Source organism: Pleurodeles waltl, chromosome 4_2, assembly GCF_031143425.1.
Source record: "Pleurodeles waltl isolate 20211129_DDA chromosome 4_2, aPleWal1.hap1.20221129, whole genome shotgun sequence".
NCBI lineage: Eukaryota > Metazoa > Chordata > Amphibia > Caudata > Salamandridae > Pleurodeles > Pleurodeles waltl.
Window position 1 is genome coordinate 1,016,684,578 of NC_090443.1, and position 72,089 is coordinate 1,016,756,666.

Below are 72,089 nucleotides of genomic sequence, written 5' to 3' on the forward strand. Positions count from 1 at the left end.
GGGGGCCTCCACCTCCGCCTCTGTGTAGCGCCACAGTATCTTCCCTACGGCGCTTCAGTGAGAGCCGCAGTGCTTTAGTGAGGGACACAGAGCAGTGATTTAGTGAGGGACACAGAGAGATGCAGTGCAGTGCTTTAGTGATGGCACAGTGCAGTGCTTTAGTGAGGAACACCCTGCAGTGCCTTCGTGAGGGACACTGAGGAGTGCTTTAGTGAGGGACACCGCAGTGTTATCTTATGTGATTCAACAATAACGATATTGAGCGGCACTCAATAATGATCCTATGACACAATATTATGATAATTTACAACTGTCAATAAATGAAATATTCTTCCATAAGTTAAACCATAGTGTTCTTTATTCTTCTCAGTAGTTCTTGTGTCCAAGAGTGTTCATATCACAGTCCTTTTACATCGTCCCAGTCAAAAGTTTATGTTATGTTATGTTGGGTTTCTATAGCGCATGGCTGCCCTGAGGCTTCCCAGCGCTTGCAATAGCGATCTTCATCAGTTTAGGCGTAAAGCGAAAGTGTTAAAACAGCCAGGTCTTTAACAGATGACGGAATGATAATTCATGTCTGGTCATGACGGACAAAGTGCAGTACTTTAGTGAGGGGCGCGGTGCAGAAGCCTTATCCATTAGGCCACGCCTTCACAGTGATGAATCACCCTCTGGGGATCCTGCCTGTCACTCCCAGGCTCAGAGCGGTCTCGGCTGCGGGTGGGACAGGTCGGGGGCAGGGAGGGCTCCCCCAAGCTTCTGTCCCAGCCTCTCATCACACCTCTTAATACCCCTCATTCTCATGCTCTGCTGCGGAAGGAATCACTTGTGTCCAGTGCTTAATTTGTAAATAAAAAGGAGCCGGTGCACAAAGTCCTCCTTTTAAACAAGCGGCTGCTGCACTTAAATGTCTGAACACTGAGGCAGCGTAATCCTGAAGTCATCCCGGGCCTCTTCAATCCATTTACAGCCACTCCCTGCCCCTTCAGCTCACTCTTGCAGCTTTCTACTTTCTCCTTTTGTGACACTTTTTTGTTTTTCCCTTCCTCCCTCTTTCCTACATGTCTATTACTTGCAGCAAATGCTTGAGGCAGAAGAATAAGCCCCAGCCCTAAAAAATAAGTGCCGGTGCTCAGCACCGGAAACAACAAGCACAAATTAAGCACTGCTTGTGTCTGTAAAGCGGCGCCCGAGCTGCACCTCACAGCTGTGGTATTAGGGGGCTGTCACATGACACAACAACAGCAATGTGCGTAGGAGTCACCTCATCTGGACACAGCAACCCTTGGGGTCTCCCCCACCCCCTCTGCGTCTTCACTGTTTGTTGTCTCACTCTGGGTCTCTTTACCTCCAGTTGTTTGGAGTAATTTTACCCCTATCAGTCCCTTGCTGTCTGATTGTCTCACTGCGGGTCTCTTTACATCCAGGTTATTGTAGTATTTTTACCCCTCTCAGTCTCTCGCTGTCTGTCTCACTCTGGGTCTCTTCACCTCCAGTTTATTGTAGTATTTTTACCACTCTCCCCTCAGTCCCTCGCTGTCTGTCTCACTGTGGGTCTCTTTACCTCCAGTTTGTTGAGGTATTTTTACTCCTCTACGTCCCTCAGTCTCTCGCTGTCTGACTGTCTCACTGTGGGTCTCTTTACCTCCCTCTCAGTCCCTCGTTGTCTGACTGTCTTGCTGTATGAAGTTCTGTTCTGCTCCGTGTTTCCTTCCTCACTAGTGTAGGTATCTGGTGCAGACAACAGGAAAGGAGGGCTGTTGTCCAGAGGGGTTGTCTTTGGAACAAGGTAGAGAAGAGGTCCAAAATGCCATGTAGGCTTAAACTTACCACTCCAAACGGATTACCGAGGAGAGTACCTACATGCTCGTGCCAGGCTGCTCTGGTATCGACTGGAGGGCTGGCCCGGTATTTATGGTGATGCGGAAGGACATAGCCAATGAATGAGAAGCAAAAGGCCGCAATCAATTAACATGTTAATTGGGCAAACGAGGTACAGATGTGGCTGCCCCGAAGGATAACGTGCGTCCTACGTAGAGGAAAACACCGGTGCTCTGACCGCGCCCTGAGCGGGGGGCGCGGCCGGGTGCCTGAAAGTAACGCGCCGGGAGCGGCACGGAGTGCGCCACGCCGTGCCGCTGGACTCGTGGGTAATGGAATCCCACGGTTAGGAAGGGCCGCGTCCAAGGGACGGACGAGTGGCCCATAGTACCAAACAAGCGCTCCGACAACGTCCTGGCTGAAGGACGCGGTCGGGCGCCTCATGATGACGCGCCGCAAGTAGTGCACTCCCTCTGGTTCTTTTAACCAAGAGGTTGAGTCCGCCCAAGTAGTACCATCTTACTTGGGTGGGGATAGGTGGTCAAATGATGAAGCAAGACACTATTATGTGTGTGAGACCACCTAGTCCGTAAGGGAACTTCCCCCCCCTTCTTCCCCCACCTCCCCCGTAGGACAACACAGCCTTCCATCCCTGGGACACTCTCCACCCATGCTTTCTCTATCCCGTATCTCAAGGCGACCCAAGTGATACCGCCTATTGAGGGAACACTGACTCAGTTCCACCCTCAACCCCTACTACCCCACACCCTTAGTGGTTACATAGATTTTCCCTTGGGAGGTGGTGTGGGATATTAACACTCCCAGTACTCTCTTTTCGTGTTCTATAAAACCCTAAACGTCCATAACATTTTGCTGATACAAAGTCGGTGATAAAATCCTCACTGAGATGAGTTTCATTTTAAAGGAACCTTCGCACGTGACCCCACTGCTGCCACGAGGCTGTGATTTGGGGGGGCCGCCCCGGTTTGTCGCAAAACCTATAACTTTCACTCTCTGTGCGAAAGGGCGATGCTCAACGTTTTCTTTTCTTTATATTTCCAAAGGTTGATAAAATAAGTGTTTTAAAACACCTTGCTTGATGTTTGTGGATAGGAGCGCGGTTTGTGCCTTTTACGGCTGGTTTACACATACAGACTCTCATCCTTGAGTGAGTAAATCGTCCATCACTATGTAGTGTGCGCATTTTATCCGGCTCTAGTTCCCAGGATTTCTCAATTACATTGCATTAGATTGAGTCAATGTCTGAACTGAGAAAATGTGTTTGTCAAAAAGAGAGAGACATCTTTGTGTAAAAATGTGTCTTTTGCAGCTTTAGATTCTGGGCCTAGTTATCATCGTGTCACGCAGAGCAGCCAGTCACCTTGCTGTGCTGCGCGATGGGAAAGGGCGCGAATGCGCCGTTCTTAATAGTGTAGGCACATTTCTGGCTTTTCACAGCGCACAATGTGCTGCCGAGCGCCAGGTGCCTGCGCTGTAAGCATGATTGTGTTTGTGCAGGAAGGGACACTGTACTGCACAAAACAGTCCTCTGAGGCATTTCCTCTTTCCGCGTGTGCTGCGGAAATACACGCCTCACCTGCGGCCTACGTGTCGCTTAATGAAAAAAGTGCTTTTTCAGCAGTTGATAAAACACCCAACCACAAAGAGACGCGAACCCTCAACTTTCTGATCCAAACTCAGACTCCTTGTCCAGTAGGCCACGTGGTCACTATTTGGCAGGTGCTGCAGTGCTGTTCACCCCGGCTCAGAGCATCCCTGGCCACTGCCGACAGCCCACGTAAGCGCTGTACTAGAAAGAAAGGGGCTTCAGGTGCTATATGTCCTCATTGCCTCTCCACACAATCCCTTACTTTCCCAGGCCTCCTAGAGGACTGAGAGGTTAAGGTTTGGAAAAATGTCCTTAGTACTGGAAGGGTTGTGTCCTTTCAAATTGGGCACTTCGTTGCATTTGAACAAAATCACAAGTGCAGTTTGGCGTCCTCCGCACATCTCTGTTTACCTGTTTGGTCTCTCTGTTTCATCCTGAGCCTGTATTATTCTCATCCTTTTCTCTGTCAATCTTTTTTCTTCATTTCAGTCTCAGTGGTTTATTTTCTCTTTGCCTCTGTTTGTATTTCTCTCTCCATAACTCTCTGTTGTGTCTTTTTTGGGCTGTTTCCTTCCCACTAATGCATGTTACTGGAGCGTCTGTGTGTTTTACCACTGCACAGACATGGCTAGCCCCCCATTTTTGCCTGGTATGTGATGTAGCAAAAAAGTTGTTAGTGCCCAGAGCCCCTGCTAACCAGGTTCCCTGAGTCAGATCTCTTTCCCTGAGCTGTTGTGATGCATTGGCACAACTGGCAACACCTTTAGCTGCCACTATAAATACCTAATAAATGCTACTTAGGTACCCAGGGCATGTAGTACTAAGGGTAGGTCCCTGAGGGCAGCAGCACTCATTGTGCCACCCTCTAGGGCCAGGCATCCAGATCTACCCACCTCTATCATTGTAGGCTGAGTGCTTTGACGCAAACCCAAAACAAAAACTGGCTGTGTGCCCTGTCCAACATACACTGCATACGCTATAGGTAAGACACCCCTTTGGCAGTCCTTCCAGCCCTAAGGCAGGGTGCACTATGATGTATGTGAGGGCATAGCTGCATGAGTTATATGCCCCCACTGTGTCCTTTCCAAACCTGGGACACAGTGAGTGAACAGAGCAGCCATTTTAAATGCATGTGCTGGACACTGGTCAATATGAGTTTCACAGCTACATGATGGTCACTCTGAACCCTGGGTTGTTTGGTATCAAACAACTCAGAATGATAAATCCAAACTGGTTACAGTATTGGATTGATTAACCACATGTACTCAGGGGTGACCTTAGAGGTGCCCCCTGTAAAAGCTAAGTACCCTGGCATTGTTGCTGGCCGGCCCTATCCAGCCTGCCACCTCCAGACTCAAATCTGCATCCCTTGGGGTGAGAGATCCTTCTCTCTGGGATTCAGAACAGAGCCCTTCCTGGGTGGAGATGCTAAAACCCTCTCCCTCAGGAACGTGCACTGCCCGGTTGGCGAGCTTCAAAGGGCTTACCACCTTTGAAACTTGACCTCCAGGCCTGCTGCAAGCAGCAGATGGCTCCCCCTATTGCAAACCCCCACTTTTGGCAGCAGCAATGGTGGGAAAATCAAACAAAGGACAGGAGGAGTGGCCCTACCTAGCATGCACCACCCCTAAGGTGTTGCATGCGAGGTGGACTTTCCATTTCATTTTTTCCATCTTGGATGGAAAGAAAATAGCCAATCAGGTGTATGGAAGTGACCCCTGCCCACAGGAAGTGGTCACTTAGTGGGGGTAGCTACCCTGAGGTAGGTGACCCATTGGTCACTACCAGGTTCTCCTTAAAACACCCACTAAGTACAGTATTTAGAGAGCATCCCTAGACCAAGAAATCAGATTCTAAGGACTCAAGAAGACCAGCAGCAAAGAAGACTCAGGGCATGACAACTGAAGACCTGCTGCTCAAAGAAAATGCACCAAACCCTGCCTGCTGTACCCAGGACTCGCCAATCGCTGCTGAGGGGTTGCTTGGACACAGAACAGACTCTAAAAACACCCAGAGGACCTCCACTCTTCAAAACTCACCAAAGATCTCCCTCCAGAGTGAAGGCATCACTCTGCAACCTCAGGAAACCACCAAGCCAGCGAGGTCCACTTCGCTGACTAGCTGCTGACCATGGAACCAGATGCCACAGCCAGACCAAACTTCACACCATGGACCGCGAAGACAACCCTGCCAGTGTTCTAAGTTTGGTGGTACTGCACACTCCAGCGGCCGAGCCATACCATTACCCTGGGTAGTGGTCATTTCACATCGGACACCTAGAAAGACAGTCCACTCTGGATTATAAAAGGACCAGGAGGAAGTACCAGTCAATGGACTTCGGAAACCACCAAGATCTCCCATCAGAGTGCCCCTGCTGACCTGTAAGCAGCCCTCAAACCAACCTGCCTCCTGCTTTTGACGGCATATTTGCTCACAGCTCCAGGCTCACCGATTCGTTCTGCACCTGGCCTCTCTGTGCCCTGCATCGAAGATCTAGCTGTGCTCTAAGGATCCCCCACCTCTTGCGACCTCAACACTGCAAGGGGACCCCCAGGAGTCAACCTTAAACTTACCTGTGCAGTGCTTTTCCAAGTGGTACCCAGCAGTGCCCTGCACCAGCTCCAGAGACCTTTTCCTGCTGCTCCTGCCGGAACCACGAGTTGCCTGAACTTCTCCAGCTGGCACAGTGTGCCCACCGATGCCCTTTACCAACCTGCAAAAGAAGAACTCTGTAAACCTACTGTCTGATTTTATATGCATTTTTAAAGGTTATCCTCCATTGATTCCTATGGTGTGGAATTAATCACAAAAGACTATTTTTTATTAAAACTTCAAAAATTAATTACTTAAAAAGTACTTACCCGATTGTGATGATCTTGGTCTTAAAAATTTTATATAAATCTGAAGTATGTTTTTAATTGGTCTGAGTTATTCTTTTGAGTGTGTGTCTTGTGTTATTGATACGGTGAGTACAACAAATGCTTTGCACTTCTCCAAGATTAGCCTAACTGCTCGACAAAGGTACCTTAAAAATTAGAGCATTAGGTGGTCTAGTTTTTAGCTCTGTGTGGTTTCCTGGACCCCATGCACAGTGTGCTTAGCTTTGCACACTACATAGAGGACGAGCCTCCTACAGGTGCAATTACTAAGGGGCGTGGCTTGCCGGCTAAGATGGTGGGAGCAAGTTAGAAGCGCTCTGCGGCGACACCCCATTTATCCGCAAATTATACGGATTTGGGGAGCCGATGGGAATCTGCAACAGCGCTCATCTGGCTACAGGATCCCCCTGGAGCTGGGGGAACCGTTCGGGAGTGTGGCGGATTCATCTGGACTGTTGGCGGGCGACTGGCCCGCGCAGGGAGACGTGAAGTGCGGCTTGTCCTGGAGACTCCGCGCGGGCCAGACCAGAGGAGACTGGTCCTGCAAGGTGGATTCCCTGGGCTTGTGGGGAAGCGGTGGAAATGGAGGAGTCGTGGGAGGCGCCTGGCGTGCTGCTGCCCACTGGACTGGGCTGAGTGCAGAGGAGCCGGAGCCGCTTGAAAAAGCTAGAGGTAAGAGGCGGTCCCACTCGGCAGTGCGAGTTCAGCCAGAAGTTGCTGGGCCCGGTGGCGGCTGGGTGCGTGGGGCCTACTAGAATCAGACGCTGCGGGAGCTGAGGCCAAATCCGAAGGGCCGCAGCGGAATGGAGGGCAGAGTGTGGAGAGGACTTGGGGCCCATTTGACAGTGTGGGCCTGCAGAGGTCCATTTTACCACCCCCCCCGGCAACAGAGGAGGGGAGCAGCCGGGACGATGCCTGCTGCGGGACCCAGAGATGTGGGCTGGAGTTCATGACACTGCTCCGTCTGGCCGGCTTCCATACCCTGCGTATTTTTAGCTAACCAACTGTAATTGCCGGTCATTCTTGCAGCTGATTTGTAGTGGTGGTGAACTGGTGAGTCCTGTGCAGCTGGACACAGCATGGAGGGAGACTGCTCGTGCTGCTGTGCCTGGACTGTAACATAGCGCATGCAAGCGGGCCTCCTGCATGGACCGTAGCACGGGCTCCCACGCCTGTGACCTGTATCATAACACAGAGCCACCTCCTAGGCGACAGGAACCGGAGCCAGACTGCAGACGTCGTGATCGGAGACTCTGTCCCTGGATGGCACTAAACTGGATGCGGTGCTGGAGGCTGTGGAGTGCATAGGCACCTCTATGGAGCAAGCCCGAACCTCGCTGGAGGGGAAAATTGACAAGGTGCCCAGTGATCTCCTACATGCGGACCACTGCAAACTAGCGGATAAAACCCACACACTAGAGGATCAGCTCCAGGACCTAACGCCTAAGATGGACCAACTGGATTGAATCTAATAGGGACGCTGGAGCACCGAGTAGAAGATGCAGAGGGTCATACTAGATGGAACAACCTCAGAATAATAGGCCTACCGGAAGGTGCGGAAAACCCGGACGCGGTTGCTTTCGCTGAGGGATATTATACTACGGGCGGTGAGAACACTACCTGCAATCTGTGTGCACAATGCCCCGGTTATGATATTCCCAGACTACACCATTGGCGTACAAAGAGAACGTGCATCCTTTCTAACAGTCAAGCGCAAACTCCACTCCCTCAATCTGTCAAATTCCCTTCTCTTTCTGGCCAGATTGCGTGTAGCGGCAGATGATAAAAAGCACTTCTTCAGCACGCCGGAGGCGACATGGGACTGGTTGGAAGCTTCGGAACTGATCAATCGGCGAGACACCGACATAACCGAGTTGGCAACTCGGGACCTACAACTCCGTAAACGGCAGAATCGCAAAAGGCGTGTGGCTGCCTTGGGAGAGGTGCGACACGCTCCCGACATGGAACAAATTATGCAGGAACGCCGATGTGCGTTGCAAACTGCGGCAGCCATTAGTGTCCTATCAGTAGCTTCCGATGGTGAAGCGGACCTCACTAATTCTAGCGGAGATGAGGGCTCCTCCCTCGAGACATCCTCTGAACTTGGGTCATCCCACCGCCCAGCAGTGACACCTCAGACAGCTGATGAATTACTCTGACTTTACCCAATAATTACGCATTTTGCTGTTTAGCAGTTCCTGGCAAAGTTAAATGTCAACTGTGCTAGTCAAATAACTGTCGCTGGTACGCCGCATATCTTGACTTTGCATGGGACTGTTTGTGTGCTCTACGCTGCTGATCCTGCTGATTATGACTGGCAGACCGCGGGCCACTGGGCGTCATGCCTCCATATGTCCCCTACCCTACACGCTGCACTCTACCGCTGTTGCCTCCCCTCTTTCATGCTGGACTAGGGGTTCCGCCCCGGCTATTACTACATATCCAACACCTTGCCTACCCCACATTCCCACTAGAGGGGTCTTTTTTCTAAAACTGTTTGCGCTGCATAGGCGTACTACTTAGTTTGGGCAGACACCTGTTGTCCCTCTGCTCTAATGGTATTCACACACGTTACTATTGGGCCTGTTGTTGGTCCTCAGCTGTTTTTGTTACGTTCTGTGTGGATCCTATGTTTTCCCTGCCGACTCCCTCCTTGGGGCCCCGCCACTGGTCAGTTGAAGTTCCCTGTCCCTGGTGTTGGGCCGCCGGAACACTGTTCACTTACTGATCCACCATGAATCCCTTCAATCTCCTTACATGGAATGTGCGAGGCATATACACGCCAGCACGCAGAAATTCCATATATTTATATCTTAAAAGGCATTCAATACACATAGCATTCCTGCAGGAGACTCACCTGGCGCAACCTGAGGTAGCAAGACTACAGCGGCGCTGGCGTGGACAGCTTTATGCGACAGGTTTCTCCTTTTATGCCAGGGGGGCACTTATTTGGATTAGGCCAGGCACCCCATTTGTAGCTGTCGAACCTATTGTGGATGAGCATGGGCGTTACGTACTGATGCGCGGGCACCTTGCTGGCCGGGCCATGATGCTGGGGTCCATATATGCTCCAAATACAGATCAAGCCTCTTTCTTACACACGCTTTCCAACCTTCTGTCTCGCTGGAGCAACCTCCCCTGGTTATTAGGGGGCGACTTTAATTGTGTCCTGGACCCCTCACTGGATCGTTCCTTCCCGCCACTGCCCACTACTCCTACAGTTACAGCTGCACAGGCGCTGCACAACTGCTTCAACACTGGCAAATGGAGGATGTGTGGCGACAACACCATCACACCACTAGGGTCTATTCGTTCTACTCTGCACCGCACCAATTGCATGTTTGCCTTGACAGGATGGTGTGCACTACTAACTTATATCCTGTAATACAGTGGTCCGACTACCTGGGCTGTACTCACTCGGATCACAATCCACAGCTACTACAACTGAGATGCGACACACTCCACCCCACCATCCCCATTTGGCGACTCCGTCCGGAGCTCCAGGAGGATGCAGCTTTTAAGGCCTCGTTGGACAAAGCAATCCATGAATACTTTGACCACAATATGGGCACGGCATCCTCTGAACTAGTTGAATGGGAGGCATTTAAGGTCTTTATCCGAGGTCATTGTATGCGCACACAATGGAACTTGCGGAGGTCTGTTAAGAGCGACTTGACCAGAGAGGAGAGGTCCCTGATGGGGTATGAATGTAGACAATCCCACACTGCACTGGACTCGCTACAACTAGCAAAGGCCAGAGCAGAACGCATCTCCTTATTCGAAAGATTGCGCTGTTTAAATTACGCAGCTCACTCGGCTCGCACACATGCTATGGCCGACCGCTTGGGCAAATTGCTGGACTGGCTTATTCGCCAAGACCAAGATCGAAGCCCTATTATGGCAATCTGTTCGACTGCCGGGAACATACTCCTCACTCCTTAGGAGATTAACTCTGAATTTACTGAGGACTATCAGTCGCTTTACCGCTCCGTGGTGACAACGGACCTAGAGGTGGGGGCTGACTTTTTTTCAGCACTTACCTTACCCCAATTGTCGCATGACCAACGAGCAGAGCTGGAGGCGCCCCTGACATTGGCTGAGGTGTGTGAAGGTATACGAGCCCTATCAGCAGGCAAAACACCTGGCCCTGATGGTCTCCTGTCGGAGTTTTACAAGTCTTTCTCTGTAAAGCTTGCGCCCCACCTTCTCTCTATGAGCAGGCGCTGTAGGAGGCGGTCTTACAGGCTTCGCAGCGCGAGGCAATGCTGGTGTTGCTCCCTAAGCCGGGTAAAGGCCCATCTGAGCTGGGCTCCTACAGGCCGCTAGTGATGCTCAATACTGACTACAAAATTCTAGCCAAGATCCTTGCAGTTCATTTGGCACCTTTGGTCCCGCAATTGGTGCACTTAGACCAAAATGGCTTTGTGCCAGCACGAGACACCTCACACAATATCTGGCACTTATTCAGAGTCATGCAATATTCAACGCGGGATTGCCCTCGTGCAGGATGTCTAGGGTTCGACCTGGAGAAGGCCTTCGATTCCTTGGAATGGTCTTACCTGTTCGAGTCGCTGTGCCGATTGGGGATCGGACCACATTTCCTATGCATGACCCAGCTGTTGTATACTCGGCCTCAATCTAGGGTTAGGGTTGGCACACTCATATCTGACCTGATTGAGGTGGGTAGAGGTGCTAGACAAGGCTGCCCCCTCTCTCCACTGCTGTTTTCTCTGGCGATGGTGCCTCTGGCTGTGGAATTCCGTAGGGCCGGGCAGACTTGGGGTATCCCATTGGGCGACTGCCTACATATCATCTCTCTATATGCAGACAATCTCCTTTTGTATCTCCGAGATGTTGGCAACGTCCCTTCCGATATTACAGTCATCCTGCATCGTTTTGCCACACTCTCCGGCCTGTGCGTTAATTGGGCTAAATCATGCCTTTTCCCTTTTGATCCGGAACTGCCAGACCCGAGGCTGCGAATTTCTGGAACTGATGTTGCCTGGCAACCCCAGACATTCCGTTATCGGGGCATACAGATATTTCATACGGAGAGGGACCTCCACAATGGCAATCTCCACAGAGCAGTGTTCTCCATCCAGTCACAGATGACCTTCTGGCAAACTTTACCACTCTCGGTAGCCGGTAGGTTCGCCCTCTTGAAAATGGTGGTCCTTCCTCGCCTCCTATACTACTTCTCTAATTTGCCCCATTATGTTCCAGCTGGCTTCTTCCGCAATTTAGAGCCTAGAATATGGGAATTAATTTGGAATAAAGGCTGCTGTAGAGTGGCGTTGAAAATGCTCTATTTACCCCTGACCCAGGGTGGCGTCTCGGTTCCCAACATGGAACATTATTACCTGGCTTCCCAACTTCGGTGGGTGGCGCGTTGGCTGGCGGGCCTCCAGCTAACCGATACTGCAACCAATTCCCCGTCCTGGACACTAACCCGGATATTGCATCTCTTTCACCCCCTTACTAGATCACGGCCTCCTGCGGAGCTACTGCTAAATGTAGCTCACCGCTGTTCCCGTAGGTCCCTGCGTCTCACAAGCGACACTATTCCCTACTCTCCAGCACTGGCCTTACTGGGTGTGCAGCGCGGCACGCATCTCACAACCGCCACTGAACTGGGTCCTTGGCATGGAGCTGACCTACACACTGTGGGTGATCTCTATAGCGAGGGAAGTCTGATTCAGTTTCATGAGCTCTTGACGGAGACGGGGCTGCCATTAGGGCAGTTTCTTTTGTACAATTCGCTGTTGAGGGCACTATCGCGCGGATGGGGAGATATGACCTCCGAGCCCCCCACACACCTACTGGTGCAATACTTACAAGTTATGGAACAAGGTAGACCCCTGATTCGATGGTTCACTGATGTGCTTAGAGCACTTGCAACGAATGCCCACACTACTGTGCAAGCCACTTGTTAGGGTGATCTAACGAGACCTTTCACCGATGCCGCTTGGTCGGGGGCATTATCCAGCCATACTAATGTCCCCCGCAAAGTCAGATTCTGCCTTATTCAATTTTACATATTTCACGGAGCTGATCTCATGCCAGCCCGCATTAACAGATATTTTAATCGAGTGGATTTTGCTTGCCCTCGCTGCAATTTAATTGGGGCGGACTATCTTCATATGTTCTGGTCTTGTCCTTCCTTAAACACTTATTAGCATGGAATGACATCATTCCTATCTCAATATATGTCACGTCCATTGCTGTTAGATTGTGGCTCCTGTCCCTGGGGTCTTTTCCCGAGAGCCAAAAAGCATAAAACATCCACAAGATTCCTGGACTTAGGTCTTCTGACGGCCAAGCGTCTCCTTACTAAAAGGTGGAAGGCCACTGAATGCCCATCGGTACTGGCTTGGAGGTGCTCCTTTATGATATGGGCGGAGGCGGAGGGGGTCGCACTGCGACGCGAGGATGCTATGGGCATGCATAGATATCCCCTATCCACTGGCTGGGATGAGATGTTGACTCAGCTGCATGGGGAGGAACACGACGTAGTTGCTGATGATGCTGTGCTACCCGACACCGAGCTGGTGCCCGCTTAGTTAAGTTATATGCTGTGCCTACCACCTGGTCGCTTATTGGCATGCTTTCTCTCAAGAGCTCCTAACGCCTCCGCTGGATTATTCCCAAGGCAATGTTTTTGTGATGCCGCAAACACGAGTGACGTTACAGAGATGTTGCCTTACTGTGGGGCCCCTGGACATCGGGGATGGGGGGTTGTGAACGGGCTCTAAGTTTTGTTGTCAGTTCCTCTTGTGCTTTGTAGTTCTTTTTCTCACCGCTGTTGCTCCTACAAATGCATCAATAACTTCCTGAATGAAGGACCTCGTTTATACCAGAGCTGAGCTGACCCTCGATTCGTTGGAAGTGGTTCATAGAACGTACACAGCCACCTCTTGCATGAGGATGTTTTCCAGTGCATTCTTAGTTCTTTCCACCTTAATGCAGCTGTGTATGTTGATCTCACCACTATCACTTTATTGTACTGAACGCATGTCACTGTTTCTCCCTCATGGAGTTCGAATGTGTAAATTGTATGATTGCTACCTATGTCTGGTAAGTATCCGAGCCAACCAGATCTGTATGGTATACACTGGAGCCATGTTAAATGGATAAAACCAATAAAAAAAAGATTTTAAAAAAATACAGGCGCAATCACCATCCAAACAATGTATGGACCCGCCCCAACAATGGTGAAACGTCACCTTTAGTTGGTTTGTGGTATTTACACACAGGGCAGTGTTTTGTGTCCCGTCTGAACCAACATCCCTCTTGTTGGATCTGACACTGATTTCTGTGGCAAGTGCAGTGAATCCCTCATTTTGCAGACAGTGCAGAGAGCACAGAATTGTATCATTCCAGGGCCCTGCTTGGCGAGTTGTCAGATACACACCAGAGCCAGTTCCTGAGTTTCTCCTGTTTTTGGAGACAATTGAGGGTCAGAAAGTGAAGAGACTGAGGGCAGAGATGGCCCTTCAGTGGCTGATGCAGCGTCACTCACTGGTAATTAGCGTCACGCGGTGACCACGTCTGAGATGCTGATGTGCTGTTCACTCGTCCCAACTCTGACATGTTTCTGGAGGCCGGAACACAGCTTGGATTAAAGACAGTGAATTGCGCTCATTTTGACAGAATCTGTCTCGAAGCGGCTCTCTCGCCCAGTTTAGGTCAGGCAATGTAACAAGCGCCTCACAGTCTGACGAGGCACTTCATCCGATACAGACTCCCTTATCAAGGTTCTGTTTTTTATTTTTAAACACAATAGTGTCTGTTTTGACGTCCAACTTCCTGTGAATATGCAACACCGAGACGTTCTAGTCACATTAGGGCTCCAATATAGATTTGTGTCTAATGTCATGGAGGAAGATGAAGGACCTTCCTGGATGCGGTAGCATGAAACGTACGTCCCACACGCCAACCGTTGGTACTCAATCAGTCGAAATAGCTCAGTTGGGAGAGCGTTAGACTGAAGATCTAAAGATCCCGGGTTTCGGCAAAGGTTTTGTGTTTTTCTTTCTTTCCAGCTCAACCAGTGCGGGGCAGAAAATACAATAGATAAAAATATATAGAACTGGGGTCACTCAGGTGGAAGAGACTGACCCGCACCCCCTAAGCAGAATTAAGCCACAGAAAGAAAGGAGGGAGCCCTGAGCCCACCACATTTCAGACTTTCTCGTACCCGGGTTTAAAGGCTTGGATGTCAAATGGGACATAGTAAATTAAGCGCTGGCAAAGCCAATAGGCTTGGCTTCGTTATAATGCTCCTCAAACACCGTGTACTGTTTCAGTTTTGCCGCATAATCTTTGCTGCCTTTATTGAGTGACGGCTGCCATGTGATTTGTCTCTTCAGTACACGCCGGTGCGACAGTCTTTTTTGCCTCTTTATCCCGACATCTTAAGGATTTTGGGGGGCCCTGGGCCAAACGTATTCTGGGGGCCCCTTTCGGAACAGCTTTGAATTCTTGGCCCAGTTTCATCTCTTCATGCTCTCCTTGGCCAGGTCACAGACAGGCCCATTCCTCCAACTTCTATGTGTGTTTAAATCTAATATTCAGGGACAGTGACGTGTTTTCAATATTGTAACACAGCAGCTGCTCACTACTGTTGCTGCAAAGCATCTCTGGACACCCTCCCGTTTCTGTATGAGAGGTCTGTTTGGTCTCAAATCAACTTTTTTATGGCTGTTGCACGAAGTATAAACACATTTCCCTGCAAAATGTTTGTAATTGACTCTCACACATCACCCACATTAAAACTAAATTAAAGGGAAACAGTATTTAAAGCAATGTGATTAAGAATTCTTCAAGGTCATCAGGGTAAGCCTCTCTGCAGATGAGCTGGCTGTATCAGGGGGGCCCTGGAAGGCTGGGGCCCTGGACCAGCGCCCACTTTGCCCGTCCCTCTGCCTTGGCCAGGAGTTCCCTCACTACCACTCTCCAGCAGCCCCCTCATCTCTCCTTATCCCTCTCCCACATACATTTCATTTTTTTAAAGCGCTACTCATAGTTCACTCACTCTCAGTCGTGTGATCTGCATGTGCACGTTCTTTGCAACAGGGACATTAACCCGCTGCGCTACTCTATGATGAGTCAAAACTGACACAAGACAAAATTCTCATTTCTCAACAGCAGAAACATTAATCATCAAAGTTATTTAGGTGTTTTTATTGTTGCCTGAAAATTGCCCATGGCCGAGGAAGTTCTCATACTTTTAAATTCAGCGCCCCTGCCTTTCACCAGAATCAGCACCAGGTGCAGCTGCACCGGTCGCACAGCCCTAAGCCGACCCTGCTTCCGTACCGCATCCTCCAGGGGCCCTGAAGTCAGTCCAGCCTTGATTGAAGGAGCCGCCCACATACATGATGCGTACATGTAACCTTTCCAGTGACCCCTCGTGGCACATGGGATACAGCACACGGAGAGAAGCTCAGGGCAGCTCGAGGTGAAACATCTTCCGCCGAGTTTACTTTTTATTACCTCGGTTTTTGTTTATTTTCCGTCTTGTACTTTACAAAAGTATCTTTAAAACGTCCATTTCCTGTCCGCTGCGTTACCCGGACAGATCATACATGCAGCACTCCTGGTTTAGGCAGGAGTCTCCGTGCTTTATAGCGCCTCGCTCTAGTAACCTCAAGCACTATCACATGAGACAACAAAAGGCCACATTTCTGTCCGTGACCTCCTCGGGTCCCTTAAATTGTGGGCTCGGCCTTTATGGGAACATTCGTGAAAGCGCCTGCTTGCGAGACCCGGTTATAAACATATATGTCAACACATGTGACACCCAGGAGCTCATGTGAAGGCAGAATACAGGTGACGTCAAGAGGAGGCTGACATTGTACAAGGGAGTAAAACCTTTTAAAGTACATCATGAGTCTCCCAGATAGACAGTCTTACCACTGTCCCAACTTCACTATTCACTCACACAGGCACTACACACTCATACAGGCACTCCACACTCACACAGGCACTATTCACTCACACAGGCACGCCACACTCACACAGGCACTCTTCACTCACACAGGCACTCTTCACTCACACAGGCACTCCACTCATACAGGCACTCCACACTCACACAGGCACTCCACACTCACACAGGCATTATTCACTCACACAGGCACTCCACTCACACATGCACTATTCTCTCACACAGGCACTATTCTCTCACACAGGCACTCTTCAGTCACATAGGCACTCCACACTTATACAGGCACTATTCACTCACGCAGGCACTCCATACTCACACAGGCACTATTCACTCACAGAGACACTCTTCACTCACACTGGCACTCTACAGTCACACCGGCACAATTCAGTCAACCAACTACACTATTCACTCACACAGGCGCTATTCACTCACACAGGCACTGCATACTCACACAGGCACTCTTCACTCACACAGGCACTCCACACTCACACAGGCACTAATCACTCACACAGGCACTCTTCACTCACACAGGCGCTAATCACTCACACAGGCACTCTTCACTCACAAAGGCACTATTCACTCACAGACACTATTCACTCACACAGGCACTCTTCACTCACAGGCACTATTCACTCACACAGACACTATTCACTCACACAGGCACTCTTCACTCACAGGCACTATTCACTCACACAGACACTATTCACTCACACAGGCACTCTTCACTCACACAGGCACTATTCTCTCACACAGGCACTATTCTCTCACACAGGCACTATTCACTCACACAGGCACTATTCACTCACACAGGCACACCTCCCAGCCTGCACAGGGCAGCAGAGGTCAGTGCTGTGAACGTGTCACCATTGATGCCGCGTCGGTCACTAAACTCCGCCGCCAGCATCAGCATCACAGGGAGCAAAGCGGAGCAGGTGGGGTCCCTCGTATCTTCGTTATTTTATGCTTCAGACTAAAATTATCACCGGCACTTACAAGAGAATGTGCAGCTTGTTTGTTTATTTCATGAAAATGACGTTTTCAGCAGGTGGAAAACTACATTCAGAACCGACCACGAAGGGACTCGAACCCTCAATCTTCTGATCCGAAGTCAGACGCCTTATCCATTAGGCCACGCTGTCACGGTTAGGAAGGTGCTGTAGGGCTCTTCACACCGGCTCAGAACATCCCCGGCTCTGGATCACTCAGGCGCTATACTAGAAAGCAAGGGTGCACAGGCGCTATATGTCCTCACTGCCGCTCCATAACACCGCTCACCGTCCCGCGCCTCCTAGAGCATTGAGAGATCAAGTTGTGGAAACAAAAGTCCTTAATATATGAAGGTTTCTGTCCTTTCAAAGTTGGGGTCCTCGTCGCGTGTGAACAAGATCACAAGTGCGGTTTGAAGCCTCCGCCGCCTCTGTTTACCCGCTTTGTCTCTTTTCTTTCACCCTGAGTCTGTATTATTCTCATCCTTTTCTCTGTCAGTCTTTATTCCTCTTTCCAGTCTCGGTGGTTTATTTTCTCTTTGCCTCTGTTTGTATTCCTCTCTCCCTAACTCTCTGCGGAGTCTTTGTTGGGCTGTTTCCTTCCCACTAATGCATGTTACTGTGGGTCTCTGTGTTACCGCTGCCCAGAGCGGTAATCACCAGCCTCACCCCACAAACCGGGATTCATGCAAGAGTGGAGTAATTTATTTCTTGTTCTTCTCTTTTTCTAGAGACTCGTTGTGCTCTCAACACTGGAACAAACAATGACTGACCATGTGGTCACCGTCCACTCTCAAATGTACTAAACCCAGGGAGTGACCAGCTGTCTCCATGTGTTCTAGTGGTTAAGATTCCTGCTTTTCATCCAGCGGTTCCAGGTCAGTTCCCACAACCTCTCTGTTCTCAAACCCAAAGGGTTACAGAGATCCCACTTCATCTTATTTCCACTCCGTTCACCCCGTGTGTGCTTATTACCTTCAGCATATTACCCAGAAACCACCGCGCGTAAACAAACCCAACTGCCCCCCTGCACTTGTAAGTTATAAAGTGACGGACACTTGTCCTCTGACCACATATTGATACCAGGGGGGTCCCTGAGGTTTGTCTTTTAGGGTCCAATCACCATCCAAGCACTGTGTAGCTCCGCCCACAACAATGGTGAAACGTCACTTGTAGTTGGTTTGTAGTATTTACACTCAGGGCAGTGTTTTGTGTCCTGTCTCAATGCAACGCCTGCAGCCCCTCAGTGCAGCGCCCTGTATCCCCTCAGTGCAGCAACTGCAGCCTCTCAGTGCAGTCCCCTGTAGCCCCTCAGTGCAGCGCCTGCAGCCCCTCAGTGCAGCGCCTGCAGCCCCTCAGTGCAACAACTGCAGCCCCTCAGTGCAGCGCCCTGTAGCCCCTCAGTGCAGCAACTGCAGCCTCTCAGTGCAGTGCCCTGTAGCCCCTCAGTGCAGCGCCTGCTGCCCCTCAGTGCAGCGCCTGCAGCCCCTCAGTGCAGTGCCTGCAGCCCCTCAGTGCAGCGCCTGTAGCCCCTCAGTGCAGCGCCGGCAGCCCCTCAGTGCAGCGCCTGCGGCCCCTCAGTACAACAACTGCAGCCCCTCAGTGGAGCGCCCTGTAGCCCCTCAGTGCAGCAACTGCAGCCTCTCAGTGCAGTGCCCTGTATCCCCTCAGTGCAGCGCCTGCAGCCCCTCAGTGCAGTGCCTGCAGCCCCTCAGTGCAGCGCCTGCAGCCCCTCAGTGCAGCGCCGGCAGCCCCTCAGTGCAGCGCCTGCAGCCCCTCAGTGCAACAACTGCAGCCCCTCAGTGGAGCGCCCTGTAGCCCCTCAGTGCAGCAACTGCAGCCTCTCAGTGCAGCGCCCTGTATCCCCTCAGTGGAGCACCCTGTAGCCCCTCAGTGCAGCAACTGCAGCCCCTCAGTGCAGCACCCGCATCCCTCGGTGCAGCGCCTGCTGGGAACAGGAGCAGCACGTGCTGCAGGTGATGCCTGTGGAGGCCTCCACCTCCGCCTCTGTGTAGCGCCAAAGTATCTTCCCTACGACGCTGCAGTGAGAGCCGCAGTGCTTTAGTGAGGGACACAGACGGATGCAGTGCAGTGCTTTAGTGACGGCACGATGCAGCGCTTTAGTGAGGGACACTGAGGAGTGCTTTAGTGAGGGACCCCGCAGTGTTATGTTATGTTATATTGGGTTTCTATAGCGCATGCCTGCCCGAGGCTTCCCAGCGCTTGCAATAGCGATCTTCATCAGTTTAGGCGTAAGGCGAAAGTGTTAAAACAGCCAGGTCTTTAACAGACGACGGAATGATAATTCATGCCTGGTCTGCCGTAGGGAAATAGGCAGGGAATTCCAGAGCTTAGAGGAAGGCCAAAGCAGTGCTTTAGTGAGGACACAGTGCAGCGCTTAGTGACGGACACATTGTGGTACTTTAATGAGGGGCACGGTGCAGAAGCCTTATCCATTAGGCCACGCCTTCACAGTGAAGAATCACCCTCTGGGGGTCCTGCCTGTCACTCCCAGGCTCAGAGTGGCCTCGGCTGCGGGTGGGACAGGTTGGGGGGCAGGGAGGGATCCTCCAGGCTTCTATCCCAGCCCCTCATCACACCTCTTAATCCCCCTCATTCTCATGCTCTGCTGCGGAAGGAATCACTTGTGTCCAGTGCTTAATTTGTAAATAAAAATGAGCCGGTGCACAAAGTCCTCCTTTTAAACACGCAGCTGCTGCACTTAAATGTCTGAACACAGAATACTGAGGCCTCGTAAACCTGAAGTCATCTCAGGCCTCTTCAATCCATTTACAGCCACTCCATGCCCCTTCAGCTCACTCTTGCAGCTTTCTACTTTCTTCCTTTGTGACACTTTTTTGTTTTTCCCTTCCTCCCTCTTTCCTATATGTCTTTTACTCGCAGCAAATGCTTGAGGCAGAAGAATAAGCCCCAGCCCTAAAAAATAAGTGCTGGTGCTCAGCAGTGGAAACAACAAGCACAAATTAAGCACTGCTTGTGTCTGTAAAGCGGCGCCTGAGCTGCACCTCACTCCTTTGGTATTAGAAGGCTGTCACATGACACAACAATAGCAATGTGCAGAGGAGTCACCTCTTCTGGACACAGCAACCCTTGGGGTCTCCCCCACCCCCTCTGCGTCTTCACTGTTTGTTTTCTCACTCTGGGTCTCTTTAGCTCCAGTTTATTGTAGTATTTTTATCCCCCTCAGGCCCTCGCTGTCTGACTGTCTCACTGCGGGTCTCTTTACCTCCAGTTTATTGTAGTATTTTTGCCCCTCTCAGTCCCTCGCTGTCTGACTGTCTCACTGTGGGGCGCTTGACCTCCAGTTTTTTGTAGTATTTTTACCCCTCTCAGTCCCTCAGTCTCTCGCTGTGTGACTGTCTCACTGTGGGTCTCTTTACCTCCCTCTCAGTCCCTCGTGCTCTGACTGTCTTGCTGTATGAAGTTCTGTTCTGCTCTGTGTTTCCTTCTTCATTAGTGTAGGTATCTGGTGCAGTCTCCCAGCTGTGGTGCATGCTTCCTGGTGCAGTCTCCCAGCTGTGGTGCATGCTCCCTGGTGCAGTCTCCCAGCTGTGGTGCATGCTCCCTGGTGCAGTCTCCAAGCCGTGGTGCCTGCTCCCTGGTGCAGTCTCCCAGCTGTGGTGCATGCTCCCTGGTGCAGTCTCTCAGCTGTGGTGCATGCTCCCTGGTGCAGTCTCCCAGCTGTGGTGCATGCTCCCTGGTGCAGTCTCCCAGCTGTGGTGCTTGCTCCCTGGTGCAGTCTCCCAGCCGTGGTGCTTGCTGCCTGGTGCAGTCTCCCAGCTGTGGTGCATGGTCCCTGGTGCAGTCTCCCAGCTGTGGTGCATGGTCCCTGGTGCAGTCTCCCAGCTGTGGTGCATGGTCCCTGGTGCACTGGTGCAGTCTCCCAGCTGTGGTACACGGCCCCTGGTACAGTCTCCCAGCTGTGGTGCATGCTCCCTGGTGCAGTCTCCCACCTGTGGTGCATGCTCCCTGGTGTAGTCTCCCAGCTGTGGTGCATGCTCCCTGGTGTAGTCTCCCACCTGTGGTGCATGCTCCCTGGTGTAGTCTCCCAGCTGTGGTGCATGCTCCCTGGTGCAGCCTCCCAGCTGTGGTGCTTGCTGCCTGGCGCAGTCTCCCAGCTGGGGTGCATGGTCTCTGGTGATGTCTCCCAGCCGTGGTGCTTGCTGCCTGGCGCAGTCTCCCAGCTGTTGTGCATGCTCCCTGGTGCAGAAAGGTGGGCAGATCTGTGCCTGGAGGAATCCTGACTCTGTTTCATCCTTTATTATGTGTTTGTACACATATTGGGGTCATGTTTCTTTGGTGTTTCTTTTAGTCACACATATACCATCTTCTGCAGTAGTTTAACATTCACCACACAGTGGTCACTTCTCATAGATGCTGAGTCCGGCATTCGGGTAACGCGCTCCCATATGGTCTAGCGGTTAGGATTCCTGGTTTTCACCCAGGCGGCCCGGGTTCGACTCCCGGTATGGGAAGGTCTAATTTTTTCTTATACACTTGGGATTTTTCTGTGGTTTTTGTTCAATACTTTCGTGATAATTATTCATTTATTGCGATCCTACTTTCTGTCACATCGTGAGGGATTAAAGACCGGACGATGTCCCCTAAGTGTCCATAACATTTTGCTGATACAAAAACGGTGATAAAATCCTCACTGAGATGAGTTTCATTTTAAAGGAACCTTCGCAGGTGACCCCGCTGCTGCCACGAGGCTGTGATTTGGGGGGGCCGCCCCGGTTTGTCACAAAACCTATAACTTTCACTCTCTGTGCGAAACGGCGATGCTCAACGTTTTCTTTTCTTTATATTTCCAAAGGTTGATAAAATAAGTGTTTTAAAACCCCTTGCTTGATGTTTGTGGATAGGAGCGCGGTTTGTGCCTTTTACGCTGGTTTACACATACAGTCTCTCATCCTTGAGTGAGTAAATCGTCCATCACTATGTAGGGTGCGCATTTTATCCGGCTTTATTTCCCGGGATTTCTCAATTACATTACATTAGATGGACTCAATGTCTGAGCTGAGAAAATGTGTTTGTCAAAAAGCGAGAGACATCTTTGTGGAAAAATGTGTCTTTTGCAGCTTTAGATTCGGGCCTAGTTATCATCGCGTCACGCGGAGCCGCCAGTCACCTTGCTGTGCTGCGTGATGGGGAAGGGCGGGAATGCGCCGTTCTTAATATTGGAGGCGCATTTCTGGCTTTTCCCAGCGCACAATGTGCTGCCGAGCGCCAGGTGCCTGCGCTGTAAGCAGGGTTGTTTTTGTGCAGGAAGGGACACCGTACTGGGCAAAACAATCCTCTGAGGCATTTCCTCTTTCCGAGTGTGCTACAGAAATACACGCCTCACCTGCGGCATACGTGTCGCTTAATGAAAAAAGTGCTTTTTCAGCAGTTGATAAAACACCCAACCACAAAGGGACTCGAACCCTCAACTTTCTGATCCAAACTCAGACTCCTTGTCCAGTAGGTCAGGTGGGCACCATTTGGCAGGTGCTGCAGTGCTGTTCACCCCAGCTTAGAGCATCCCTGGCCATTGCTGACAGCCCACACAAGCGCTGTACTAGTAAGAAAGGGGCTGCAGGCGCTATATGTCCTCATTGCCTCCCCACACAATCCCTTACTTTCCCACGCCTCCTTGAGGACTGAGAGGTTAAGGTTTGGAAAAATGTCCTCAGTACCTGACGGTTTTATGTCCTTTCAAACTTGGGCGCCTCGTTGCGTTTGAACAAAATCACAAGTGCAGTTTGGCGTCCTCTGCACATTTCTGTTAACCCGTTTGGTCTCTCTGTTTCATCCTGAGCCTGTATTACTCTCATCCTTTTCTGTCAGTCTTTATTCTTCTTTTCAGTCTCAGTGGTTTATTTTCTCTTTGCCTCTTTTTGTATTTCTCTCTCCCTAACTCTCTGTTGTATCTTTTTTGGGCTGTTTCCTTCCCACTCATGCATGTTACTGATGCTTCTGTGTGTTTAACCACTGCACAGACACGGCTAGCCCCCCATTTTTTGCCTGGTATGTGATGTAGCCAAAAAGTTGTTAGTACCCAGGGCCCCTGCTAACCAGGTTCCCTGGGTCAGATCTCTTTCCCTGATCTGTTGTGAGGCATTGGCACTACTGGCAACACCTTTAGCTGCCACTATAAGTCCCTTATAAATGTTGCTTAGGTACCCAGGGCATGTGGTACTAAGGGTAGGCCCCAGAGGGCAGCAGCACTCGTTGTGCCACCCTCTAGGGCCAGGCATCCAGATCTACCCATCTCTATCATTGTAGGCTGAGTGCTTTGAGGCAAACCTAAAACAAAAACTCGACATGGCACACCTCCTGTGTGCCCTGTCCAATATACACTGCATACGCTATAGGTAAGACACCCCTTTGGCAGTCCTTCCAGCCCTAATGCAGGGTGCACTATGATGTATGTGAGGGCATAGCTGCATGAGTGATATGCCCCCACTGTGTCTTTGCCAAACCTGGGACACAGTGAGTGAACAGAGCAGCCATTTTAAATGCACGAGCTGGACACTGGTCAATATGAGTTTCACAGCTACATGATGGTCACTCTGAACCCTGGGTTGTTTGGTCTCAAACAACTCAGAATGATAAATCCAAACTGGTACCAGTATTGAATTTATTACCCAGATGTACCCAGGAGTGACCTTAGTGGTTCCCCCTGTAAAAGCTAACTACCCTGGCATGGTTGCTGGCCGGTTCTATCCAGCCTGCCCCCTCCAGACTCAAATCTGCATCCCTGGGGTGAGAGATCCTTCTCTCTGGGATTCAGAACAAAGCCCTTCCTGGATGGAGATGCTAAAACCCTCTCCCTCAGGAATGTGGACTGCCTGGCTGGTGAGCTTCAAAGGACTTACCACCTTTGAAACTTGACCTCCAGGCCTGCTGCAAGCAGCAGATGGCTGCCCCTATTGCAACCCCCCACTTTTGGCAGCAGCAACAGTGGGAAAATCAAACAAAGGACAGGAGGAGTGGCCCCGCCTCGCATGCACCACCCCTAAGGTGTTGCATGCGAGGTGCACTCTCCATTTGATTGTCTTCAATCTTGGATGGTAGTAAAATAGCCAATCAGGTGTATGGAAGTGACCTCTGCCCACAGGAAGTGGTCACTTAGTGGGTGTAGCCACCCTAAGGTAGGTGACCCACTGGTCACTACCAGGTTCTCCCTAACACGCCCACTAAATACAGTATTTAGTGAGCATCCTTAGACCAAGAAATCATACTCTAAGGACTCAAGAAGACCAGCAACAAAGAAGACTCAAGGCATGAGAACTGAAGACCTGCTGCACAAAGAAAAGGCACCAAACCCTGCCTGCTGCACCCAGGACTCGACAATCACTGCTGAGTGGTTGCGTGGACACAGAACGGACTCTAAAAACACCCAGAGGACCTCCACTCTTCAAAACTCACCAACGATCTCCCTCCAGAGTGAAGGCATCACTCTGCAACCTCAAGAAACCACCAAGCCAGTGAGGTCCACTTCACTGACTAGCTGCTGACCGTGGAACCAGATGCCACAGCCAGACCAAACTTCATACCATGGACGGCGAAGACAAACCCTGCCACTGTGCTAAGTATGGTGGTACTGCGCACTCCAGCGGACAAGCCATACCATTACCCTGGGTAATGGTCATTTCACATCGGACACCTAGAAAGACAGTCCACTCTGGACTGTAAAAGGACCAGGAGGAAGCCCCAGTCGATGGACTTCGGAAACCACCAGGACCTCCCACTAGAGTGTCCCTGCTGACCTGTAAGCGGCCCTCAAACCAAACTGCCTCCTGCTTTGAAGGGCATCTTTGCTCACAGCTCCAGGCTCACCGATTCGCTCTGCACCTGGCCTCTCTGTGCCCTGCATCGAAGGTCTAGCTGTGCTCTGGGGGTCCCTCACCTTTTGCGACCCCAACACTCCAAGGGGACTGTAGGAGGGTGGCCTGGCTTGTAGTGGGTACGAGAGGTACTTACACCTTGTGCCAGGTCCAGTTATCCCTTATTAGTGTAGAAGAGGTGTTTCTAGCAGCTTAGGCTGATAGAAGGTAGCTATGGCAAAGCAGTTTAGGCTGAACTAGGAGACATGCAAAGCTCCTACTATATCACATATATCAAATGCACAATATCATAAGAAAACACAATACCCAGAGTTACTAAAAATAAAGGTACTTTATTTTTATGACAATATGCCAAAAGTATCTCAGTGAGTATCCTCAGTAAGAAGATAAGTTATATACACAAGTTATATGTACACCAACCAAAATTAGGTAATTAAGAGAAAGAAAAGTAATGCAAACAGTGTAGAATTACAATAGATTGCAGTAGGAGCACATAGGTATAGGGGCAACACAAACCATATACTCCAAAAGTGGAATGCGAACCACAAATGGACCCCAGACCTATGTGAGCTTGTAGAGGGTCGCTGGGACTGTAAGAAAACAGTGAGGGTTAGAAAAATACCCCACCCCAAGACCCTGAAAAGTAGGAGTAAAGTACACCTACTACCCCCAGAGAGCACAGAAGTCGTGATAGGGGGATTATGCAGGAAGAATAAACACCAGCAGTGCACTGACAACGGATTTCCGGACCTGAGTACCTGTAAGACAAAGCGACCAAGTCCAATAGTCCCAACAGTGTCGAGAGGGGGCAGGAGCCCAGGAAATGCCAGCTGAAGGTGCAAGGAAGCTGCCACCGGTTGGAAGAAGCTTGGAGTTCTGCAAGAAAGAAGAGAACTAGGGACTTCTCCTTTGGAATATGGATGTCCCACATTGCAATGAATCTTGCAGAGGTGTTCCCACGCAGAAATACCGCAAACAAGCCTTGCTAGCTGCAAGGGTCATAGTAGAGGTTTTTGGGTGCTGCTGTGGCCCAAGAGGGACCAGGATGTCGCTTTTTGGAGGAGGAGACAGAGGGGGCGCTCAGCAACTCAGAGAGCCCTCACAGAAGCAGGCAGAACCCGCAGAAGTACCCCAACAGGCACTTAGAAGAAAAGTGAACTAGAGTTCACGCGAAGTCACAAAAGGGAGTCCCACGACGCCAGCTAGGCTGTGCACGAAGGAAATCCTGGAAGAGTGCACAGGAGCCGGAGCAGCTGCAAATCACGTGGTACACAGCTTTGCAGTCTAGAGTGGGGGGGTACCTCCACCAAACTTGGACTGAAGAGTCACTGGACCGTGGGAGTCACTTGGACAGAGTTGCCGTGTTCCAGGGACCACGCTCGTCGGGATGACAGGGGACCCAGAGGACCAGTGTTGCAGTCTTTTGGTGCCTGCGTTAGCAGGGGGAAGATTCCGTCAACCCACGGGAGATTTCTTCGGAGCTTCTGGTGCAGGGTGAAGGCAGGCTACCCACAGAGCATGCACCACCAGGAAACAGTCGAGCAAGCCGGCAGGATTAGGCGCTACAATGTTGCTGGTAGTCATCTTGCTACTTTGTTGTGGTTTTGCAGGCGTCCTGGAGCAGTCAGCGGTCGATCCTTTGTAGAAGGGGAAGAGGAAGATGCAGAGGAACCCTGGTGAGCTCTTACATTTGTTATCTGAAGAATTCCCCAAAGCAGAGACCCTAAAAAGCCAGAAAAGGAGGTTTGGCTACCAGGTTAGGAGGATTGGCTACCAAGAGAGGTAAGAGCCTATCAGAAGGAGCCTCCGATGTCACCTGCTGGCACTGGCCACTCAGAGCAGTCCAGTGTGCCCCCAACACCTCTGTTTCCAAGATGGCAGAGGTCTGGGACACACTGGAGGAGCTCTGGGCACCTCCTCTGGGAGGCACTGGTCAGGGGAGTGGTCACTCCCCTTTCCTTTGTCCAGTTTCACGCCAGAGTAGGGCTGGGGGATCCCTGAACCGGTGTAGACTGGCTTATGCAGAGACGGGCACCATCTGTGCCCATCAAAGCATTTCCAGAGGCTAGGGGAGGCTACTCCTCCCCAGCCCTTCACACCTATTTCCAAAGGGAGAGGGTGTAACACCCTCTCTCAGAGGAAATCCTTTGTTCTGCCTTCCTGGGCCAGGGCTGCCTGGACCCCAGGAGGGCAGAAACCTGTCTGAGGGGTTGGCACTGCAGCAGCAGCTGCAGTGGAGACCCCGGAAAGGCAGTTTGGCAGTACCCAGGTTCTGTGCTAGAGACCCGGGGGATCATGGAATTGTCCCCCCAATACCAGAATGGTATTGGGGTGACAATTCCATGATCTTAGACATGTTACATGGCCATGTTCGGAGTTACCATTGTTACGCTATACATAGGTAGTGACGTATGTATAGTGCACATGTGTAATGGTGTCCCCGCACTCACAAAGTCTGGGGAATTTGCCCTGAACAATGTGGTGGCACCTTGGCTAGTGCCAGGGTGCCCACACACTAAGTAACTTCGCACCCAACCTTCACCAGGTGAAGGTTAGGCATATAGGTGACTTATAAGTTACTTATGTGCAATGGTAAATGGCTGTGAAATAACGTGGACGTTATTTCACTCAGGCTGCACTGGCAGGCCTGTGTAAGAATTGTCTGAGCTCCCTATGGGTGGCAAAAGAAATGCTGCAGCCCATAGGGATCTCCTGGAACCCCAATACCCTGGGTACCTCAGAACCATATACAAGGGAATTATATGGGTGTACCAGTATGCCAATGTGAATTGGTAAATTTAGTCACTAGCCTGCTAGTGACAAATTTGGAAAGCAGAGAGAGCATAACCACTGAGGTTCTGGTTAGCAGAGCCTCAGTGAGACAGTTAGGCATCACACAGGGAACACATACAGGGCACATACCTATGAGCACTGGGGCCCTGCCTGGCAGGGTCCCATTGACACATAGACTAAAACAACATATATACAGTGAAATATGGGGGTAACATGCCAGGCAAGATGGTACTTTCCTACAGGGACCCCCAGGAGTCAACCTTAAACTTACCTGTGCAGAGCTTTTCCAAGTGGTGCCCAGCAGTGCCCTGCACAAGCTCCAGAGATGTTTTCCTGCTGCTCCTGCCGGAACCAGGAGTCACCTGAAATTCTCCAGCTGGCACAGTGCGCCCACCGATGGCCTCGACCACCCTGCAAAAGAAGAACTCTGTAAACCTACTGTCTGATTTTATATGCATTTTTAAAGGTTATCCTCCTTTGATTCCTATGGTGCGGAATTAATCACAAAAGACTATTTTTTATTAAAACTTCAAAAATGCATTACTTAAAAAGTACTTACCCGATTGTGATGACCTTTGTCTTAAACATTTTATGTAAATCTGAAGTATTTTTTTTTATTGGTCTTGAGTTATTCTTTTGAGTGTGTCTTGCGTTATTGATACTGTGAGTACAACGAATGCTTTGCACTTCACCAGGATTAGCCTAACTGCTCGACAAAGTGACCTTAAAAATTAGAGCATTAGGTGGTCTAGTTTTTACGTCTGTAAACTAATGTGTGGTTTCCTGGATCCCCTGCACAGGGTGCCTAGCTTTGCACACTACATAGAGGGCCGGCCTCCTACAGGCGCAATCACCATCCAAGCACTGTGTAGCTCCGCCCACAACAACCGTAAAACGTCACCTTTAGTTGCTTTGTAGTATTTACACTCAGGGCAGTGTTTTGTGTCCCGTCTGAAACAACATCCCTCTTGTTGGATCTGACACTGATTTCTGTGGCAAGTGCAGTGAATCCCTCATTTTGTAGACAGTGCACAGAGCACAGAATTGTATCATTCCGGGGGCCCTGCTTGGCGCGTTGTCAGATACACACCAGAGCCAGGTCCTGAGTTTCTCCTGTTTTTGGAGACAATTGAGTGCCAGAAAGTGAAGAGACTGAGGGCAGAGATGGCCCTACAGTGGCTGATGCAGCTGGTAATCACTGGTCACTCACTGGTAATTAGCGCTCATTAAGGTTTCTGAAACACAAAGGCGCAGAGTGAAGACTTTATTGCCCCAATAATAAGAGCCGAGGTGGGGCATTAACTTGAGCAGCAGTTGGAGGAGTGTGGAAAGAAAAGCAGTGGGTTGGGTCCTCTGGCCGGGGTCATATGCCCTTCAGTGCAGCATCTGCAGCCCCTCACTGCAGTGCCTGCAGCCCCTCGGTGCAGCGCCTGCACCCCCTCCGAGCAGCGCCTGTACCCCCTCAGTGCAGCGCCTGCAGTCCCTCAGTGCAGCGCTTGCAGCCCTTCGGTGCCGCGCTTGCAGCCCCTCAGTGCAGCGCCTGAACCCCCTCAGTGCAGCACCCTGTAGCCACTCAGTGCAGTTCCGTGCCTAGAAACCCTCATTGCAGCGCCTGCAGCCCCTCAGTGCAGTGACTACAGCCCCTCAGTGCAGCACTTGCAGCCCCTATGTGCAGCGCCTGCTGGGAACAGGAGCAGCATGTGCTGCAGGTGATGCCCTGTGAGGTTGTCCTTTGTGCAGCGCTGCACTGTCTTCCCTGCAGTGAGAGCCACTGCATGCAGTGCTTTAGTGACGTGCACAGTGCAGTGCTTTAGTGAGGGACATAGTGCAGTGATTTAGTGAGAGACACAGTGCAGTGCTTTAGTGAGAGACGTGTGCAGTGCTTTAATGAGGGACATTGTGCAGTGCTTTAGTGAGAGAAGTGTGCAGCGCTTTAGTGAGGGACTGTGCAGTGCTTTAGGGAGGTACATTGTGCAGTGCTTTAGTGAGGGACTGTGCAGTGCTTTAGTGAGAGACGTGTGCAGCACTTTAGTGAGGGACTGTGCAGTGCTTTAATGAGGTACATTGTGCAGTGCTTTTGTGAGGGACATTGTACAGTGCTTTAGCGAGGGACCGTTTGCAGCCCTTTATTAAGGACACTGTGCAGTGCTTTAGTGTGGGACGCTGTGCAGTGGTTTATTGCGGGACACAGTGTAGTGCTTCACAGAAGGACGTGTGCAGTACTTTAGTGAGGGAGACTGTACAGTGCTTTACTGTGGGATGGTGTTCAGTGCTTTAGTGAGAGACACTGCAGTGCTGTAGTGAGTGACACCATGCAGTGCTTTAGTGAGTGACACTGCTGTGCTGTAGTGAGCGACACAGCTTTATTGAGCTGCACTGTGCAGCACTTTATTGAGGGATACTGTGCAGTGCTTTATTGAGCTGCACTGTGCAGCACTTTATTGAGGGATACTGTGCAGTGCTTTAGTGAGAGATGTTGTGCAGTGCTTTAGCAAGGGCACAGTGCAGTGCTTTAGTGAGAGATGTTGTGCAGTGCTTTAGCAAGGGCACAGTGCAGTGCTTTAGTAAGGACGTGGTGCAGTGATTTAAAACAAAGTCACAATGTAGAATTATGCAGCAAGTCTGCGTATTGAAACGTGTGGCAGGATTTCTGAGGGAAGTTTTGTGCTCATTTCTTGGAATTACTAAGTCTTAGCAGCATCTTGAGTACTATGAAAACAAAGCGGTCGAAATGTGCGCCATGACTGTAGGTTTCATAAAGATTTATTCTCTGGAGCTGCTAAAGGACACCGACCACGAAGGGACTCGAACCCTCAATCTTCTGATCGAAGTCAGACGCCTTATCCATTAGGCCACGCGGTCACCACGTCTGAGATGCTGATGTGCTGTTCTCTCCGTCCCAACTCTGACATGTTTCTGGATGCCGGAACACAGCTTGGATTAAAGACAGTGAATTGCGTTCATTTTTACCGAATCTGTCTCGGAGCGGCTCTCTCGCCCAGCCTCGGTAAAACAATGTAACAAGCGCCTCACAGTCTGACAGGCACTACACCTAGGTACAGACTCCCTTATTAAGGTTCTGTTTTTTTTATTTTTAAACACATAGGCGGTCATTCTGACCGTGCCGCACACCATGCGGTCACCGCCATTTGGCCGCTCCGCGGTCAAAAGACCGCGGCGGCCATTCTGGCTTTCCCGCTGGGCCGGCGGGCACCCGCCAAAGGAGCGCCCGCCGGCCCAGCGGGAAAGGCCCTGCAACATAGAAGCCGTCTCCCAATGGAGCCCGCGGTGTTGCAGGGGTGCGACGGGTGCAGTTGCACCCGTCACGATTTTCACTGTCTGCTAAGCAGACAGTGAAAATCATGCTGGGGCCCTGTTAGGGGGCCCCTGCACTGCCCATGCCAGTGGCATAGGCAGTGCAGGGGCCCCCAGGGGCCCCACGACACCCGTTCCCGCCATCCTGTTCCTGGCAGTAAAAACCGCCAGAAACAGGGTGGCGGGAAGGGGGTCGGAATAGCAGCGCCGCCATGGAGGTTCAGCCCAGACAGGGGAAATCTGGCGGGAAACCGCCGGATCCCCTTTTCTGACCGCGGCTTTACCGCCGCGGTCAGAATGGGCAGGGAAGCACCGCCAGCCTGTTGGCGGTGCTTCCGTCGTCATCCACCCTGGCGGACGATGACCGCCAGGGTTGGAATGACCCCCATAGTGTCTGCTTTGACGTCCAACTTCCTGTGAATATGCAACACCGAGAAGTTCTAGTCACATTAGGGCTCCAATATATATTCGTGTCTAATTTTGTGGAGGAGGATGAGGGAACTTCCTGGATGAGGTAGCGTGAATTGTATGTTCTATACGCCATCAGTGGGCGAGCCATCAGTCAGGCTAAATAGCTCAGTTGGGCGAGCGTTAGACTGAAGATCTAAAGGTCCCGGGTTTCGGCAAAGGTTTTGTGTTTTTCTTTCTTTCCAGCTCATCTAGTGCGGGGCAGAAAATAAAATGGATGAAAAGATATAGAACTGGGGTGCACTCAGGTGGAAGTGACTGACCCCCACCCCCCAAGCAGAATTAAGCCACAGAAAGAAAGGAGGGTGCGCTGAGCCCACCACATTTAAGACTTTATCGTACCCTGGGTTTAAAGGCTTGGATGTCAAATGGGACATAGTAAATTAAGCGCTGGCAAAGCCAATAGGCTTGGCTTCGTTATAATGCTCCTCAAACACCGTGTAATTTTTCTGTTTTGCCGCATAATCTTTGCTGCCTTTATTGAGTGATGGCTGCCGTGTGATTTGTCTCTTCAGTACACGCCGGTGCCACAGGCTTTTTTGCCTCTTTCCCCGGACAGTTTAAGGATTTTGGGGGGCCCTGGGCCAAACGTATTCTGGGGGCCCCTTCCGGAACAGCTTTGAATTCTTGGCCCAGTTTCATCTCTTCATGCTCTCCTTGGCCAGGTCGCAGACAGGCCCATTCCTCCAACTTCTATGCGTGTTTACATCTAATATTCAGGGACAGTGACGTGTTTTCAATATTGTAACACAGCAGCTGCTCACTACTGTTGCTGCAAAGCATCTCTGGACACCCTCCCGTTTCTGTATGAGAGGTCTGTTTGGTCTCAAATCAACTTTTTTATGGCTGTTGCAGGAAGTATAAACACATTTCCCTGCAAAATATTTGTAATTGACTCTCACACATCACCCACATTAAAAATAAATTAAAGGGAAACAGTATTTAAAGCAATGTGATTAAGAATTCTTCAAGGTCATCAGGGCAAGCCTCTCTGCAGAAGAGCTGGCTGTATCAGGGGGGCCCTGGAAGGCTGGGGCCCTGGACCAGCGCCCACTTTGCCCGCCCTGTCTCTGCCTTGGGCAGGAGTTCCCTCACTGCCACTCTCCAGCAGCGCCCCTCATCTCTCCTTATCCCTCTCTCACATACATTTCATTTTTGTAAAGCGCTCTCATAGTTCACTCACACTCAGTCGTGTGATCTGCATGTGCACGTTCTTTGCAACAGGCACATTAACCCGCTGCGCTACTCTATGATGAGTCAAAACTGCCACAGGACAAAATTCTCTTTCTCACCAACATGAACATTAATCATCAAAGTTATCTTGGCGTTTTTATTGTTGCCTGAAAATTGCCCATGGTCGAGGAAGTTCTCATACTTTTAATCACAGCGCCCCTGCCTTTCACCAGAATCAACACCAGGTGCAGATGCACCGGTCGCACAGCCCTAAGCCGGGCCTGCTTCCGCACCGCATCCTCCAGGGGCCCTGGAGTCAGTCCAGCCATGATTGAAGGAGCCGCCCACATACATGATGCGTACATGTAACCTCTCCAGTGACCCCCCGTGGCACATGGGATACAGCACACGGAGAGAAGCTCTAGGCAGCTCGAGGTGAAACATCTTCCGCCGAGTTTACTTTTTATTAACTCGGTTTTTGTTCATTTTCCGTCTTGTACTTTACAAAAGTATCTTTAAAACGTCCATTCCATGCCCGCTGCGTTACCCGGACAGAGCACACATGCAGCACTCCTGGTTTAGGCAGGAGTCTCCGTACTTTATAGCGCCTCGCTCTAGTAACCTCAAGCACTATCACATGAGACAACAAAATGACACATTTCTGTCCGTGACCTCCTCGGGTCCCTTAAATTGTGGGCTCGGCCTTTATGGGAACATTAGTGAAAGCGCCTGCTTGCGAGCCCCGGTTATAAACATATATGTCAACACATGTGACACCCAGGAGCTCCTGTGAAGGCAGAATACAGGTGACGTCAAGAGGAGGCTGACATTGTACGAGGGAGTAAAACCTTTTAAAGTACATCATGAGTCTCCCAGATGGACAGTCTTACCACTGTCCCAACTTCACTATTCACTCACACAGGCACTACACACTCATACAGGCACTCCACACTCACACAGGCACGCCACACTCACACAGGCACTCTTCACTCACACAGGCACTCTTCACTCACACAGGCACTCCACACTCACACAGGAGCTATTCAATCACACGGGCACTCCACACTCACACAGGCACTCTTCACTCACACAGGCACGGCACACTCACACAGGCACTCTTCACTCACACAGGCACTCCTCACTCACTCAGGCACCATTCCCTCACACATGCACTATTCTCTCACACAGGCACTATCCACTCACACATACACTATTCAGTCACACAGGTACTCCACACTCACACAGGTACTATTCACTCATACAGGCACTCTTCATTCACAGGCACTATTCGCTCACACAGGCACTATTCTCTCACACAGGTACTATTCACTCACACAGGCACTATTCACTCACTCAGGCACTCTTCATTCACAGGCACTATTCACTCACACAGGCACTCTTCATTCACAGGCACTCTTCACTCACACAGGCACTATTCACTCACACATGTACTATTCTCTCACACAGGCACTATTGACTTACACATGCACTATTCACTCACACAGGCACTCTTCATTCACAGGCACTATTCACTCACACAGGCACACCTCCCAGCCTGCACAGGGCAGCAGAGGTCAGTGCTGTGAACGTGTCACCATTGATGCCGCGTCGGTCACTAAACTCCGCCGCCAGCATCAGCATCACAGGGAGCAAAGCGGAGCAGGTGGGGTCCCTCGGATCTTCAGTATTTTATGCTTCAGATTAAAATTATCACCAATGTAAATCTGTGTAAATGCTCTTACAGTAGAATGTGCCGCCGTTTTGTGCTTTTCATAAAAAGTCCATTTTTCGCAGGTGTAAGTCTACATTCACAGCCGACCACGAAGGGACTCGAACCCTCAATGTTCTGATCCGAAGTCAGACGCCTTATCCATCAGGCCACGCGGTCACGGTTAGGAAGGTGCTGTAGGGCTCTTCACCCCGGCTCAGAGCATCCCTGGCTCTGGATCACTCAGGCGCTATACTAGAAAGCAAGGGTGCACAGGCGCTATATGTCCTCACTGCCGCTCCATAACACCGCTCACCGTCCCGCGCCTCCTAGAGCATTGAGAGATCAAGTTGTGTAAACAAAAGTCCTTTATATATGAAGGTTTCTGTCATTTCAAAGTTGGGCTCCTCGTCGCGTGTGAACAAGATCACAAGTGCGGTTTGAAGCCTCCGCCACCTCTGTTTGCCCGCTTTGTCTCTTTTCTTTCACCCTGAGTCTGTATTATTCTCATCCTTTTCTCTGTCAGTCTTTATTCTTCTTTCCAGTCTCGGTGGTTTATTTTCTCTTTGCCTCTGTTTGTATTCCTCTCTCCCTAACTCTCTGTGGAGTCTTTGTTGGGCTGTTTCCTTCCCACTAATGCATGTTACTGTGGGTCTCTGTGTTACCGCTGCACAGAGCGGTAATCACCAGCCTCACCCCACAAAACGGGATTCATGCAAGAGTGGAGTAATTTATTTCTTGTTCTTCTCTTTTTCTAGAGACTCGTTGTGCTCTCAACACTGGAACAACCAATGACTGACCATGTGGTCACCGTCCACTCTCAAATGTACTAAACCCAGGGAGTGACTAGCTGCCTCCATGTGTTCTAGTGGTTAAGATTCCTGCTTTTCATCCCGGCGGTCCCGGTTCAGTTCCCACAACCTCTCTGTTCTCAAACCCAAAGGGTTACAGAGATCCCACTTCATTTTATTTCCACTCCGTTCACCGCGTGTGTGCTTATTACCTTCAGCATATTACCCAGAAACCACCGCGCGTAAACAAACCCACTGAACCCCCCCCCCCCCCCCGCACTTGTAAGCTATAAAGTGACGGACACTTGTCCTCTGACCACATATTGATACCAGGGGATCCCTGAGGTTTGTCTTTTATGGTCCAATCACCATCCAAACACTGTGCAGACCCGCCCACAACAATGGTGAAATGTCACCTCTAGTTGGTTTGTAGTATTTACACACAGGACAGTGTTTGGTGTCCTGTCTGAAACAACACCCCTCTTGTTGGATCTGACAGTGATTTCTGTTACAATTGATGAAGCGGAAAAAGAAAAGACTAACAAACATTTATATATCATACAACAAAACCATATATGCAAAGTGTTTTTACAAAGAAAAATAAAATGTGTAGAGAAATGTGCCCATGAAGTAGGTCACCATTAGTTTAAACAAGCTTAAATTAATCATGAAAACCGACACAAAGTACTAAAATGTCATATTTGAAGTTATACTTTATGATTTTCTCATTGAAACTGTTACATGCTTAGCTTAAATTTAGCAGAGGTTTTGGCCTATTTGCCTGTTCGCAATTTTAACTGCGTAGTTTTCATTTATATTAACAAAGACATGTTTGAATCTTTAAAAGCTGTATTTTTCCAGTAGAATGACTAATACATTTATCTCAAAGTTGCGTGCTAGGCAACTTTCATCCCCTTTGAAGCTCAAGGTCAGTTTCTGCAGGTACAGACAATGAAGACACTGATGCAGAATTAATTGGCAACTTTGTTGCTAGTTATGTTCCAAAACTCCAAGGACACCTTACACGTAGATGAGTATTAAGAGAAAAGACACTATTCATTGGTCAAAGAGAAATCACCCCATGGACCCTCCAATGGAAGAACCTGAAGAATTTGGAACTTTTCTTACTTAATCCCACCGGACGAAGAGAAGACACGCCATTTTAAAGCCATTTTTGAAGACACACCATTTTGACGCCATTTTGATGCCATTGCCACTTTTACTTTGATGACACTGATGCTTTTTCTCTATCCCAGAGAGAGAGACTCTAAAGAATTCTCACCCTAGAGACTTTAACTTTAACTTTACCCTGTTTTGCCCATACGATAACTTTTGCCCCCCTGTATTCCTTGCTGCTGCAATTGAAAACTTGACTTTAACTTTGCCCCTCCTTTGGAGAAGCCCCGTGCTGATCGAACCGGTACCTGAAGGACAAAGACTTACCTTGAATGCTGATTGTATTTGGTAATTATGAAAGGATAAATGTATTATTCATTGTATTTTCCTTCTTAGGTACCAACTGCTTATTTTGACAGAGCCCAAGCTAGAAGTTTTCTAAATTTATGTTGACTAAATTCGTTTTGCATGAAGCCCCACATGCCAATGCTAATCAGAGGTTAGTTGCGGTATTCATTTGATGCACCGTGCTGAATTGAAATCTTGTTATTCTCATCAATGTATGCCATTAGTCAATCTCAGTTGCTTTTATTAGTGATTTGCACTGCTATAGCCGAGTGCATTATAATCCAAGTTTTGCGTAGGTTGCGTTTCTTCCGCCGTTATGGACAGCCAGTAATGTTCGAATATGTATATCATTTGATTTTGAGACTTACTTACATCGTATTAGCTTTGTTAATATAGGGAAATAAACTCATTAACTTTTAATAAACAGGCGTGGTTATTCGTGACTGAAAGGTCATGGTGTGTCAAATTACTGTTTTCTATGGATCTAATTTGTTGTTTGATTACTAATTGAGTATTGGTTATTGGTTATAAATGATTATTGATTACTGATTTGAGGGATCTGACGATTTCTTTGGATGAGGAGAACTCAACCCGGTCAAGAGATTCACCGACCTCCGGCGTGTCCAAGTATAAGTAATCTACAAGGACTTGACGCGCTATCAGTAGATGGTAGCAGAGGATGGTTTGGCCCTTTGGGACCCCATCCGAAATATAGACGAATCCAAGTTAGAATTTTTTTAATAAAACAAGTTGTAGAGATGATGATGCCCTAAATCCCCAATGACTTTCCTGGAATCTCGGAGCTTGCAAATGGAGGAAATGGAGGTGTGAGGATGTTTTCGGCGCTTCCAGTGACAGTTTGAATGAGGTTAGGGTTTCGCGCTTGCAAAGCTTATGCCGCAGACAAATGTGAAGTTTGTGAGGATTTTTAGGGGGTTACGAACTCCAATTAAAATTTTAGAGGAGTGGTACTCCAAAGTGTGAAAGTAGGGAAGTCGTCGAAATTCATATGTGTGTAGCGCTTTGTGCAGAAAAATTGTCCACGTGGTTGTTGATGTTGAAACAGGCCCTGCGAGGTCAAGAGACTACGGAGTATTTTGAAAAGTGTATGAGACACTTGATTGATGTTGTAATTTGTTCGGTTTAATAGGTTTATCGGGCGTGGTCAATGAGTCAGTACGAATATTGAGGAATAAAAGAACATTTTCGACTTTGAGATTTGACGAATTCTAAGGTGCACTAGAATAGTTCATTGATCAGTTGAGAGTAAAGTTTGCAGGTCAAATTTTACTTGCGAAAGTGGGAAAGCGAGAAAGATGGAATAACTGCAAAGGCTAGTGAAAAATCCCTAAGGTTTCTGAAGCGATTGTATTACCTTTTTCCTGTAGTAAACTGACAGATTTGTTTTCTTCTTTTAATTAGTGCTCGCGATATATTGCAGAAAATAGTTTTGAGTGAAGCTGAATGAAGGAGGACAAGCCGCAAGACTTTGTCAGCCGCAGTGTGTGAGTGTGACGTCACTGGAGCCGCGCTGAGATAGGTTGGTTGGTGAGAAGGGTCGCACACGGATTGGACGCAGTCTGTGAAGCGCAATTGGTGGGGAAAGGCAAGCGAAGAGTATTCTGGGAATTAAAGTCACTTATTGATTACATTTTTGAGAAAATAAAAGACGGAAAGATGAAATTTTTCAAAGCATTTAAGAGTGCCTTGAGGGGAGATGTATATATTAAAACAAATGTAGGAGAAGAAACACCGCCTGAGGGTACACCAGCTTACATCGTAATTGAAGAAAAAGGTGTCTCACCATGTCTTTGGTTAAAACAATGGTGTAAATTAACAGAAAAGCATGGAAGCGTAGCGTTTCCTATCCATGGGACGTTTAATTTGAGAGTTTTGGAGAATTTAAGATTTGCGCTATATGACATGAAAATACCTCCAAGACCAGCACAATTTAAAGCATTAGCAATTTGGGAACAAATAGCTAGAAAGCAACTACAAAAGAAATTTGAGACAAGAGTGAGAAGAGTAGAAAAGACACTAGCGGATGCTAGATGGGATAGTGCTCAAAAGGTTTGGAGATCAGATATATTGCAGGGAATACAAAATTTCCAGCAATTACTGAAGAAGTAGAGACGGAAGGAAAGAAAGCTACCATAAAACAAACAGGAGTCAGTTCAAAGATAGAGAGAACAAGAGAACCTCGAAAAGGTCAGACGAATCAGATGATGAGGAATTCATTCTGCAATTACTAAATGACCGTCCACCACCATATGTGGAAAACGAGATTGGCCCAAGCACTAGTACTGCCCCTCCAGAACCAATGCAGGGTATTGTAACACCGAAAGTGAGAAAATTACAGATGCAGAGTAGCCTAATATGCTCTTTACACAGGAAATACCACAAGTTCAGAGAATATATCCTGACATGACTAAACTGGAACCTGTCAATAATTATCAGCCACAGGTCCAAAGACGCTATTATGATGAGCATAATTTGGAAATAAATTCTAATTTAGTGATGCCTCAAGGGCAGACACAAGAAATGCCAAGGTACATTCAAACAGCAGAAACACAATTAGACATGTCAGCAATGATGAACCATAATATGGGAATTAACATGCCACAGAATTTGGGTAACAGACAGAATCCGGATGCAATATCTTTGCCTATCACTGTAGGTCCGCCAGTACCATTATATATACAAGCAAAGCCAAGTGTATGCGATCAAGGTGTAATGACACAGAATGAGACTGGAAGAGGATATATAGAAAATACCCAAGAAATGACTCCCGTGGGAACACTCTCAAACAGATCTGGGTCTTTGTTGGAATTTAGTCCGATTCCAATTTGTGTTCCGTCAACTGTGGTAAGGTCAAATCCACCACTGATAATACCGCAAATTTCAAAAACAGAAACATTACAGAAACCATCAGTAGCAGTGGATGTAGATGCTACATTATTGGGACTAAATGCACAACAGTTAACACAATGGTTGAACAGTCTGAATACCCAACAGAGTACACCTAAGGGAAAAGGAGAAGAATGTTAGAACCAAATAAGATTGGGCATGGAAGCAGGTGAACTCGAAGATGGAACGATGAGTCTGAACAGGTTAGAATCATACACAGAAGAAGAGCTGAGATACATTTGCCCTAGAATCACAAGAGAAGTAAGCGGCGTACATAAGACGTTACAAGAAATTGCAGATAGATATAAAATAGACCTAAATAAAACCAAGCACTTGAGCAGAAGTTACAGGCTTGACTTTGAAACAAAAGACTTTGAACACATGAGATCTGCAGGAATGAAAACACACCTTAAAGAAATACTACAAAGCGCGCAGGTTTGGAGATGCTTAGACAAGTGGGAAAGCAGATGGGTTAAAAAGGATAAAAAGAAAGAAAGTACCCCAGATCAAAATGTTAGAACACAACAGAAAGATGACCTTATAACCATGTTACCAATGAGAGAAACAGCAGGAGGAAAATGTATTCACGTACCATGGCACAGGTGTGATATTCAATCTTTTACGGATGATTACCCCAGGTTAAGAGAGAAACCGATTGAATGGTATCAACAAACAGATTCGTGAAACTCGCAAAGTGTCTTTGGGAAGACTTGAATACTTTATTTGACATTGTAGTTCCAGCAGATTTGTGGGATGAATGTAAAAGAGCTATAGAATGGCCGACAAAAGAACCAGAAAGAGATAAGGACACTGGTGCACCATCGCCTGAGGTAATGAAAATATACCATAAGGTAATTGAGTATTTGAAAGCAAAAGTTGCGTCGAAAAATGTAGATTGGCAGAAAATTGACAGAACAGCACAGGAAGTTAAAGAGTCGATACATGCATACTATGAGAGATTGTTGAAAGCATTAAAAAATTATAGTGGCACGGAAACGATTGAAGCAAAAGACATGCTCCATTTTGTATTCAGATTTGTGGAAGGATTGAGACCCGAAATTAGCCAGATGATTAAAATGCATTTGATCTGTGGGCTGTCAAAATCGATTGATGAAGTGTTGAACTATGCAAAATACTGCAGTGACAAGATTGAGACAAAGCAGAAAAAGTTGAAGGAAAAAGTGATGGTGATGCAGATTAGAGCAGCTCAGACAGGTTTGCAAGGTTTTCAACAACAATTGCCACAGCAGCAACAGCAGGGAAATGCTATGTTTCAGCCACAGATGAGAGACAGAGGCCGATGAGGTTTTGTAAATAATGGTCTTGATTTAAATACTGTCGTGATTCCTAATGGTATACAGGCAATGAAGAAAGTGAGGCCATGTCACACGTGCAGAATCGTCGGACATTGGAAACGGGAGTGCCCAATGTTGGTGCAGGAAGGCGTAGGTCAGCAGAACAATGATGTCAATACATTTCAGAATGTGAGGGGACCAAAATTGAGAGGTCCAAATCCAAATTTCCAAAATAATGTAAATCAGATGCAGGGTCTACAACCCATGCAACAACAGCAGGTGCAAATGCCCCGTGTACAAATGGTACAATCACAGCCGATGCAACAGCAGTTTCCTATGGTACCTAATCAGCAAATGCAAGTACCCTTAGCACCAATGAATCAGCAACAGGTAATGCTTCCTCAACAGGTCACAGGTCAAGGAATGAATCAAAGTAACACAGTACACCAATTCCCGTTACACAGTGAGAATGGAATAAACAATAAATGGGAGAGTGAAAGTTCAGATGAGGAGGGAAATTGTATGCTTGCAGCATCTTTGGAAGTTGATCAAAAGGGACCCTATGTGGAAGGAAGAGTTATGGGTCACAAAGTTTCATTTTTGGTTGACACAGGAGCTACACGCTCGACATTTAGAAGTATCGAAGTACCAAATTTGCCACTTTCAGGGAGAACAGTTCAGGTAGTGGGAGTAGCAAATCAGTATCTGACAAACCCAATTACAGATCCAGTACAAGTCAAAATTGGTAACTTTCAAGGGTTACATAAATTTGTGGTATGTGACTCAAGTCCAATATCCTTATTAGGAAGAGATCTATTATGCAAACTAGGATGCTCGATTATGTGCTCACATAATGGAATTAAAATTCAGACAAATAGTGATGCGGAAGAAGAGGACAGTTTAGAAGAAGAAGAAAAAGAAATGGATACTGTTGATGAAAAGTATCCCCTGATTACTCTTTATCCTATGCTCACTGAAGCAGATATTCCAGCTGATTTACAAGAAACTGTTGGAAAAGAAGTGTGGGATATGACAGGGAAAGAAGTAGGATTGATCAAAGGAGCAGAACCAGTGAAAGTGACTGTAAAACCTAATGTAGACTTTCCTCAGACTCCACAATACCATATGCCACAAGATACCCTTATGAAAGTCGCCCAACTCATTGACGAATTTGTGAAACAGCGAGCACTGAAAGAAGTACTGAGTAGTCCATGTAATTCTCCAATCATGGGACTGATAAAGCCAAGTGGAAAGGTCCAAATTGTTCAAGATTTGAGAAAAATAAATGACATAATAGTCAAATGTTGTCCCGTAGTACCAAATCCAGCTGTAATAATGTTTCAAATCCCATGTGATGCAGAGTGGTTCACAGTCATTGATTTGTCATAAGCATTTTCTGTGCCTCTTCAAGACGACAGCCAATTTGTTTTTTGTTTCAGATTTTTGGACAGAGTCTACAGTTGGTGTCGAATTCCTCAAGGGTTTTTGGAGTCACCATCTATTTTCAATCAGATTCTGAAGAAAAATTTGGAATCATTGGAATTACCTTTCGAATCAACCTTAGTACAGTATATTGACGATTTACTGATTGCATCCAAAACAGAAAATGACTGTACAGTTGACACTATTGCCCTACTGAATCATTTGGGAAGGAATGGACACAAAGGGCCTGATTCTAACTTTGGAGGATGGTGTTAAACCGTCCCAAAAGTGGCGGATATACCACCTACCGTATTACGAGTCCATTATATCCTATGGAACTCGTAATACGGTAGGTGGTATATCCGCCACTTTTGGGACGGTTTAATACAGTCCTCCAAAGTTAGAATCAGGCCCAAAGTGTCTCCTTTGAAATTGCAATACTGCCAAAAGAAAGTGAAATATTTGGGTCACCAAATAGAAAAGGGGTCGAGAAAAATAATGAAAGAAAGAATAACGTCTGTACTTCAAATGAGTCCACCCAAAACAAGAAAAGAGGTGAGGAAGTTTTTGGGAATGGTGAGCTACTGTCGCAAATGGATTCCCAATTTCTCAACTCTAGCTAAGCCTTTACTGAAACTGACCCAGAAAGATGTGCAAGATGAAATAATGTTGAAGAGAGATGAAATGGATGCCTTTATTGAATTAAAGGAATGCATGTGCAGAGCTCCAGCTTTGGGTATGCCTGATTACACAAAGCCTTTTACATTGTTTTGTCATGAACGTGATGCATGTTCCTTGTCTGTCTTGACTCAAGCCCATGGTGGCGTAAACAGACCAGTAGCATATTTTTCAGCTACTTTGGATCCAGTCGCAGCAGCCTTACCAGGATGCTTGCGTGCTGTAGCAGCAGTTGGTATAAGCCTTAATCAAAGTGAAGGAATAGTGATGGGACATCCTGTAACAGTTATGGTCCCTCACTCAGTCGAAATACTTTTGACACGTTCCCGAACACAGCACGACTGGTGCTAGGTTTACGAGATATGAGACAGTAATTTTGGGATCACTTAACGTGCAATTAAAAAGATGCACTACATTAAATCCGGCAACTTTGTTTCCCAGTGAAAATTTTGAAATTGAAAATGTAGAAGACATCGAACACGATTGTCTTCAGGTGACTGAATTTTGTACTAAACCAAGACCTGATATCAAAGATACTCGATTGGAAGAAAATGATCAGATTATCTTTGTTGATGGTTCATGTTTAAGAGATGCAGCAGGAATATTGAAAGCAGGATATGCTGTATGTACAATAACTGGTGTTCTAGAAGCATCTTGGCTTCAAGGAATCTATTCTGCACAAGTAGCAGAACTAGTAGCTCTTACTAGAGCTTGACAACTTTCCGCTTTAATGAAAGTCACCATTTACACTGACAGTCAGTACGGATTCGGAATAGTGCATGACTTTGGACAATTGTGGTCACAAAGAGGCTTTATGACCTCTTCTGGATCACCAGTGAAAAATTGTGAAAGAATCAAAGATTTGTTACATGCTATCCAGTTACCAGGAGAAGTAGCAGTGGTAAAATGCAGTGCACATTTGAAATCACAAGACTTTGTTTCTTTGGGAAATGGATATGCAGATCAATTCGCAAGGTTTTGCGCATTGAACTGTATATTGCTCAGAGACGAATGGAATTTGATAAATGAACCAGAACTTGAACAAAATGAAGCCTTTGCTTTAAAAGTTGTAGACACACTAGAAGAATTGAAATTTCTACAAAATAATGTTAGTAGAGACGAAAAACTCTCATGGAATAAATTACAATGCGTAAAAAAATCAGATGATTTGTGGGTTTCAAATTAAGGGAGATTAGTTTTGCAGACAGTCTTTTGACGCAAATAGCTAGGCTATATCACGGACAAGCACACATTGGAAGAGATGCCATGATTAGATTATTCAAAATTGACTGGTTTAATCCTAAATTTCGCCAAGTTGCTGAAACAGTTTGCCATCGTTGCATCATTTGCCAACAAATGAACGCAGGGAAGGGAACTATGGTAAATTTGAGCCACATTGGAAGAGCAGGTGGTCTGTTCAGCAGAATGCAACTTGATTTCATTGAGATGCCTATGCATGCAGGCTTGAAATATGTGTTGGTGATTGTGTGTATTTTTAGCCACTGGATTGAAGCTTACCCTACACGTAGAAATGACAGTCTCACAGTTGCAAAACTACTGTTGAGAGAACTAATTCCACGTTTCGGATTTCCGATCTCTTTAGAATCAGATAGGGGAAGTCACTTCAATAACGAAGTAATCAAATTATTATGTGCAGCATTGAACATTGAACAGAAATTGCATTGTAGCTACCGCCCTGAAGCATCAGGACTAGTGGAGCAAATGAATGGCACACTGAAATCAAGAATGGCGAAAATATGTGCATCCACAAACTTGAAATGGCCTGACGCGTTGCCTTTGGTGTTAATGTCAGTGAGAAACACACCTGATAGAAAGACAGGACTATCACGCACAAAATTCTCATGGGCAGAGCCATGAGACTTCCAGCAGTTCCTGTTAATGCCCTTGTAAATATTACAGATGATATGGTATTAGACTACTGCAAAGGTTTGGCTGATGTAGTCCGCTCTTTTTCTCACCAGGTGGAGGCAACCACCTTGCCACAGATCCAAGGTCCAGGATACGCCCTGAAAGCAGGTGACTGGGTTGTGGTAAAGAAGCACGTGAGGAAGTCATGCTTGGAACCCCGTTGGAAAGGACCTTTTCAAGTGATTCTGACGACTACCACCGCTGTGAAGTGTTCGGGAGTTCCCAACTGGATTCATGCCAGTCAAACGAAAAAAGTGACATGTCCCACAGAAGAGGAAATTGAAGCACTGAAATTACCAACAACTAACAGGAAAGTACCAGGAACTGAGACAGAACGAAAAGAGCCTGAAAGCGAACAAGGAGAAACTGAAGCAGAAGAAATATTCACTGAGGAAGACATTGGCACTCCTTTCGAGGACAACAGAGAAGAAGCTCCAGGAGGTGACGAAGATCCTATCTCAGGTGAAAAAGCAGGAGAGCCTAATCAGAGGAGGGCTTTCCCAGAAGCAGACGATACAGGAGAACAAGGAGAAAAATTTACCGATCTCCCAGGTGAAGGAGACGAGACGGAGCAAAGTCAAATTGTTCCAACTCTTCCGGAACCGGTTGCAGGTCCATCAAGTGAAAACAACGCGAAACGAAGACAAAGCATATCACCAGTGAAATGAAAGACTAAAGAAACATTAAATGAAGACAAAAGACCAGAATTGAAAGAGAAAAGAAAAGAAGTATCTATCATAACCACATTGAATGAAGAAAAAGACACAGCCAAAGAACAAGACATAAGCGATGGAGAATCGAAAGGAGATGCAAAAAAAATGAGTAGCAAACAGAAGATATTCCGGTCCAGAATGGGCATACACAGCCACTAACGATTGGTCAGACAAATTTCTATCTCTTAGTCTTGAAAATGAAGAAGCAGAACGACACTTTGGCACTTGAAAATTGAATTTCATGAACATTACCGGATAAGACATTGATAACCTGATTGACTTTGAAACTGATTTTGAGACAAAGCTGCTAAACCAATAAGAGACTAAGCTGCTAAAGAAAACGGTGTGAACATTGACCTCGTTGATCCCATATATATATATATATATATATATATATATGTATATCTCTGCAAATTTGATTTGATAAACTATCTTCAACTTTCTGATTCTCTATAGATCATGACTGACAATACTACACAAGGACGTAGGATGAAATGTTGTAAATACATGTGTATAGGTTTGATAATTGCATGTGTACTAATAATTATGGCAATAATTCTTGGAATGCCTGGAGGGAATGAAAGAGATGCAAATGATGCTTCTACTTTTAAAACTACTACTGAATTGACTCCTTTAAAAAGACTCGAACAAGACGAAAAATATTTACATGACGATACTAACACGAAAAAGGAACTCTCATCTAATGGTTTCTATCGTTTGCTGAATGAATATGTTGAAACAATGGACGCGAGGGATTGTTATGTATGTACACAAAACCCTACATCAGTATTAGAAGGAGTTACATATCATAGCATGCCCCTTACGCATGGAATAACATGTAGTTTGTTACTAACCAGATTTTATAACCAGGAGTATATTCAATACTTCTATTCCAATCAGGACGTTGTATTTTCCTTTGTCCCCATAATTGAGTATTTGAGTAAAATATCAAGAGACTATTATATAAAATTAGTTAGAGGTTTCTTTGAGCCAATCTTGCCTTTTGCTACAGTTTACGCTCCTAGAAACAACCTTACATGCTTACTTTCACCCGTAGAGAAAAGCTTTTTAGATCACACTGAGGATAGAAGAAAACAGCTGAAAGAAAAATTTGAAAAAGAATTGCAAAAAGGGACATCTGTAGATAACTATGCTTTTGCCGCAATAAAAACACAATGGAAAATTAGCTTTAGATGCATTACATATAGGAAAACTTTGTATATATAGACCTAAATCATATTATGACAAAATATTTGTGGGAACGAGTGAATGTAAACACATGTTTTTATTCCAGAGTAAATAGACGTTCATGTTGAATGGACAAGACCCAGCTATTCCAGGGGTCTATTATATTTGTGGACTTAACGCCTATTATCGTCTTCCTAAAGGATGGTATGCGAGATGCTATTTGGGAATAGTATTTCCAAAGATTTATCAACTAGATGACTTAAAGAAATTTCCGAAGCTGTCAGCATTACATCGTATTCAGAAAAGGGAGACAGCTTCTGGTGTGGTAGGAGACATATTTGGAGCAATAATTCCTTCTGTAGGAGTTATACTGAACTCAATTAAAATATGAAAGTTGTCTACTATTGTGGATAACATGCTGACAAATTTCTCAGGAGCAATGATCCTGATGGATACTGAACTTGCTGCAGAAAGAGCTATGACTCTTCAAAATCTGCTTGCTTTAGACATTCTTTTAGCAAAGAATGGCGGTGTTTGCAAAATGCTTAGTGCACGTCACTGTTGCTCATATATACCTGACAACAGTAAACAAATTAGAAATATGCTTACAAATTTAACTAACGATAGTACAGATCTGAAAGAATTGAAAGAACCAGGAGTATGGGAAAAAGTTGGAAAAGGTTTTGCTTCCGTAGGGAATTGGCTCAGCAACATTTGGAACGGAATATTAATGAAAATAGGAAAAGGAATATTAATAATATTAATTTGTCTAATAGGTATTTGGGGAATATGGAAAATTATTAAAATATTGAGATTAAGAAACAAGAGAAGAACTGAAAAGAAAGAACAAAAAGAAATGGTAAAATTGTACAGAGAAAATTAAAAGGGAGAAAAACGAAAAAGAGAATTAATTGAAACGAAAGAATATTGAAACAGAATATTGAATAAAATAAAATTTGTGAAGGAAGATTTAGTATGATGACATGATTAGTCATCAGAGGAGGGATTGATGAAGCGGGAAAAGAAAAGACTAACAAACATTTATATATCATGCAATAAAACCGATTATGCAATGTGCTTTAGCATAGAAAAATAAAATATGTAGAGAAATGTGCCCACGAAGCAGGTCACCATTAGTTTAAACAAGCTTAAATTAATCATGAAAACCGACACAAAGTACTAATATGTCATATTTGAAGTTATACTTTATGATTTTCTCATTGAAACTGTTACATGCTTAGCTTAAATTTAGCAGAGGCTTTGGCCTAGTTGCCTGTTCGCAATTTTAACTGCGTAGTTTTCATTTATATTAACAAAGACGTGTTTGAATCTTTAAAAGCTGTATTTTTCCAGTAGAATGACTAATACACTTATCTCAAAGTTGCGTGCTAGGCAACTTTCATCCCCTTTGAAGCTCAAGGTCAGTTTCTGCAGGTACAGACAATGAAGACACTGATGCAGAATTAATTGGCAACTTTGTTGCTAGTTATGTTCCAAAACTCCAAGGACACCTTACACGTAGATGAGTATTAAGAGAAAAGACACTATTCATTGGTCAAAGAAAAATCACCCCATGGACCCTCCAATGGAAGAACCTGAAGAATTTGGAATTTTTCTTACCTAATCCCACCGGACGAAGAGAAGACACGCCATTTTGAAGCCATTTTTGAAGACACACCATTTTGACGCCATTGCCACTTTTACTTTGATGACACTTTGATGCTTTTTCTCTATCCCAGAGAGAGAGACTCTAAAGAATTCTCACCCTAGAGACTTTAACTTTAACTTTACCCCGTTTTGCCCATACGATAACTTTTGCCCCCCTGTATTCCTTGCTGCTGCAAGGAAAACTTGACTTTAACTTTGCCCCTCCTTTGGAGAAGCCCCGTGCTGATCGAACCGGTACCTGAAGGACGAAGACTTACCTTGAATGCTGATTGTATTTGGTAATTATGAAAGGATAAATGTATTATTCATTGTATTTTCCTTCTTAGGTACCAACTTCTTATTTTGACAGAGCCCAAGCTAGAAGTTTTCTAAATTTATGTTGACTAAATTCATTTTGCATGAAGCCCCACAGGCCAATGCTAATCAGAGGTTAGTTGAGGTATTCATTTGATGCACCGTGCTGAATTGAAATCTTGTTATTCTCATCAATGTATGCAATGAGTCAATCTCAGTTGCTTTTATTAGTGATTTGCACTGCTATAGCCGAGTGCATTATAATCCAAGTTTTGCGTAGGTTGCGTTTCTTCCGCCGTTATGGACAGCCAGTAATGTTCGAATATGTATATCATTTGATTTTGAGACCTACTTACATCTTATTAGCTTTGTTAACATAGGGAAATAAACTCATTAACTTTTAATAAACAGGCGTGGTTATTCGTGACTGAAAGGTCATGGTGTGTCAAATTACTGTTTTCTATTGATCTAATTTGTCGTTTGATTACTAATTGAGTATTGGTTATTGGTTATAAATGACTATTGATTACTGATTTGAGGGATCTGACGATTTATTTGGATGAGGAGAACTCAACCCGGTCAAAAGCTTCACCGACCTCTGGCGTGTCCAAGTATAAGTAATCTACAAGGACTGGACGCGCTATCACAAGTGCAGTGAATCCCTCATTTTGCAGACAGTGCACAGAGCACAGAATTGTATCATTCCAGGGGCCCTGCTTGGCGCGTTGTCAGATACACACCAGAGCCAGGTCCTGAGTTTCTCCTGTTTTTGGAGACAATTGAGGGTCAGAAAGTGAAGAGACTGAGGGCAGAGATGGCCCTTCAGGGGCTGATGCAGCGTCACTCACTGGTAATTAGCGCTCCTTAAGATTTCTGAAACACAAAGGCGCAGAGTGAAGACTTTATTGCCCCAATAATAAGAGCCGAGGTGGGGCATTAACTTGAGCAGCAGTTGGAGGAGTGTGGAAAGAAAAGCAGTGGGTTGGGTCCTCTGCCGGGGTCATATATAGTTATCTGTTCAGTGCAGCACCTGCAGCCCCTCAGTGCAGCGCCTGCAGACCCTCGGTGCAGTGCCTGCAGCCCCTCAGTGCAGCGTCTGCAGCCCCTCAGAGCAGCACCTGCAGCTCCTCAGTGCAGCGCCTGCAGACCCTCAGTGCAGCGGCTGCACCCCTCAGTACAGCGCATGGAACCCCTCAGTGCATCGCCTGCACCCCCTCAGTGCAGCGTCTGCAGCCTCTCAGTGCACCACCTGCAGCCCTTCAAAGCAGCACCGTGCAGCCCCTCAATGCAGCGCCTGGAACACCTCAGTACAGCGCCTGCAGCCCCTCAGTTCAGCGCCCTATAACCTCTCAGAGCAGCGGCTGCAGCCCCTCAGTGCAGCACATGCAGCCCCTCAAAGCAGCACCCTGCAGCCCCTCAATGCAGCGCCTGCAGCCCCTCAAAGCAGCACCCTGCAGCCCCTCAATGCAGCGCCTGCAGCCTCTCAGCGCAGCACATGCAGCCTCTCAGTGCAGCGGCTGCAGCCCCTCAGTGCAGCGCCTGCAACCTCTCCGTGCAGTGCCTGCATCCCCTCAGTGCAGCGCCTGCATCCCCTCAGTGCAGCAACTGCAGCCCCTCAGTGCAGCAACTGCAGTCCCTCTGCGCAGCGTCTGCAGCCTCTCAGTGCAGCGCCTGCAGCCCCTCGAAGCACCACCCTGCAGCCCCTCAGTGCAGCGCCTGCAGCCCCTCATCGCAGCACATGCAGACTCTCAGTGCAGTTGCTGCAGCTCCTTAGTGCAGCACCTGCAACCCCTCAGTGCAGCAGCTGCAACCCCTCAGTGCAGCGCCTGCAGGCCCTCAGTGAGTGATTGCAGCCCTTCAGTGCAGCGCCTGCAGCCCCTTAGGGCAGCGCCCTGCAGCCCCTCAGTGCAGCGGCTGCAGCCCCTTAGGGCAGCGCCCTGCAGCCCCTCAGTGCAGCGGCTGTACCCCTCAGTGCAGCGCCTGAAGCCCCTCAGTGCAGCAACTGTAGCCCCTCAGTGCAGCACCTGCTGGGAAAGGTACAGCAGGTGCTGCAGATGTTGCCCTGTGACGACCTCCAGTTGTCCTCTGTGTAGCGCCGTAGTGACTTCCCTACAGCGCTGCAGTGAGAGCCACAGTGCTTTAGTGAGGGGCACAGTGCTGTGCTTTAGTGCAGGACACAGTGCAGTGCTTTAGTGAGAGATGTCGTGCAGTGCTTTAGTGACGACACAATGCAGTGCTTTATTGAGCTGCACTGTGCAGTGATTTAAAACAAACTCACAATGTAGAATTTTGCAGCAAGTTTGTGTATTGAACGTGTGACAGGCTTTCTAAGGGAAGTTTAGCGATCATTTCTTAGAATCACCAAGTCCCCAGCAGCGTCCTGAGTGTTATAAAAACAAAGAGGTTGAAATGTGCGCCGTGACTGTGGGTTTCATAAAGATTTATTTCCTGCAACTCCTAAGGGAGTCCGACCACGAAGGGACTCCAACCCTCAATCTTCTCATCTGAAGTCAGACGCCTTATCCATTAGGCCATATAAGATGCTGATGTGCTATTGACTCCGGCTGAACTGTGACATGTTCCTGGAGGACAGGATACAGCTTGGATTAAAGGTAGTGAATTGTGCCCATTTTTACAGAAACTGTCTCAGAGCAGCTTTTCGGCTCAGCCTACCTCAACCAATGTAACAAGCGCCTCGACAATCTGACGAGGCACTTCATCTGGGTACAGACTCCCTCATTAAGGTTCTGTTTTTTAATTTTTAAACACAATAGTGTCTGTTTTGACGTCCAACTTCCTGCGAATATGCATCACCGAGAAGTTCTAGTCACATTAGGGCTCCAATATAGATTTGTGTCTAATGTCATGGAGGAAGATGAAGGAACTTCATGGATGAGGTACTGGGTATACTATGTTCCACACCTCACCAAAAGATGCTCACTCATCAGAATAGCTCAGTTGGGAGAGCATTAGACTGAAGATCTAAAGGTCCCTGGTTCAATCCTGGGTTTCGCCAAAGGTTTTGTGTTTTTGTTTCTTTCCAGCTCATCTAGTGCGGGGCAGAAAATAAAATGGATGAAAATATATAGAACTGGGGTGCACTCAGGTGGGAGTGACTGACCCCCACCCCCTAAACAGAATTAAGCCACAGAAAGAAAGGAGGATGCCCTGAGCCCACTACATTTAAGACTTTCTCCTACCCAGGGTTTAAAGGCGAATGTCAAATGGGACATAGTAAATTAAGCACTGCCAAAGCCAATAGGCTTGGCTTCGTTATAATGCTCCTCAAACACCGTGTAATTTTTCTGTTTTGCCGCATAATCTTTGCTGCCTTTATTGAGTGATGGCTGCCGTGTGATTTGTCTCATCAGAAGACGCTGGTGCGACAGTCTTTTTTGCCTCTTTCCCCGGACAGTTTAAGGATTTTGGGGGGCTCTGGGCCAAACGTATTCTGGGCGACCAGTGCTTAATTTGTGCTTGTTGTTTCCGGTGCGGAGCACCGGCACTTATTTTTGAGGGCCGGGGCTTATTCTTCTGCCTCAAGCACTTACTGCGAGCAAAAGACACATGTGGGAAAGACGGAGGAAGAGAAAAACGAGAAAGCGTCAAAAAGGGAGAAAGCAGAAAGCTACAGGCTTGAGCTGAAGGGGCAGGGAGTGGCTGTAAATGGATTGACGAGGCCAGAGGTGGCTTCAGGATTACGCTGCCTCAGTATTCAGTGCTCGCAAATTTAAGTGCAGCAGCCACGAGGAGAGATTTGGGCACTGGCACGTTTTATTTACAAACTAAGCACTGTGGGGGACCCTTCCGGAACAGCTTTGAATTCTTGGCCCAGTTTCATCTCTTCATGCTCTCCTTGGCCAGGTCACAGACAGGCCCATTCCTCCAACTTCAATGCGTGTTTACATCTAATATTCAGGGACAGTGACGTGTTTTCAATATTGTAACACAGCAGCTGCTCACTACTGTTGCTGCAAAGCATCTCTGGACACCCTCCCGTTTCTGTATAAGAGATCTGTTTTGATCTCAAATAAACTTTTTTTTATGGCTGTTTCAGGAAGTATAAACACATTTCCCTGCAAAATATTTGTAATTGACTCTCACACATCACCCACATTAAAACTAAATTAAAAGGAAACAGTATTTAAAGCAATGTGATTAAGAATTCTTCAAGGTCATCAGGGTAAGCTTCTCTGTGGATGAGCTGGCTGTATCAGGGGGGCCCTGGAAGGCTGGGGCCCTGGACCAGCGCCCACTTTGCCCGTGCCTTAAACCGTCTCTACCTTGGCCAGGAGTTCCCTCACTGCCACTCTCCAGCAGCGCCCCTCATCTCTCCTTATCCCTCTCTCACATACATTTCATTTTTGTAAAGCGCTACTCATAGTTCACTCACACTCAGGCGTGTGATCTGCATGTGCACGTTCTTTGCAACAGGCACATTAACCCGCTGCGCTACTCTATGATGAGTCAGAACTGACACAAGACAAAATTCTCATTTCTCACTAGCAGGAACATTAATCATCAAAGTTATCTTGGCGTTTTTATTGTTGCCTGAAAATTGCCCATGGTCGAGGAAGTTCTCAAACTTTTAAACTCAGCGCCCCTGCCTCTCACCAGAATCAACACCAGGTGGAGCTGCACCGGTCGCACAGCCCTAAGCCGGGCCTGCTTCAGTACCGCATCCTCCAGGGGCCCTGGAGTCAGTCCAGCCTTGATTGAAGGAGCCGCCCACATACATGATGCGTACATGTAACCTCTCCAGTGACCCCCCGTGGCACATGGGATACAGCACACGGAGAGAAGCTCAGGGCAGCTCGAGGTGAAGCACCTTCCGCAGAGTTTACTTTTTATTACCTCGGTTTTTGTTCATTTTCCGTCTTGTACTTTACAAAAGTATCTTTAAAACGTCCATTCCCTGCCCGCTGCGTTACCCGGACAGAGCATACATGCAGCACTCCTGGTTTAGGCAGGAGTCTCCGTGCTTTATAGCGCCTCGCTCTAGTAACCTCAAGCACTATCACATGAGACAACAAAATGACACATTTCTGTCCGTGACCTCCTCGGGTCCCTTAAATTGTGGGCTCGGCCTTTATGGGAACATTAGTGAAAGCGCCTGCTTGCGAGCCCCGGTTATAAACATATATGTCAACACCTGTGACACCGAGGAGCTCATGTGAAGGCAGAATACAGGTGACGTCAAGAGGAGGCTGACATTGTACAAGGGAGTAAAACCTTTTAAAGTACATCATGAGTCTCCCAGATAGACAGTCTTACCACTGTCCCAACTTCACTATTCACTCACACAGGCACTACACACTCATACAGGCACTCCACACTCACACAGGCATTATTCACTCACACAGGCACGCCACACTCACACAGGCACTCTTCACTCACACAGGCACTCTTCACTCACACAGGCACTCTTTGCTCACACAGGCACTCCGCACTCACACAGGCACTCCACACTCATACAGGCACTATTCACTCACACAGGCACTAATCACTCACACAGGCACTCTTCACTCACCAAGGCACTATTCACTCACACAGGCACTCTTCACTCACACAGACACTATTCAATCACACAGACACTCCACACTTATACAGGCACTATTCACTCACACAGTCACTTTTCACTCACACAGGCGCTATTCACTCACACAGGCACTAATCACTCACACAGACACTATTCACTCACACTGGCACTCCACACTCACTCAGGCACTCTTCACTCACACAGGCACTCTTCACTCACACGGGTACTCCACACTCATACAGGCCCTCTTCACTCACAGAGGCACTAATCACTCACACAGGCACTCCACACTCACACAGGCACTCCACACTCACACAGGCACTCTTCACTCACACAGGTACTATTCACTCACACAGGTACTAATCACTCACTCAGGCACTATTCACTCACACAGACACTCTTCACTCACTCAGGCACTATTCCCTCACACATGCACTATTCTCTCACACAGGCACTATTTACTCACACATACACTATTCACTCACACTGGCACTGTTCACACACACAGGCACTATTCACTCACACAGGCACTATTCACTCACACGTGCACTATTCTCTCACACAGGCACTATTCACTCACACAGGCACTATTCACTCACAGGCACTATTCACTCACACAGGCACTCCACACTCACACAAGCACTCCACACTCACACAGGCACTATTCACTCACACAGGCACTATTCACTCACACAGGCACTCTACACTCACACAGACACTATTCACTCACAGGCACTATTCACTCACACAGGCACTATACGCTCACACAGTCACTATTTGCTCACACAGGCACTCCACACTCACACAGGCACTATTCACTCACAGGCACTATTCACTCACACAGGCACTATTGACTCACACAGACACTATTCACTCACACATGTACTATTCTCTCACACAGGCACTATCCACTCACACAGGCACTATTCACTCACACAGGCACTCTTCATTCACAGGCACTATTCACTCACACAGGCACTCTTCACTCACACATGCACTATTCACTCACACAGGCACTATTCCCTCACACAGGTATTATTCACTCACAGGCACTATCCACTCACACAGGCACTATTGACTCACACATGCACTATTCACTCACACAGGCACACCTCCCAGCCTGCACAGGGCAGCAGAGGTCAGTGCTGTGAACGTGTCGTCATTGATGCCGCGTCGGTCACTAAACTCCGCCGCCAGCATCAGCATCACAGGGAGCAAAGCGGAGCAGGTGGGGTCCCTCGGATCTTCAGTATTTTATGCTTCAGATTAAAATTATCACCAGTGATCTGTGTAAATGCTCTTACAGTAGAATGTGCGGCCTGTTTGTGCTTTTCATAAAAAGGCCATTTTCCGCAGGTGTAAATCTACACTCACAACCGACCACGAAGGGACTCGAACCCTCAATCTTCTGATCCGAAGTCAGACGCCTTATCCATTAGGCCACGCGGTCACGGTTAGGAAGGTGCTGTAGGTCTGTTCACCCCGGCTCAGAGCATCCCTGGCTCTGGATCACTCAGGCGCTATACTAGAAAGCAAGGGAGCACAGGCGCTATATGTCCTCACTGCCGCTCCATAACACCGCTCACCGTCCCGCGCCTCCTAGAGCATTGAGAGATCAAGTTGTGGAAACAAAAGTCTTTAATATGTGAAGGTTTGTGTCCTTTCAAAGTTGGGCTCCTCGTCTCGTGTGAACAAGATCACAAGTGCGGTTTGAAGCCTCCGCCACCTCTGTTTACCCGCTTTGTCTCTATTCTTTCACTCTGAGCCCGTATTATTCTCATCCTTTTCTTTGTCAATCTTTATTCCTCTTTCCAGTCTCGGTGGTTTATTTTCTCTTTGCCTCTGTTTGTATTCCTCTCTCCCTAACTCTCTGTGGAGTCTTTGTTGGGCCGTTTCCTTCCCACTAATGCATGTTACTGTGGGTCTCTGTGTTACCACTGCCCAGAGCGGTAATCAAATCAAATCAAATCATTAACATTTATAAAGCGCGCTACTCACCCGTGCGGGTCTCAAGGCGCTAGAAGGAAGGGGGTTACTGCTGCTCGAAGAGCCAGGTCTTGAGGAGTCTCCGGAATACGGAGTGGTCCTGGGTGGTCCTGAGGCTGGTGGGGAGGGTGTTCCAGGTCTTGGCTGGCAGGTAGGAGAAAGACCTCCCACCCGCCGTGGAGCGGCGGATGCGAGAGACGGCAGCGAGCGCGAGGCCGGTGGAACGGAGGAGACGGGTGGGGGTGTAGAAGCTGAGGCGTCGGTTGAGGTATTCAGGTCCCTTGTCGTGGAGGGCTTTGTGTGCGTGGGTGAGGAGTCGGAAGGTGATCCTTTTGCTGACTGGGAGCCAATGCAGGTGTCTCAGGTGTGCGGAGATGTGGCTGTTGCGGGTACATCGAGGATGAGGCGGGCTGAGGTGCTTTGAATACGTTGCAGACGTTTTTGGAGTTTTGAGGTGGTCCCAGCATAAAGGGTGTTGCCGTAGTCCAGGTGGCTAGTGACTAGGGCGTGGGTCACGGTTTTTCTGGTGTCGGTGGGGATCCAGCGGAAGATCTTGCGGAGCATGCAGAGGGTGAGGAAGCAGGAGGAGGACACGGCGTTGACTTGTTTGGTCATGGTGAGAAGAGGGTCCAAGATGAAGCCGAGGTTGCGGGCGTGGTCTGAGGGGGTCGGTGCGGTGCCAAGGGCCGTGGGCCACCAGGAGTCGTCCCATGCGGCCGGGGTGTTGCCGAGGATGAGGACTTCCGTTTTGTCTGAGTTCAGTTTTAGACGGCTGAGCCTCATCCAATCTGCGACGTCCTTCATGCCATCTTGTATGTTGGTCTTAGCGCTGGCGGGGTCCTTGGTGAGGGAAAGTATAAGTTGAGTGTCGTCGGCGTAGGAGGTGATGATGATGTTGTGCTTGCGTACGATGTCGGCGAGGGGGCTCATGTAGACATTGAAGAGTGTCGGGCTGAGCGAGGAGCCTTGAGGGACGCCGCAGATGATCTCAGTCGGGTCTGAGCGAAAAGGTGGGAGGTAGACTCTTTGAGAGCGGTTGGCGAGGAAGGAGGCGATCCAGTCCAGGGCCTGGCCTTGGATCCTGGTGGAGCGGAGGCGGGTTATTAGGGTGCGGTGACAGACGGTGTCGAAGGCAGCCGAGAGGTCGAGGAGGATGAGGGCGACTGTTTCACCGTTGTCCATCAGGGTTCTGATGTCGTCTGTGACTGAGATGAGGGCGGTTTCAGTGCTGTGGTTGGTTCGGAATCCGGATTGTGAAGGGTCGAGAAGGTTGTTGTCTTCCAGGAAGTTGGTAAGCTGTTTGTTGACGGTCTTCTCTATTACCTTGGCATGGAAGGGGAGGAGCGAGATGGGGCGGAAGTTTTTCAGGTCGCTTGGGTCAGCCGTAGGTTTCTTTAGTAGTGCGTTGACTTCGGCGTGTTTCCAGCTTTCGGGGAATGTAGCAGATGAAAAAGAGGAGTTGATGATGGTCTGGAGGTGGGGGGCGATGATGTCTTCGGCTTTATTGAAGATGAAGTGAGGGCAGGGGTCCGAGGGGGCGCCGGAGTGGATAGAGTTCATGGTGGTTTTGGTCTCTTCAGTGTTGATGTGGGTCCAGGCGTTGAGGGTGATGGCAGGGGGTGTGGGTTCGGTGTTGCTTGGCTGGGTCTGGTGTCCGAAGCTGTCGTGGAGGTCGGTGATTTTGCGATGGAAGAAGGTGGCGAGGGAGTTGCACAGGTCTTGTGAGGGCGTGATGGTGTTGGCGTTGGGGTTGGAGAACTCTTTAACGATGCTGAAGAGTTCTCTGCTGTTGTGGCTGTTTTTGTCCAGTCTGTCGGTGAAGAAATTCCTTTTGGCTGCGCGGATCAGGTGGTGGTGTTCGCGGGTCGCGTTCTTGAGGGCGGTCATGTTGTCAGCGGTGTGGTCCTTGCGCCAGGCTTTCTCGAGGGCGCTACAGGTTTTCTTCGATTCCTTAAGGGTGTCAGAGAACCAGAGAGGTTTTTTGGTGTTGGCCTGTCGATGCGTGCGTCTGAGGGGAGCAAGGTTGTCTGTGCAGTTGGTGATCCAGTTCGTGAGGCTGAGGGCTGCGTCGTTGGGGTCGTCGGTGGTGAGGGTAGGTTGGTTGACGGTGAGCGCGGAGAAGAGCTGTTCTTCGGGGATTTTGTTCCACTGTCGACGAGGGATGGGTTGAGTGCGGAGGTGGCGGGTCTCGCGTCGGAATGTGAAGTGGACACAGCTGTGGTCGGTCCAGTGTAGAGCGGAGGCGTGGCTGAAGGAGACATGTTTGCTGGCAGAGAAGATGGGGTCAAGCGTGTGTCAGGCGATGTGGGTGGGGGTGTTCACCAGTTGCTTGAGGCCGAGGTTGGCGAGGTTGTCGAGCAGGGCGGTGGTGTTGGGGTCGTTGTTGTGTTCCAGATGGAAGTTGAGGTCGCCTAGGAGGAAGTAGTCCGGCGAGGCGAGGGCGTGCGGGGAGACGAAGTCGGTGATGGAGTCGCTGAAAGGGGCGCGCGGTCCGGGGGGACGGTAGATGAGGGATCCTCTGAGGGTGGTCCTGGGGTCGGTGCGAATCTGGAAATGCAGGTGTTCTGCGGCGAGGGGGGTGTCTTCGGTGGAGGTGGTGACGCTGATGGAGTCTTTGAAGACGATGGCGATTCCTCCTCCTACTTGGTTGGTGCGGTCTTTCCTGGAAATCTTGTAGCCTTCGGGGATGGCTATGGCGATGTCTGGGGCCAAAGAGGCGTTCATCCAGGTCTCCGTGATGAAGGCGACGTCCGGTGCTGTGGAGTCCAGGATGTCCCAGAGTTCAACGGCGTGCTTGTGGACGGATCGAGCGTTGACCAGGATGCATTTGAGGTGGTTGATGGCGCGTGGGCTGGTGGTCATGGTAGTTGCGTGGTGGAAGATACGTTTGCAGGAGTGGCAGGCGAAAGGTCCATGGATACGTTTTGGGTTAGCTTGGAAGCAGGTGTTGGAGCATCCTGGGTTGAGGGCGTGGAGGGTGGTGGGGTCGTAGCGGAGCAGAGGGGTTTGGGAGTGCTGAGGACCAGGGGTCGTGGCGCTGGGCGCGGGCCAGGCGCGGACGGGCGCAGACGGGCTTGCCTCTGGTGCACCTCCGGCGCGCCAGCGGCCGCCATAAGAGGGAGGAGGGGGGGAGGGGTCAGCTGGGGGCGAATGGGAGCTGGGGGGCGTGCAGGTGGTGGCGGCGGGAAAGCGGAGGGGGGGGGACAGGTAGAGGGGAAAGGAGCTGGGGGAGGGGGGTTAAGGGTGGTGGGGGGTGAGTTTTAGGAAGTTTAGGAGTTTAGGGAGTGAGATAGGAGTAAGGTTGGGAAGATAGGGGAGGGGGGGTTGTAGAGGTGGGTGAGGGTGAGAGGTAGAGTGAAAGGATAGGAAGATAGGGGTGGTAACAGAGGGGGTGGCGAGTGGGGGGGAAGATAGAGAGATAGGTAGATAGGAGGAGGTGGTGAGTGAGGGAGACAGAGAGAGAGATAGAGAGATAGGTAGATAGAGATGGGGGTAGATAGGGGTGATAGAGAGGGGGAGAGACGAGTCAGGAGCGGGAAGAACCAGGGAGTAGGTAGCAGTTAGCTCTGTTGAGAAACAGAGCTAACAGAGGAAGAGGTGCGGGGAGCAGGAGGGAAAGAAGAGAACAGGAGGAACAGAAGACAGAAGAACAGAAGACAGAAGACAGAAGACCACAGAAGAAGAACAGAAGTCAGAAGAGCCAAAGAACAGAAGACAGAAGACCACAGAAGAAGAGGAGCCGAATACACAGAGGACAGAAGGCCACAGAAGAAGCTACAGAAGAAGAGGAGCGCAGAGGACAGAAAAGTACAGATGAAGGTGAAGAAGAGGAGCGCAGAAGACAGAAGAATACAGATGAAGGTGAAGAAGAGGAGCGCAGAAGACAGAAGAATACAGATGAAGGTGAAGAAGAGGAGCGCAGAAGACAGAAGAATACAGATGAAGGTGAAGAAGAAGAGGGGCGGCGAGCAGCAGAGGAAGGAGCCAAGAAGAGGGACAGAGAAGAGGAGGCACATGCGGGTCGCGGTGCAGAGGAGAGGGAGAGAAGCACACAGATGAAGAGAGAAGACGGGGAGCAGGAGGGAAAGAAGAGTACAGAAGAAGACTACAGAAGGAGAGCGCAGAGGAAGAACAGAGAATAAGAAAAGAAGCAGGAGAGAGGGTGAGTAGCGCGGGGCAGGGCTAGGGGCTGGGAGGTGGGGGGGTACTTACTGCGAGGTAGCTGGGTGGTCTCAGGAACCTGGGCTGGAGGAGCTGGAGGAGCTGCAGCGGCAGGGGGAGCGACCTACCCTTGGGTCAAGGGTCGCTACCACTGTCGCGCAGCGGCCGCCATAAGAGGGAGGGGTCAGCTGGGAGTGAATGGGAGCTGGGGGGTGGGGGCGTGCAGGAGGTGGCGGCGGGAAAGCGGAGGGAGGGGGGGACAGGTAGAGGGGAGAAGAGCTGGGGGAGGGGGGTTAAGGGTGGTGGGGGAGAGTTTTAGGAAGTTTAGGAGTTTAGGGAGTGAGATAGGAGTAAGGTTGGGAAGATAGGGGAGGGGGGGTTGTAGAGGTGGGTGAGGGTGAGAGGTAGAGTGAAAGGATAGGAAGATAGGGGTGGTAACAGAGGGGGTGGCGAGTGGGGGGGAAGATAGAGAGATAGGTAGATAGGAGGAGGTGGTGAGTGAGGGAGGGAGACAGAGAGAGAGATAGAGAGATAGGTAGATAGAGATGGGGGTAGATAGCGGTGATAGAGAGGGGGAGAGACGAGTCAGGAGCGGGAAGAACCAGGGAGTAGGTAGCAGTTAGCTCTGTTGAGAAACCGAGCTAACAGAGGAAGAGGAGCGGGGAGCAGGAGGGAAAGAAGAGAACAGGAGGAACAGAAGACAGAAGAACAGAAGACAGAAGACAGAAGACCACAGAAGAACAGAAGTCAGAAGAGCCGAAGAACAGAAGACAGAAGACCACAGAAGAAGAGGAGCCGAATACACAGAGGACAGAAGGCCACAGAAGAAGCTACAGAAGAAGAGGAGCGCAGAGGACAGAAAAGTACAGATGAAGGTGAAGAAGAGGAGCGCAGAAGACAGAAGAATACAGGTGAAGGTGAAGAAGAGGAGCGCAGAAGACAGAAGAATACAGATGAAGGTGAAGAAGAGGAGCGCAGAAGACAGAAGAATACAGATGAAGGTGAAGAAGAAGAGGGGCGGCGAGCAGCAGAGGAAGGAGCCAAGAAGAGGGACAGAGAAGAGGAGGCACACGCGGGTCGCGGTGCAGAGGAGAGGGAGAGAAGCACACAGATGAAGAGAGAAGACGGGGAGCAGGAGTGAAAGAAGAGTACAGAAGAAGACTACAAAAGGAGAGCGCAGAGGAAGAACAGAGAAGAAGAAAAGAAGCAGGAGAGAGGGTGAGTAGCGCGGGGCAGGGCGAGGGGCTGGGAGGTGGGGGGGTACTTACTGCGAGGTAGCTTGGCGGTCTCAGGAACCTGGGCTGGAGGAGCTGGAGGAGGTGCAGCGGCAGGGGGAGCGACCTACCCTTGAGTCAAGGGTCGCTACCACTGTCGCGCAGCGGCCGCCATAAGAGGGAGGGGGGGAGGGGTCAGCTGGGGGCGAATGGGAGCTGGGGGGCGGGGGCGTGCAGGAGGTGGCGGCGGGAAAGTGGAGGGAGGGGGACAGGTAGAGGGGAGAAGAGCTGGGGGGGTTTAAGGGTGGTGGGGGTGAGTTTTAGGAAGTTTAGGAGTTTAGGGAGTGAGATAGGAGTAAGGTTGGGAAGATAGGGGAGGGGGGGTTGTAGAGGTGGGTGAGGGTGAGAGGTAGAGTGAAAGGATAGGAAGATAGGGGTGGTAACAGAGGGGGTGGCGAGTGGGGGGGAAAGATAGAGAGATAGGTAGATAGGAGGAGGTGGTGAGTGAGGGAGACAGAGAGAGAGATAGAGAGATAGGTAGATAGAGATGGGGGTAGATAGGGGTGATAGAGAGGGGGAGAGACGAGTCAGGAGCGGGAAGAACCAGGGAGTAGGTAGCAGTTAGCTCTGTTGAGAAACAGAGCTAACAGAGGAAGAGGAGAGGGGAGTAGGAGGGAAAGAAGAGATCAGGAGGAACAGAAGACAGAAGAACAGAAGACAGAAGACAGAAGACCACAGAAGAAGAACAGAAGTCAGAAGAGCCGAAGAACAGAAGACAGAAGACCACAGAAGAAGAGGAGCCGAATACACAGAGGACAGAAGGCCACAGAAGAAGCTACAGAAGAAGAGGAGCGCAGAAGACAGAAGAATACAGATGAAGGTGAAGAAGAGGAGCGCAGAAGAATACAGATGAAGGTGAAGAAGAGGAGCGCAGAAGACAGAAGAATACAGATGAAGGTGAAGAAGAAGAGGGGCGGCGAGCAGCAGAGGAAGGAGCCAAGAAAGGGACAGTGAAGAGGAGGCACATGCGGGTCGCGGTGCAGAGGAGAGGGAGAGAAGCACACAGATGAAGAGAGAAGACGGGGAGCAGGAGGGAAAGAAGAGTACAGAAGAAGACTACAGAAGGAGAGCGCAGAGGAAGAACAGAGAAGAAGAAAAGAAGCAGGAGAGAGGGTGAGTAGCGCGGGGCAGGGCGAGGGGCTGGGAGGTGGGGGGGTACTTACTGCGAGGTAGCTGGGTGGTCTCAGGAACCTGGGCTGGAGGAGCTGCAGCGGCAGGGGGAGCGACCTACCCTTGGGTCAAGAAGTTAATCACCAGCCTCACCCCACAAACCGGGATTCATGCAAGAGTTGAGTAATTTATTTCTTGTTCTTCTCTTTTTGTAGAGACTCGTTGTGCTCTCAACACTGGAACAAACAATGACTGACCATGTGGTCACCGTCCACTCTCAAATGTACTAAACCCAGAGAGTGACTAGCTGCCTCTGATGAAGCAGAAAAGAAAGACTAACAAACGCTTATATATCATGTAACAAAATCGTATAAGGTAGTGTGATTTTAGCAAAGAAAATAGTGTATGTGGGAAAAATGTGCCCACGAGGTAGTTCACCATTATTATAAACAAGCTTAATTAATCATGAAGAATCGACAAATGTAGTAATCTGCCATAATTGCAAATGTATTTTATGATTTTCTTGTTGAAACTGTTATATGCTTAGCTTAAATTTAGCAGAGGCTTTGGCCTAGTTGCCTGGTCTCAAATTCTAACTGCGTGGTTTTCACTTGAATTAACAAAACTTATATTTTACTTTAAGGTTGTATTTTTCCAGTAGAGATGACTAATACACTTATCTCAAGGTTTCGTGCTAGGCTAGTTTCATCCCCTTTGAAGCAAGGTCAGCTTCTGCAGGTGCGGACAATGAAGACACTGATAGGGAATTAATTGGCAAACTTTGTTTCAACTTGTGTTCCAAGGCCCCAAGGACACCTTATGCATAAATGGGTGCTAAAAGAAAAGACACTATTCATTGGTCAAAAGGAAGTCACCCTATGAACCCTCCAATGGAAGACCCTGGGGAATTTGGAACGTTTCTTATTTAAACCCATCGGACAAAGAGAAGTCAGCCATTTTCCTTGATGCCATTTTGAAGCCAAATGCCAGACGCCTTCTTAAATAACATCTTGATGCCATTTTCTCTATTCCAGAGAAAGAGACTTTAAGAATTCTCACCCTAGAGTCTTTAACTTTAATATTGCCCCGTTTTGTCCATGCTATAACTTTTGCCCCAATTTCCTTGATGCCGCAAGGAAACTTGCTTTAACTTTGCCCCTTTGAAATCTGCCCCATGCTGATCGAACCGGTACCTGAAGGATGAAGATTTTCCTTGAATGCTGATTGTAATTGCTAATTATAAAAGGATAATTGTATTATGCATTGTGTTTTCCTTTTTAGGTACCAACTGCTTATTTTATAGAGCCCAAGCTAGAAGTTTTCTAAATTTGTGTTGACTAAATTCGTTTTGCATGAAGTCCCACATGCTAATGCTAATTAGAGGTTAGTTGAGGTATCCATTTGGTGCAACATGCTAAATTGAGATCTTGTTATGCTGATTAATGTATGCAATTAGTCAAGCTCAGTTACTTATATTAGTGATTTGCATTGCTATAACTGAGTGCATTATAATCCATATTTTGTGTAGATTGCGATTCTTCCGTCGTTATGGACAGCTAGTAATGTTCATAAATGTATACCATTTGATTTTGAGACTTACTTACGTTGTGCTAGCTTTGTTAATATAGGGAAATAAACTCATTAACTTTTAATAAACAGGTGTGGTTATTCATGACTGAAAGGTCATGGTGTGTCAAATTACTGATTCTTGTTTAATTAATTCATTGTTTGATTACAGATCGAGTATTGGTTATTGATAATAAATGATTATTGATTATTGATTTGTGGGATTCAACAGTTCTTTGGATGAGGAGAGCCCAACTCGGTCAAAAGGTTCACCGACCTCCGGCGTGTCCAAATAAAGTAATTTAAAAGGATTGGACGCACTATCAGTAGATGGTAGCAGAGATTGATGGTTTTGCCCTTTGGGACCCCATCCGAACAATAGACGGATTCAAGTTAGAATTTTCTTTGATAAAACAAGTTGGAGAGATGATGATGCCCTAAATTCCCAATGACTTTCCCGGAATCTCAGAGGTTGCGAATAGAGGAAATGGAGGTGTCAGACTATTCTCGGCGTTTCTAGTGACGGTATGAGTGAAGTTAGGGTTTTGCGCTTGCATAGCTTACGCTGCAGATGAATTGTGAAGTTTGTGAGGATTTTAGGGGGTTACGAACATTTTACGAATTAAAATTTTAGAGGAGTGATACTCCAGAAGTGTGAGAGTAGGGAAGTCGTCGAACTTCATATGTGTGTAGCGCTTTGTGCAGAAAAATTGTCCACGTGGTTGTTGATGTTGAGACGGGCCCTGCGAGGTCAAGAGACTCCGGATTATGTTGAAAAGTGTATGAGACACTTGATTGATGTTGTAATTTGTTCGGTTTAATAGGTTGATCGGGCGTGGTCAACAAGTCAGTATGAATGTTGAGGAATAAAGGAAAATTTTCGACTTTGAGATTTGACGAATTCTAAGGTGCACTAGAATAGTTCATTGATCAGTTGAGCGTAAAGTTTGCAGGTCAAATTTTGCTTGCGAAAGTGGGAAACCGAGAAAGATGGAATAACTGCCGAGGCTAGTGAAAAATCCCTAAGGTTTCTGAAGCGACTGTATTACCCTTCCTGTAGTAAACCGACAGATTTGTTTTCTTCTTTTTGGTTAGTGCTCGCGATATATTGCAGAAATTAGTTTTGAGTGAAGCTGAATGAAGGAGGACAAGCCGCAAGACTTTGTCAGCCGCAGTGTGTGGGTGTGACGTCACTAGGAGCCGCGCTGGGATAGGTTGGTTGGTGAGAAGGGTCGCGCACGGATTGGACGCAGTCCGTGAAGCGCCATTGGTGGGGAAAGGCAAGCGAAGAGTATTCTGGGAATTAAAGTCACTTATTGATTACATGTTAAGAAAATAACAGACGGAAAGATGAAATTTTTCAAAGCACTTTAGAGTGCCTTGAGTGGAGATATATATATTAAAGCAAATGTAGGCGAAGAAACACCGCCTGAGGGTGCAACAGCTTACATCGTAATTGAAGAAAAGGGTGTCGCACCATGTCTTTGGTTAAAGCAATGGTGTAAATTAACAGAAAAGCATGGAAGTGTAGCGTTTCCCATCCATGGAACATTTAATCTAAGAGTCTTGGAGAATTTGAGGTTTGCGCTATACGACATGAAAGTACCTCCAAGACCAGCACAGTTTGAAGCACTAGCAATTTAGGAACAAATGGCTAGAAGGCAAATGCAAAAGAAATTTGAGTCAAGGGTGAGAAAAGTAGAAAAGACATTAGGGGATGCTAGATGGGATACCACCCAAAAAGTTTGGAGATCAGATGTATTGCAGGGAATTAAATTATTTCCAGCAATCACTGACGAAGGAAGGAAAGCTACTTATAAAACAAATAGGAGGCAGTCCGGAGATAGAGAAAACAATAGAAATTCGAAAAGGTCTGATGAATCAGATGAGGAAGAGTTTATTCTGTAATTGCTAAATGATCGTCCACCACCATATGTGGAAAACGAAAATGGCCCGAGCATTAGTACTGCCCCTCCAGAGCCGACACAGGGTACTTTAACCCTGAATTTGAGAATGTCGCAGAGGCAAGGTAGTCCCGTTATGCCCTTTACACCAGAAATACCACAAGTTCAGAGAATATATCCTGACATGACTGAACTGAAAAATGTTAATGATTATCAGCCACAGGTCCAGAGACACTATTATGATAAGCATAATTTGGAAATGACCTCAAATTTAATGATGCAGGGAGGACAGAATTAGCAAAGACCGACATTGATTCAAACTGAATGAACACAAATTTTGATGCCTCAAAACCAGATGCAAGAAGCGCCAAAGTACATTCAAACAGCAGAAAACCAATCAGACATGCCAGCAATGATGAACCATAATGTGGGAATTAACATGCCACAATATTTGGGAAGCAGACAGAATCTGGACGCAATATCTTTGCCTATCACTATAGGTCCGCCAGTACCATTATACATACAGGCAAAGCCAAGTACATGCAATCAAGGGGTAATGACACAAAATGAGACAGGGAGGAGATGCATGGAAAATACTCAAGAAATGACTCCGGTGGGAACACTGTTAAATAGATCTGGGTCTTTGTTGGAATTCAGTCCAATTCCAATTTGTGCTCCGGCAACTATGGTAAGGTCAAGTCCACCGTTAATAGTACAGCTGACTTCAAAGACAGAAATATTACAGAAACCATCAGTAGCAGTAGACGTAAATGCCACATTAATGGGACTAAATGCACAACAGTTAACATAATGGTTGAACATCCTGAACTCTCCACAGAGTACACCCAGCGGGAAGGGAGAAGAATACTTGAATAAAATAAGATTGGGCATGGAAGCAGATGAACTAGTAAAGGGAACAATGGGTCTGAACAGATTAGAATCATACACAGAAGAAGAGCTGAGATACATTTGCCCTAGAATTACAAGAGAAGTAAGCAGCATACATAGGAGGTTACAAGAAATCGCAGACAGACACAAAATAGACATAAGTAAAACCAAACACTTGAGCAGGAGTTACAGGTTAGACTTTGATACCAAAGACTTTGAACACATGAGGTGTGCAGGAATGAAAACACACCTTAAAGAAATACTGCAAAGTGCTCAGGTTTGGAGATGTTTAGACAAGTGAGAAAGTAGGTGGGCTAGGAAAAAGGACAAGAAGAAAGAAAGTAACCCAGAACGGAATGAGAAAGCCCAACAGAACGATGACCTGATAACAATGTTACCAATGAGAGAAATGGCAGGGGGAAAACTTGTCCATGTACCATGGCACAGGTGTGACATTCAATCCTTTACAGATGATTTCCCCAAGTTAAGAGAAAAAACGATCGAATGGTATCAACAAACAGATAGATTCGTGAAACTCGCAAAATATCTTTGGGAAGACCTGAATACTTTGTTTGAGATTGTAGTTCTGGCAGATTTGTGGGAAGATTGTAAAAGGGCTGTAGGTTGGCCAACAAGTGAACCAGAAAGAGATAGGGACACAGGTGCACCGTCGCCTACGGTAATGAGTTTATATCATAAGGTGATTGAGCATCTGAAAACGAAAGTTGCGTCGAAAAATGTAGATTGGCAGAGAATTGACAGAACATCACAAGAAGTTAAAGAGTCGATACATGCATACTATGAGAGATTGTTGAAAGCGTTTAAAAACTAGAGTGGTACGGAAACGATTGAGGCAAAGGACATGCTCCATTTTGTGTTCAGGTTTGTGGAAGGATTGAGACCCGAAATCAGCCAGATGATTAAAATGCATTTGATTTGTTGGCAGTCAAAGTCGATCTATGAAGTGTTGAACTATGCAAAATACTGCAGTGATGAGATTGAGACAAAACAGAAAAGGTTGAAAGAAAAAGTGATGGTGATGCAGATCAGAGCAGCTCAGACAGGTTTGCAAAGTTTGCAAGGTTTTCAACAACAGTTGCCGCAGCAGCAACAGCAGGGAAATGCAATGTTTCAGCCACAGATGAGAGGCAGAGGCCGAGGAGGTTTTGTGAATAATGGTCCTGATTTAAATACTGTTGTGATTCCAAATGGTATACAGGCAATGAAGAAGGTGATGCCTTGTCACACGTGTGGAATCGTCGGGCATTGGAAACGGAAGTGCCCAATGTTGGTGCAGGAAGGTGTAGGTCAGCAAAACAATGATGTCAATGTATTACAGAATATGAGAGGACCAAAATTGAGAGGTCCAAACCCAAATTTCCAAAATAATGTAAATCAGATGCAGGGTCTACAACCCATGCAACCACAGCAGGTGCAAATGCCCCGTGTACAAATGGCACAGTTGCAGCCAATGCAACAGCAGTTTCCCATGGTTCCTAATCAGCAAATGCAAATACCCTTAGCACCAATGAATCAGCAACAAGTAATGCTTCCTCAACAGGTCACAGGTCAAGGAATGAATCAAAGTGACACAGTACACCAATTCCCATTACACAGTGAGGATGGAATAAACAATGAATGGGAGAGTGAAAGTTCAGATGAGGAGGGAAATTGTATGCTTGCAGCATCTTTGGAAGTTGATCAAAAGGGACCGTATGTGGAAGGAAGAGTTATGGGTCACAGCGTTTCATTTTTGGTTGACACAGGAGCTACACGCTCTACAGTCAGAAGTATTGAAGTACCAAATTTGCCACTTTCAGGGAGAACAGTTCAGGTAGTAGGAGTAGGAAATAGGTATCTGACAAACCCAATAACAGACCCAGTGCAAGTTAAAATTGGTAATTTTCAAGAGTCACACAAATTTGTGGTATGTGACTCAAGTCCGATATCCCTATTAGGGAGGGATTTATTGTGCAAATTAGGATGCTCGATTATGTGCTCAAATGACGGAATTAGAATTCACACAAACAGTGATGGGGAGGAAGAGGACAGTTTAGGAGAAGAAGAAGAAATGGAAACTGTTGATGAAGAATATCCCCTGATTACTCTTTATCCTATGCTCACTGAAGAGAATATTCCAGCTGAGCTACAGGAAACGGTTGAAAGGGAAGTGTGGGATATGACAGGGAAAGAAGTAGGATTGATCAAAGGAGTAGAACCAGTAAGAGCGACTGTAAAACCCAATGCAAATTTTCCACAGACTCCACAATACCATATGCCACAAGACACTCTCATGAAAGTTGCCCAACTCATTGACGAGTTTGTGAAACAGGGAGTACTGAAAGAAGTACTAAGTAGCCCATGTAATTCACCAATCATGGGACTAATAAAACCAAGTGGAAAGGTCCGAATTGTTAAAGATTTGAGAAAAATAAACGACATAATAGTCAAATGTTGTCCCGTAGTACCAAATCCAGCTGTGATAATGTTTCAAATTCCCTGTGAAGCAGAGTGGTTCTCAGTCATCGACTTGTCACAAGCATTCTTTTCTGTGCCTCTTCATGAGGACAGCCAATTTCTCTTTTGTTTCAAATTCCTGGACAGAGTCTACAGTTGATGTCGAATCCCTCAAGGGTTTTCGGAGTCACCATCAATTTTCAATCAGATTCTAAAGAAGAATTTGGAATCATTGGAATTACCATTTGAATCAACATTAGTACAGTATATTGACGATTTGCTGATCGCATCCAAAACAGAAAATGTCTGTACGGTTGACACTATTGCCCTACTGAACCATTTGGGAAGGAATGGACACAAAGTGTCCCCTTCAAAACTACAATTCTGTCAGAAGAAAGTGAAATATTTGGGTCACCAAATAGAAAAAGGGTCGAGGAGAATCATGAAAGAAAGAATAACAAGTGTACTTCAGATGAGTCCACCCAAGACCAGAAAAGAGGTGAGAACGTTTTTGGGAATGGTGAGCTATTGTCGCCAGTGGATTCCCAATTTCTCAACTCTAGCCAAACCTTTACTGAAACTGACCCAGAAAGATGCGCAAGATGAAATAGTGTTGAAAAGAGATGAAATGGATGCCTTTGTTGAATTAAAGGAATGCATGTGCAGAGCTCCAGCTTTAGGTATGCCTGATTACACAAAGCCATTCACATTGTTTTGTCATGAACGTGATGCATGTTCCTTGTCTGTCTTGACTCAAGCCCATGGTGGCGTAAACAGACCAGTAGCATATTTTTCAGCTACTTTGGATCCAGTCGCAGCAGCCTTACCAGGATGTTTGTGTGCTGTAGCAGCAGTTGGTATAAGCCTAAATCAGAGTGAAGGAATAGTGATGGGACATCCTTTAACAGTTATGGTCCCTCACTCAGTCAAAATACTTTTGACACGTTCCCGAACACAGCACATGACCGGTGCTAGGCTTACAAGGTACGAGACAATAATTCTGGGATCACCCAATGTGCAGCTGAAAAGGTGCACTACGTTGAATCCAGCAACTTTGTTTCCCAGTGAAAATGTTGAAATTGAGAACGCTGAAGATATCGAACAAGACTGTCTTCAGGTGACTGAATTTTTCCCGATTGGAAGAAAATGATCAAGTTATTTTTGTTGATGGTTCATGTTTAAGGGATGCTCTAGGAATATTAAAAGCAGGATATGCTGTATGTACAATAACTGGTGTTCTGGAAGCATCTTGGCTTCAGGGAGTTTACTCTGCACAGGTAGCGGAACTAGTAGCCCTTACTAGAGCTTGCCAACTTTCCGCATTAATGAAAGTCACCATTTACACTGACAGTCAGTACGGATTTGGAATAGTGCATGACTTTGGACAATTGTGGTCACAAAGAGGCTTCATGACCTCTTCAGGATCACCAGTGAAAAATGGTGAAAGAATAAGAGAATTGTTACATGCTATCCAGTTGCCAGGAGAAGTGGCAGTGGTAAAATGCAGTGCACGCTCGAAATCACAAGACTTCGTTTCTTTGGGAAATGGGTATGCAGATCAAGTCGCAAGGTTTTGCCCATTGAACTGTATATTGCTCAGAGACGAATGGAACTTGATAAGTGAGCCAGAACTTGAACCGAGTGAAGCTTTTGCCCTAAAGGTCGTAGACACAATCGAAGAATTAAAATTCCTGCAAAATATTGTTAGTAAGGATGAAAAACTCTCATGGAATAAATTACAATGCGTAAAAAAACCAGATGATTTGTGGGTTTCAAGTGAAGGGAAAATGGTTTTACCAGACAGTCTTTTGACGCAACTAGCCAGATTGTATCATGGACAAGCCCACCTTGGAAGGGATGCCATGATTAGATCATTTAAAATTGATTGGTTCAATCCTAAATTCCGCCAAGTTGCTGAAGCAGTTTGCCATAGTTGCGTCATTTGCCAACAAATGAACGCAGGAAAGGGAACAGTGGTAAATTTGAGCCACATTGGAAGGGCAGGTGGGCCATTCAGTAGGATGCAAATGGATTTAATTGAGATGCCTATGCATGCAGGCTTGAAATATGTGTTGGTGGTTGTGTGTATTTTTAGTCACTGGATTTAAGCATACCCCACATGCAGGAATGACAGTCTTACAGTTGCAAAACTACTCTTGAAAGAGCTAATACCACGTTTCGGATTCCCGATCTCTTTAGAATCAGATAGGGGAAGTCACTTCAATAACGAAGTAATAAAAAATTGTTGTGTGCAGCCTTGAACATTGAACAGAAATTGCATTGTAGCTACCGTCCTGAAGCATC

General features: G+C 47.6%; 4 non-coding genes across 4 annotated transcripts; 1 reads left to right on the forward strand and 3 right to left on the reverse strand.

Moving 5' to 3' along the window:
- Positions 1–17,321: 17,321 nt before the first annotated feature.
- Positions 17,322–17,394, reverse strand: TRNAR-UCG (transfer RNA arginine (anticodon UCG)). Its single transcript has one exon. It is a non-coding gene; the product is annotated as a tRNA-Arg (tRNA).
- Positions 17,395–21,665: 4,271 nt separating this feature from the next.
- Positions 21,666–21,737, forward strand: TRNAE-UUC (transfer RNA glutamic acid (anticodon UUC)). The gene has a single exon. It is a non-coding gene; the product is annotated as a tRNA-Glu (tRNA).
- A 12,921-nt stretch (positions 21,738–34,658) lies between these two features.
- TRNAR-UCG (transfer RNA arginine (anticodon UCG)) lies at positions 34,659–34,731 on the reverse strand. The gene has a single exon. It is a non-coding gene; the product is annotated as a tRNA-Arg (tRNA).
- Positions 34,732–55,816: 21,085 nt separating this feature from the next.
- TRNAR-UCG (transfer RNA arginine (anticodon UCG)) lies at positions 55,817–55,889 on the reverse strand. The gene has a single exon. It is a non-coding gene; the product is annotated as a tRNA-Arg (tRNA).
- Between the last annotated feature and the right edge of the window lie 16,200 nt (positions 55,890–72,089).